Genomic DNA, 71,683 nt, shown 5'->3' with positions numbered 1-71,683 from the left:
AAAACGTCAACGCGACCTAAGTTTTGCTCAAAAGCCTCAGTTCTCCTTTTCATTATAGCCTTTATCTTTTATTTGATCTACTAATTTGTATTATATAAGCGAAAAGGGCAGTATGAAATATTCAGCAATCTTCTTTCAATTAATAACAATATGTAATTATTAAGGAACATATAAATATCTTTCGGTTAATGTCCGTGTAAGAGTGTTATCACCAGAATTTGACCGAGCCAGAGGTGGGCCGCGATCAAGATGGACTTGAAGAATATACATGTAAGGATTACGTGAATCGGCCTGTTATGCTGAGTTTGGGGCTAGTTTGCCTTTGTATCTGTAACATATTAGGATACGTGTCGGTTAGTTAGAATTTTACCCGTGCACGGTTAGGTGCACGTCTAAGTTAGAAAGTCCCCTGGACTATAAATATGTATCTAGGGTTTATGGAATAAACAACAACAAACGTTCAACCAATCAAATCAATCTCGGCGCATCGCCAACTCCTTCGTCTCGAGGGTTTCTACCGGTAAGCAACATGCTGCCTAGATCGCATCTTGCGATCTAGGCAGCACAAGCTCCACGTTGTTCATGCGTTGCTCATCTTTGAAGCCTTTTTGATGGCGAGCAACGTAGTTATCATAGATGTGTTAGGGTTAGCATAGTTCTTCGTGTAACATGCTATCGTAGTGCAACCCTTGCATGTCTAGCCGCCCTTACACCTATCTTAGGTGTAGGGGCGGCACCCCGCTTGATCATTATTTAGTAGATCCGATCCGTTACGGTTGCTCCTTGTTCATCAAGGATTAGTTTAATATCTGCAATAGTTAGGCCTTACAAAGGGCGGGAGGATCCAGCGGCACGTAGGGTGTCGTTTGCTAGTCCTAGACAGGATGTTCCGGGGATCAACCTCGTGTTGGTTTTTAGGCCTTGTCTAGGATGGAAACTACGATCACCGTGCGTGGCCGCGAGGCCCAATCCTGAGTAGGATGATCCGATTATGCGGTGAAAACCCTAAATCGTCGTAGATCTCATTAGCTTTATCTTGATCAAGCAGACCACCATATATTCGTGCACCCCGTACGAATCATGGGTGGATCGGCTCCTTGAGCCGATTCACGGGATAACCCGAGAGCCGATCGAGGCTCGTATTTAATGTTTACGTGTATGCCATGCAGAAACTAAGCGAGGCATCTCCATCACCTTCCTGGCCGTATAGGTCAAGTGGCACGCCCTTGCAATCGGCATCGGACGTGTGACCGAGAGGCTTTGCGGGCCGTCGCTCGGAGGGACCTCGGCCAGCCGCAGCCCTAGGTTGTTCCCGGCTCTACGGTGTTGCCCGTCGCTGCCCGCCGGTGGGTTTCGGACGTCAACACATTACGGCACGCCGGTGGGACAGACTTCTACATCAACCACCTCGCCATCTACATCCGAGATGGCGGACGGCACGCCTATCACATACGAGGATCCGACCGACGAACTCAAGAAGAAGTATGACGAGATCAAAGTCATCCTCGAAGCCGACCTCATCGGCTCTTTCCACGTAACCCGTTCACATGGCATCGTGGAAGGGGTTCTCGCCTAATGGTGCACTAGATGGGATAGACCTCTCTGCCCCGTCGGAAGAACGCACCGGGTCCCTGCGGCAGAGATCAACTACTTGGTGGCTCACTCGCTACACCGCCACTCGAGAACCTGGTCAACACGTTGGAGCGTGTCGCTCTTCGCGTGATCCAGGAGATCATGAGGCACCGCACTCGCCGTCGGGACCAGCTCTCGGGACGCATCAAGGAGAGTTGCCACTCCAGTCCCGTCCGCCGCCGCCATATGCGTTGGCGGCACCGAAATGCCGGCGTCACCGGCATTCGTCGTCTACAAGATCGGTGGTGACCCTAGTGACTACCGGTTCTTGCTGAGGCTCCTAAGGAGATCCCTCACGGGTACACGTGCACGTATGTGCCGTATTGTGGTAACCGGGCACTCACAAACCAGGCCACAACATCGGGGACTTCGGGAAAGCAGAGGGACGTCGGCGACAGTAGCTTGAGAAGCGAGACGTGGCTAACTAAGTACGCCACCCCGACGAACCTCCGAGCTCGGCTCTGCGGTTGGCTCGTAGCTGGAAAAGCAAACATGGCTGGCTAAGTACACCACCCCGGCGAATCTTCGTAGTTCAACTCCTGCGGCCCGACAATGGATCGGATCGAGTACCATCGAGAGATCGATTCGGCATGGTGCCGAAAAGGAGGGCAATCGGCTATTCCAAACCGTACCACGACGACTACGAGATGATCCCGTCACCTAAATATCGGCTCCCGATTTCTCCAAATTCGGTGGATCGGATGGGTCCAGCTCCATCGAGCACGTAGGCCGATATTTGGCACAGCTAGGACCGGCTTCGATGTCGGATCAACTACGCGTGAGGCTCTTCTCACAGATCCCTCACGGGATCGGCTTTCGGATGGTACACCTCGCTACCACCGGACTCCATCCGGACTTGGAAGCGATTGGAAGAGCAGTTCCATATGCGGTACCATTCGAGAGGCTTCCGAGTCTGGCATTGCCGATCTAGCACAATTACGTCGAGCGTGGAGAAACAAGGATGACGAGAATACATCCAGCGCTTCGGGAATCTTAGGAACCGATGTTATTCGGTTCGTATATGTAAAAGGAAGCAGTCGAGTTGGCAGTAGCGGGCCTTGTAACACCGCTCAAGGACATGGCCTCCCAAGCAGACTACCCCTCACTGGCGCACATGGTTCAGAAACTGTCGGCATATGAACAGCAACACCCGGACCTGTACCAGGATAAATTCAAACGTGTAGTGGTCCTGGTCGATGCAGAGGAAGACGGAGTTTCTACGGGAGGTCAAGAGGTAGCAGTGGCTGAATGGACTTGGGGAGGAACCCCCGTGTCCTGCAAATGGGTAAAGCCACCAGGCCCGCCCCGGGGGTTTGATTTTGACGTGACCAAAACTGAGCAAATCTTCGACCTCCTGCTCAAGGAGAAGCAGCTGACGATTCCTGAAGGTCTCAAATTCCCCACGGTGCAAGAGCTGAACGGAAAGCCATACTGCAAATGGCATAACTCGCCCTCCCATGCCACCAACGACTGCAGGGTATGGCGTCAGCACATCCAAGCGGCGATAGAAAAAGGGCGTCTGATTTTCAACCAGTACGCCATGAAGGTCGACACCCAGCCCTTCCCCGCCGTTAACATGGTAGAATGCACTTACCCTGAAGGTTGCCAGCCAGGATCCTCGTTTAGCATCAACATGGTAGGACCTGGGCACCACTGCAAAGATGGAGACGAGGGCACCGCTCTCGTAGCAAGGACACAGAGGAGGCCGCTCCACGCGATCGGCTCCATCATGATGGCAAGCGCTACGTCACAGAGGGAGAAGTGAAGAACATAAGATATCAGCGACCCCTCTCTGATCACCTCCTCAACAAGTATGTAAGTCAGTATGACCAACGCCGACGGTCCAGCTATGATGATGAAAGAGATCGTCTGGCTAGAGAAGCCAGAAGACATCGTCGGCATGATCGCGATGAGGAGGAGCACGAGCGTCGTGCCAAAGGAGAATCAAGGGAGCAAGATGACAATGACAGGCACTGGGACTGCCCCTTCTTCAGACACTGCTGGGATTCAGGAATGAGCCGATTGCCCACAATCGGCAATTGCCCAGAATGCAACCAGAAGAAGAAGGAGGCAGCCAACGTATCTGTGTTCAGGCGCTTAGGGCCTCTCCCACCACAAAGCAAACGCGCTGAGTCCCCTCGGTGGGCGGATCTCGAGGATTCAGAAGACGAGGGACAAGAAGAAGAAGAAAATAGGTACCACCGTCCAAGGTGGTGCCCTGATGGACTCAGCCGTTCCCAAAAGCGCAGGGTTCAGCGATTGCGCGGCCTGGAGGAAGCCGAAAGGTTATACTTGCATACGCTAAGGAAGGCACGACCTGATCTGGTTGTGAAGGTTCAGCGAACCCTGGATGAAGAGGGTCGTCCACGGAAAATGGAGTGGCGTCCCAAGCAAAGGAAAGCCGACGATGAAACATCGGCTGGTACAAACATGGTGCTCGTCCTTCCGACGGAGCTTAGTGCTCCACGATTCTACGACGCACTCAAGGTGGACGACAGCAGGCGCATCAAGTCAGAGGTTGGGCTGGTTTTATCCACTAGCCTGACCGAGTAGCAAGAACAAACCGATGAGCAAACGGGGCGAGGCTGATCCTTGTGATCGGCCCCCAAAAATTATGAAGGAGCATTACAGAACCTTCAGTCAGCGCTTCAATGGATATGGAGGCCGATTCCAGCAATCGGCCAAAATTATCTTCACCACATGTTATGCCTGTGTTCAGCATCGATCTACTGGGCAGCGGCCACGTCGGCAGATGAACGTCAGCACGAATCCTTGCGGAGCCGACGTGCAAGTGCAGTGCCCTGGCTAACCATAAAAGCCGATATCTGCAGTCACCTGGCAGATTCGGCTCGGGGGGCATATAGTCAGATGAACATGTGCAGTAAACATGTGTACAATGAAACATTAGGGGCCGATTAGAGAAAAATCGGCCAGTAAAAAAAGATTTTTTTTTTATATACAGCCGATGCAAGGGCATCGACTTAGAACTAAACAAAGCCGATGCGCAGCCATCGACTCTAGTGCAATTATACGAGGCTTTGGTGCATCTTCTCTGACATTCTCGCCTCGAGTAAGGCTCGGGGGGCAGCAGGCCTGGTGAATGCTCTGTTCATGAGCCGATTGGGGTACCATCGGCTGATCTTTCGTCGCAACCTTCTTCACAGATGATGAGTGTTAAAGAAGACCATTAGGTTTGGTTGGAAGAATTCAAAGGCTTCCCTGAAGATTCTACATTATCCACCAGATTTCAAGGTCATCAGTTGAAGAATGGAAGGGTGAATTTTTAAAGGACTGATGCATTGCTATCGGCTCATTACGCATTGGCAAAGGGGACAAATTGGCAAGGTCAGTAGAAGAGGAAATCGGCTAAATTAAGCTCGGAGGAAATCGGCAAAATCAAATTGGGAAAAGTTCTTCATTGATAGGCGAGATTTCTTACATAAAGAGCTGATTGCTCTCAAAGGGAAGTACTAGGGGATACATTGCCCCATCTCGCATCGGCCCTATACTAGAGGTCCTATCTACGGGCCGTCGCTGCCCTCGTCGTCGCCGTCGTCGCCGCCCGGCGCTGCTCCGGCGGGCTCGTCGTCGCTCCAATGGCCGCCGACCGGGCCCTCATTGTCCTCGTCCTCTTCGTCGGCGTCGTCGTCGTCGCCGTCGGCTCAGCTGAGGTTGCCCGGCCAGAGACAGAACCGCTTGGCCGGCGGCTCGTCGGAGGAGGTGTCGTCCTCCTCCTCCTCCTCTTCCTCCTCCTCCTCGGGGGAGGAGAAGTCACAGGAGAAGCGATCGTCGTCGCTCTCCTCCTCTGTCTCCCCGTCGACGAGGAAGCAGAGGTCGCTCTCCCCGTCGGTCAGGGACTGGTCGTCCTCCGACCAGATGGAGAAGTCATGGCTAGACTCCTCCCCGGCCTCGATGGCGCGGCGGGTGTTGGCTGCGTGGACCTCCGCCGGGTTCGGCTCCGGCGTCGGCTCGCGAGAGGAAGAGGACTGGGTGGAAAGATCCGATGAGACAGAGGAGGAAGAAGACATGGTGGCGCAGGAGGGCTTTTGGAGTGCTAATGCGAAGAAGATGCAGAAATAAACTGTGCGGAGCGGTTAAATAAAAGGGGATATAGTGGAAATTCAATGCCACGAAGCTTCCGAGGAAGTGGTGCCTAAAAGAAAAAAAACTGCCGAGGTCACGCGGAGAAGTTGAGAAGGCAAGGCATCATGATGACGGATCACGCAACGGTTCTGCCACGACATGACCCGACGAAGGAAAAGCGAGTGATTTTGGAATTACCAATTCCAAAACCAGGGGGCATGTGTTATCACCGAGAATTTGACCGAGCCGAGAGGTGGGCCGCGATCAAGATGGACTTGAAGAATATACATGTAAGGATTACGTGAATCGGCCTGTTATGCTGAGTTTGGGGCTAGTTTGCCTTTGTATCTGTAACATATTAGGATACGTGTCGGTTAGTTAGAATTTTACCCGTGCACGGTTAGGTGCACGTCTAAGTTAGAAAGTCCCCTGGACTATAAATATGTATCTAGGGTTTATGGAATAAACAACAACAAACGTTCAACCAATCAAATCAATCTCGGCGCATCGCCAACTCCTTCGTCTCGAGGGTTTCTACCGGTAAGCAACATGCTGCCTAGATCGCATCTTGCGATCTAGGCAGCACAAGCTCCACGTTGTTCATGCGTTGCTCGTACTGAAGCCTTTTTGATGGCGAGCAACGTAGTTATCATAGATGTGTTAGGGTTAGCATAGTTCTTCGTGTAACATGCTATCGTAGTGCAACCCTTGCATGTCTAGCCGCCCTTACACCTATCTTAGGTGTAGGGGCGGCACCCCGCTTGATCATTATTTAGTAGATCCGATCCGTTACGGTTGCTCCTTGTTCATCAAGGATTAGTTTAATATCTGCAATAGTTAGGCCTTACAAAGGGCGGGAGAATCCAGCGGCACGTAGGGTGTCGTTTGCTAGTCCTAGACAGGATGTTCCGGGGATCAACCTCGTGTTGGTTTGTAGGCCTTGTCTAGGATCGGCTTACGATCACCGTGCGTGGCCGCGAGGCCCAATCCTGAGTAGGATGATCCGATTATGCGGTGAAAACCCTAAATCGTCGTAGATCTCATTAACTTTATCTTGATCAAGCAGGACCACCATATATTCGTGCACCCCGTACGAATCATGGGTGGATCGGCTCCTTGAGCCGATTCACAGGATAACCTGAGAGCCGATCGAGGCTCGTATTTAATGTTTACGTGTATGCCATGCAGGAAACTAAGCGAGGCATCTCCATCACCTTCCTGGCCAGGTATAGGTCAGGTGGCACGCCCTTGCAATCAGCATCGGCCGTGTGACCAGAAGGCTTTGTGGGCCGTCGCTCGGAGGGACCTCGGCCAGCCGCAGCCCTAGGTTGTTCCCGGCTCTACGGTGTTGCCCGTCGCTGCCCGCCGGTGGGTTTCGGACGTCAACAAATAGGATTGTGTGTTTCGTACAAAATTTAGTGTGTGTACACAGACTTGCTACAGCTATTAGGAAAAGTAAATATTCCTCACAATCGGTGGCCGGCTGGTTAGAGCATCCCACTCGTCTCCCCGACGAGGCTCCCGAGCGACGTTTTTTCTATCCGGACGGCGAAATTCGGCCCAGTCGCGCTCCCGGTTACTCGTTTTCGTCCGGATTTGGCCCTTCATCCATCCGGCGAGCCCACGCCATCCCCGGTCTCCCGGGGATCTATCGGGGAGTCCGGACGAGTGAAAAGCGGGGAAGGGCCCGATCTGTCGGCGACTCGACACACGAACCCCCACCGCCACCTCGCTCAAAATCTCCCCCACCCCTCGTATCTCTCTCGCCGTCGGCACCACCCCGCCGGCTTGTTGCCCAGATTCCGCCGTCCCTCCTTCTCCACCTGCCTATATTCCGCTGTCTTTCGACGACGGCCTATCTGGCTGCTCCTCCGCCGGCCTGTTTTCCGACGACGGCCTACTCCTCGTCGTTCGCGGCTCGGGTTGCCTATGTGATCAATGGTCGGCACTACAACAAAGGATACTACCTTGCAGACGGTATCTATCCAAAGTGGGCAACATTTGTGAAGACTATCTCGAAACCTAGCACCCCCAAACTCTGCGAGTTTGTCAAGAAACAAGAAGCTTGCCGAAAAGACGTCGAGCGTGCATTTGGTGTCCTCCTGCAGAGATTTGCTGTCGTCCGGTTCCTCGATATGACTTGGTCCAAAGATCAGATGTGGGAGGTGATGAACTGTAGTGTGTGCTTACACAATATGATTATTGAAAATGAGCGAAAACATCCGGTTCATCTGGCTGAGCAAGAAGCACCATATGAGAGAGAGGGTCCTCTTGCACAGCCTAATCACCAGGTGCCGACATCATGGGCCGCCTTCATTGCTATGCGCAGGAGATTCGAGACTCTACAATGCATCAATAGCTGCAAGATGATGTGGTGGAGCACATATGGACGCTCCGAGGCAACACCAACGGCGACGCCAACTAGTCTGTCTTAATTTGTTTCAAAACTTGTGAAATTGTGTGCTTCATTTGTTTCAGCACTTGTTAAACATTGTACTGATTTTCGCCGAATTTATTTCAGCAATTTTCTGACTCTTATTCGCCGAACTTGTTAAATTTTATGTCGAATTTGTTTGAAATATGTCAAATGGTCGAGGTTGGGGGTTTCCTACCGAGGGGACGGCTGGAACTTCGGCGCTCCCCAGGCTAAATTTTCCTCCAATTCGGACGAAAATTTCGCCGGATTTGAACATGGGGAGCGCCAACGAGTGAAGATGCTCTTATGTGGATCTCTGGCAGTATGTGGATGTTGTATGCAAGTACCAGGCTCCCTGATGCATCGATGTTGCTGAAGACCCTGCTCCGTGTGTCACCGATGGTGCTAGAGGTCCTGAGCTAACGCGCACACGCCGTCTTTGAGCAGAAACGCACATGCGACCACCATGTAGTATGTAGATGAGGCTGAACTCCGTGGAGAATTCCAATCAAATACTCAGCGCCAGCAGGTACGGAACCCCGAACATGAAGAGCAAGAACAAAAACCCGTACACCGCGATGCAGTACGGAAACTTAATTTAGTGCAACATCCCATCAGCATATACAGAGTCTGCAAACGCGGATCATGTTAGAGAAACACCAAATTAATAGCAGAGCAACATGATTCACACAGATCGGTGTTTAAAGTGTAGCACCGCCACTGGGTATTCCTAACTGTAAGCAATAATAAAAAAACAAAAGTATATTTTACTAAAAAAACAAAAGTATATTAAATACCCATGCTAATTAGGGCAGCTTCCAGCAAGCAAAACAAAATGCTAGTAAAATAAACTCACTCAGTGTGGAAGTAATATTCGATGTGTTTCTACTTTTCTAAAAATCATGGCAGGTTGAATTGTACTGAAGGGAACCGCTATAAAATTTGCAAATGCCTCGAAACTACATCAGGCAAGCACACAAGTCATGGTTTCAGATTTACATATACGTACACAGCGCTACATACAAGCAGTTCAAAAACAAAAACAAAAAACGCGTTCTCCCCTGTTTTTCTCCTAGAAAACTGAATTCAATACAAACTTAGTTGATGCAACCTGGACTTTTCTTTGGACTGCAACTCGTAAACTTGATATACAATTCAGAAGGAACGGTTCTTCTCCATCTGCTTACTCTTCATGTAATGGCGCAAAATTAATTTGATAGTGAAGCCATATTATTAGATGGTATTCCGTACATCCATGTCTTGGCTGTAGCCGCTGCCACTGGCCCCGCTGCTCTCTTTACTTTTCGAGTGCGCTGCATCTGCGCTCTCTCTCTAACTCAGCTACGCATCTAAATCACCTACTTTTGCATCCCAATTCTGCCTGTAGCTCGTTAGCAACTTTGGCCGGAGTTGCACCGCCGTGTCCATGCTTGCCGTTGCCAAGTCCGGTGACCATTTGGTCACCCGTGCCGCTCATTCAGTTCACCACGGTGAGTTTTGTCGAACGCGCGTGATCGCCGAGTCGCGGGAGCCTTGTATCATTGACACCGTGATCAACTGCTCGCCGGCGTCAAGCCCCTGGTGAGAGAGTGACGTGTCCCCTGCCCTGTCTGCAACTTTGACCCATAGTTGACAGAATTCTGGGTCGTCCGGTTCGAGGTACGGGAGGATCGGAATCTCAGCGAACAGGGATCGATGAGGGGTATACATCTTTGGTACGGAATTTTGGGTCGGGGATCGCGATCCACTTTGTTCTGGATCAAAGTAGAGACGAATAAGCTGAGAATTGTATCCGTGTTGCTTAGGAAAGAAGAGACGAAGAGGCCTGGAATCAAGCCTATTAATTCGCCCAGATATAACGTCCTGGAATTACCTTTTTAAGTTTGTCTTTAAAAGCAATTTCCATACTTTAGGTTTTAATTTGGAAGGCAGCAACGAGCAAACGGGATCGTGATCCCGAGCTAAACCAGGTCGTTCCGCTCGACGTTCCCGATCCCGTTCCGGATCGATCGATCCTGGATCGTGGAACGCGGCACCGACCCCGAACCTGGCTACTATGCTTTGACCTAGTCACAGACAACCTGGCAGCTGACGTGTTCTTGATCCCACTGGTCAGTGACCACGACTAGGATCACTTGAGTAGAAAACGTTTCGTCCACAGTCAAATTTAATCTTTGACCTAGTCACAGACAACCTGGCAGCTGACGTATTCTTGACCCCACTGGTCCGTGACCACGACTAGGATCACTTGAGTAGAAAACGTTTCATCCACAGTCAAATTTAATCTTTGACCAATTTATTTATATTCTAGAAAATATCTGCAACTTTGTAAATACATAAAAAAATCATTTTAACTTAGAAAAATACAAATGAGATATCAAAAGGCTCATAAAATAATTTCTATCTATTAAAATAATATCAAGTATATATTTTAAATGAAAATTGAATTATTTAGATCATATTGTTTATGTCTTTTTCTTTATCCTAAATAGCAGGAAAAATCAATAATTAATTAAATTTCTAAATTAAATAAAAATAATTAAGAAAATAACTAAAACACTAAAAGTAATTTTATTGTATTATTAACATTAATATTATCATTGGTATTTAAAACCCTAAATAGCATTGACCTAATTATCATTTTCTTTAAATGATAAAGAGAAGGAAAATATTAAAAGTAAATATTATCTTGTCTTTAAGAGTTAATTAATTTCAACATTACTTAACAAATGATTTCTCCACAATGGTTGGACAAATAGAAAACCCTAATTCAATTATAAGTAAAACCCTAACCTTATCATTTTATCTGAAACCCTAAATTGCTTCCAACCCTAAAACCCTAGGAATTATAAAATGTGATCATGTTACTTCACTTTCACTCATAGGCTCATAATTAGAAAATAAGTACATGTTCATGTTCTCATATGATAATAGAAGCCTTATCACTAATAAGTTTCTATTTCATGTATTCATCCTAATAAAAACTAGATGATCAAATTGGACCAATTAAATGTAAACCCTATTTCATATTCTCAAAGTCATCATCCTTAACCATTCATGCTTAGTATCAAACCATTGTGATCCACCCTAATAGCAACCATGTCCAGTATTTTACATCACCTATCCATACCCAACTAAACCATATAAGTACTAGAGATTTATGAACCATCTTGTTTAGGCACCAGCTATTCCTTACTTAGTGAATCCAAAAGCAAACCCTAGAAACCATAAGCCTTAATTGAAATACTTCTTATTACTTAAGTAATATATATGTTCTTCAAAAGTTATTATTTTTAAGTAAATAAAAAGTAGTCATCAACCATGCCTAATAGGACCTATAGACAATAGCTATCTATGACTAGTAAGATATAACCAATCATGATAGCAACCAAGTATAATCAATTGCTTAATAGGCTCATGCTCAACTAAACCATGCAACCATTACATGATTCAGAACTCAATCTTATTTCTAAGATCCATCTAATACCCACTTAGGAAACTCAACTAGGAACCATCATAAACCTAGGAGCAAATGACTCTTATTGAAATTACTTATCATTCATTTAGAAACATGTTCTTCAAAAGTTATTCTTTTAAAAAATATAACAAGTAATCATTAACCATGTCCTATAGTTCTAAAACTAACAATTGTTCCTTACATGCTAAGAATATAACATCTACTACTATTCTTTGTGTGCCATCGTTACTATTATGATTATCATTATGTATTACACCACTTGTATATGATACCAAGTTAATCAAAACCCTAAGAAGAACCTTGCTTGTGAAACCACTCTAAAAGTACAACACACCCTAAAGGAAATCCTTACGACTCACTAAACCTAAATCATCGGGGTTAGGTTACGCTTAGAGCGATTGCATCTCATACTTATGCACTATCGCATATTGCCAATCCTTTAAACATTGTCCTTACCGGACGATGATGCTATTTCATAATTTGGAGTTATTCCATATCGAAGACCTTGCCAGCATAATCTTGCAGTCAAGAAAGGCAAGTTCATCGCTTGCTCATTGCACTTTGAGTATTTTTACCAAATTACTTGCAAAGTACTATACTTATCACTCCTGCATTAAAAGCAAAGTATTACTTTCACAATTATGAATATGACTATGTGGTGGGCAATGGAACCATGGTATGAGTTTGGTGGAGGTTCCATTGCATTGGGTTATTCATCTAGGACTTAACAACAAATATCGTTTAGTGATTCTTGCGCCGTAATACTCATGTTTACCATAAGATCTGGAGTAGGACGGAGTAGTCAGCTGTTCTTTCCCTCTCGCATATCAACGGTTACACCTGCCAGTGGGCTAGAAGACACTAGAAGGGATAGATCCCCTATTGCTCCTACGGTTTGGTGTATCTATGATGGATTGTAACGGGCTGGCTCGAGAACTAGATCAGAGGATCAGTTGGCAGCCAGTGGTTTACAAAAGGGTGGGTATGCGGGGTCGCGAGAAGGCCCAGTGATTGGCTATGACCTTACACCTGGCCTCACACCAAGGAAGTGTGGACGGGTTGCGCGCCCGGCTGGTAACAAGGATAAAATCTCTTATGGGTAAACTAACACACCTCTGCAGAGTGTATCAAATTGTGGCTTGTCACTCCCTGTTCCGGTTTGGAACTGCGAACGCCGCTGGAAAGGAACTCCATGAAGTTCTAGACACCCGGTGAAGGCTGACGAACATAGTTCTTCAGAATAAAAGCAACCTTTTGAAGAAATGTTTACAAAAACTTGCATTGCCTACGAATTTCTGGTCCATGGCTATAGCTGGTGAATTAAACGCCTCTTTCCTATAATGAACTTGTTGAGTACGCTCGTACTCATCCTTCTTTGAATCCCCTGCTTAGATCTGAAGGCATTAAAGGAAGATCTATGGTGCAACTCAAAGACTGTGGAGTCAAAAACTACTTCAAGAGACAGGATCGCCAGAGGAGTCAAACACCACATCAAGCATGGATAAACCCTAGATTAGAAGTAGAAGGGAACTAGCTCCCTAATCTTAGCTCCTAATTAGCTAGAGTTTAGTCATAGTTTCTATAACAGGTCTAGTACCCCGATAGGTAGAGCTAGTAATAAGTTTAGTCCACGAGTTGTTCTTCTGGAGTTTATTTGTAGTTTTATCTCATTGTAAGTAGGAGGTTGTGTTGATCTTATGTAAAGAGTCGGTGTTGTAATTATATAGACATGCTTTGGACCCGTATATGTTTCTTATGTACCACTCTAAGGGATGTAATACTAGTGAAACGGTGTTTTATTGGTGTTATATTAACGACTTGCATACTACACCATGCAGTGGTATGCTAGATCACCACAACGATAATGATGTGATGGTGAAGTGGAAAGCGGGATGGTCAATGTCAATGTCCGATGATAAAGATGTCTGGCCTTGTCTGACAGGTGGGCAGCCTTCGCCTTATCGGTGCCAGGCCTGGTGGTGTCCGCCTCGTCGGTGTCGAACTTGATGTCTTGCCTTCGCCTTGTCGGTGCCCGGCAAGAAATGGTTTACTTCATCGGAGAAAAGACATGTCGGCGGAGTGGCTTCGCCTCGTCGGTGCTAGGCCGATGTTGGGGAAGAGGGCTGATGTGGTGTCGAAGCAGACTTGAATGTCGCCGTGTGGCAGCATGGCCTGATGACAATGGTATATGAACTTGGCGATGTAGATCTTGTGATGTCGGAGGTGTGCATGGGTCCATGGAGGCTTGATATGTCGTGGTCGTGTGACTCGACTAGAGTAGCTGCTCGACGTAGAAGGATGGCAGCATGCCAATGTAGTTGGCGTCCTCGCCGCCTTGCTGGCGAGTCGATGAAGATGATCTTTGTGTCGATGCAGTTGGCGTCCATGTATGGGAGGGGTTGATGAAGGTGTGCCGACATGTCGATGTGGTCTCTAGCTGAAGCTCCTTTGAAGGCGATCGATGTGTGTGGATGTCGAGCCTGCAACGGGCACGACAGAGCTGACTCCTTGGCGTCCATGGCGAGGCGACCTCCGGACATTGGCGTGGCGACTTCCTCTTGTCATGTTCGCTATCCATTCGTACCTGATTCCAAAACATACATGCACGTAACAAAATAATGGTTAATTAGTTTAAACTTGATCGGTGTGATTAGAGGGCCATGGCGTGTATGCATTGGCTCCTTCTACACATGTGTGCGTGGGCATTTCTAGCCAAATTTGATGTGCCGATTCTCTTCATCTAGAACTTGGCGACGTGGATTTCCTGTCTGATGAGCATGGGCGTGCGGGTGTCGCTGCCCTTGGTGTCGAAGTCTTGGATAGGCATTGAGATAGCCTCGAGAAGGCATGGTCGCGGACTCGCGGGAAGGGCCAGTCCTTGATCCGAACCAGAGCCCTTTTCACGCGCGCCTGGGGGCAGCATGTACGCATGCATGCACGCACGAGGTTGTTGGTCTTTTAGATTGAAGCCATGTCGATCTGTTCAAAGCATCGTACATACAACTACAAGAAGAGTGCGGACGTCCATGCTTGACAAGTCGTGAGGGCTTCTGATCATCAGCGTTGTGGCCAACGGCATGGAGCAGATCGGCGGTGGCAGTTGAGAGGAGGTGAAACTTTCGTCGCGCGCAAACTAGGGGTTTCGTTCGGGTTGCGTTCGGTTCGCTCGTTCGACCCCTATAAATACAAGCCGAGTTGGGATTTCGGTCTCGATCCGAAAACTTTTTTGCGGTTTTGAATAGTATACAGTCGCTAATCTGCGCCGCTTTTTTAACCGACCCATAAACTAGCGGTTATTATTAAGTTTTAGGATGTTTACAGGCTCTGTTAGGCTCTGTTAGTACATCGATACCGCTAGATTCATACTATTTGAAAACGTTTTCTTAAAATGATTGAGATTTTGGGACTTCCAGAAAAATAGTATCTTACAAGGAAATTACAAGTTAAAGTTCAAAACTGAACAATGAAAATACAGTACAAGATAAATTTTGAGACCAAAGGGTCATAGCACCCTCACAGTTACTCTTTCTTTCGTGCCAGAGAAAAAAAAGACTAGATCTCCTCCAAAACAAAAGAGAAATATGCATTAAGGGGTTAGTTGGAAAGAAATTTCTTAAATCTCAGATCAGTTTTTAAATATGTGGGTCACCATCCAAACATTTTCATCACCAAGTCAAGCTGAATATTACACCAATATTTCAGTGAAGCTGCATGACAGTGGTCAAGAGTCAAGTCAAGACTAGCAACAATAAATTCGACACGTTAGTGAAGACTCGCGTCAACTGGCACCACAGCGTACCGTGTTGATCGATCAGCATTATGCTCACCTTAAATTCAGACATATTTCCAAGCTCTGAGTCGAAATTAAACAGCACACCCTGCAGCACTCTTAGTATCACTCCCCCTTCCATCAACGTACCAGTGCTCGAGCCGAGAAGGTTCACGATGGATATCCTCTTCTCTGCAATCGTAGGCGACCTCTTCGGCAGGTCCGCATCCTTCGTGATTAACAAATACTGCCAGCAGCAGCCTGACATCGGCATGATTCTCCAGAGGCTAGAGAGAGTTGTACTGAGAATCGACACCGTTGTCGAGGAGGCAGAGGGGCGGCACATCCCCAACCAGGGGATGCTCCGTCAGCTCAAGCTGCTGAAGCAAGGAATGTACAGAGGCCACTACATTCTTGATGCCTTGAGATTTCAAGCCATTGGCAAGGAGGGGGAGCACAAAGAGGGGGATGGGGGGAGCCGCTCATCTTCTGCACTGTCTAAATTCAGTCCAGCCAAACGGCTTCGTTTCTCTCGCAACGGCAGTGGTAGCTGCAACAGAGGAGCACAATTGTTTGGTACAAACAACAACATACAAGAAGAGCTACAACGGGTGGTTGACACCCTTGAAGACACAATGGCTGGTATGAAGGAATTTCATTTCTTCTTGAAGTTGTATCCTCGGGTAATGCGCCAACCTTACGGCGCATATTTGCTCTTGGACAATTGCATGTTTGGTCGCCAAACCGAACGGCAACGGATCCTGAATTTCTTGCTGTGTTCCGGTGCTGCTCCAGATTTGGCTGTACTTCCGATTGTTGGTCCAATACGAGTAGGAAAGAGGACTCTTGTTGAGTATGTGTGTAGGGAGGAGAGTGTGCGCACTCGCTTCTCGATGATCCTCTTCTTTCCAGAGGGCAGTCTCAAGGATGAAAGAGTTATCGACCTGAAAGGTAACAATATTGACGGTCTTGTCAAACATCACAATTGTGCTTCTCAAAACAGGTTGCTGATTATTGTCGATATAGCTGAGGGCATTAACGAGGAAACATGGAGAAGTCTGAAATCTTCCGCAGCCTGCATGACACCGTGTGGTGGGAGTAAAATTATAATCACCAGTCGATCAGATAGAATTGTGTGTCTGGGAACAACAGAAGCACTTCGATTGGACTATCTGCCTCAAGAAGCCTATTGGTATTTTTTCAAGTCGCTTGTATTTGGGAGCACAAATCCTGAAGAGGAGCCAAAACTGGTTACGATGGCCATGGAGATCGCTTTGGAACAGAAACAATGTTTCACAATTGCGCGTATCATTGCTGGGATACTGAGAGATAACTTCAATCCTCGATTTTGGCACACAGTTCTTGAATGTATGAGAGCATATAAACAGGCGCACTACCTAAATTCTGACAAGCATCCAAATCTTTGTTTGCGGGAAGATGAACCAGTGTATTATTGGCGATTGGGGAGGAGCAGTAACTTCTTGGTTTGCAATCATCGTCAGTTAGATTCCAGTGAGGATGTCCCTAAGATCAGTGTGCAAGACATCATCTTAGGATGTGGTGGTAAACTACCACATGGGAAATTTGAGGCTCTTGAATGGAGGTCCCGCATACCACCCTACAACAACTACACAATTAACTGTGAGGTGAAAGCACCAAAACCTATGGCGGATAGGAAGAAGCGTGTATCTCAGGATGAAGGCCGTTTTATTTGAGTAACACATTCTCTGTGAGTCTGCCACTAGCATCATGTATATGCTATGTATTGTCTTGAGAATTAGAAATTATTATTGCACAGTCTTAATTTAGGAACCTTGTGGCTCTTGCCAAGTTAGTTAACATATATGTCTGTTAATGTGAAGGCATGGTGGAGTACTATCCTAGTAGTATATAAGTTTCGCATGTCGAGTACACCGTGACTGTGTGTGTGTAAGTACTTTGAGAGTCAAGTCAATGTTTGAGTTACCTGTTAAATAAGAGTCGAAGAAAAAATCTGTAGAGGAGTCTGTATCCTGTTGATCTGGATACTATGGGTACCATATAAACCCAAGCCTTGTAATATATCTTGAATATGAAGAAAAAAGTAGATAAAATGCCCTAAACTGTTTGCGTTTCTCATGTTCATATATTTTGATATTGGGCAAAAGCCAACAAGTTTCAATCTTCTTGCACACATATTTTCTGACAAATTATTTTATTTCTGAAATTAAATATCAAGAAAGATAAGCTGGAACGGGAGCAGCAGGTCTAGCCCTGCTGCTGCCAAACTGATGCCATAGTTTAGGCTGAGTTTTTTTTTTCGAAAAGGGAAATACCCTAGCCTCTGCTGAGTTAGGGGATTCAAGATATTAAGATAGCTTTATGTAGCTTGAGCATTTGTTTTATTGGGCGTGAAGCAAAAATATGTAGCTCATCTTTGTGCTAAACAATCAAGTTTGGGTAGGAGTAGATGCACGTAGATCAATTATTATAACCCAGATTTTCTAGCAAATACTCTACGAAGCTGAGTGTTATACTGCTATTTAATCAATAAATCTCTCTGTTTTCGCAATAAACCACAAGATTAATCGCCCAATAAGCTCGGCTAGCTGCAATGTGTACGCTAGCTTATTTGCCAGCCCGTGCGATTCTATTTGCATCGATCTGCTCGCCCACACAGGACTGAGCAGTACTGCCGTGTAGCGGTGTTGGGCCCACCAACGGAGGCGCGGCGCGGCAGCCGTCGTAAAGGCAAGGACCTGACGCCGACGTGTCCACGTTCCCGGAGCGATGGTGGTGGCCTGCAGACTCGGCCCGGGGCCAGCCTCCTCCGCCGCGCACATGGATCAGGTGCCGTGCTATCCCGATCATCCGCTCGCCTGGGAAACGACGACACCTTCACGGCATCTCCAGCGCGATGCATTTTGACGTCCGAAATATCCGTTTGCATCGCGCGACGGACGCTCGATAGACTGTTTTTGTCCGCGAGTTCGTTTGCATCTAGGGGTGGCTCCAGCGAATCGACGCATTTCCGCGTTTGCATCAATTTACGAAGTTTCCAAACAACAAAATAAGAAAATCAACAAAGTCATAGTTATTACATTTAAATTTTTAAAAGTCGACATGAAAATAAGATAGTATTTCTCTAGGCATGATCTTCATGGCCAGCCAATATCCACTGATGCTCAATCAGATCCGTTTGCAGCTGTTTGGAGACGTTCTCGTCAGTGACTTCTACATTCCTATGTAGATAGTCCTGCCAAGATGAAGCTCCAGGAAATGGCGCAACCAGCTCACCTTGGAATTCCCAGTGGTTCTCATTGTGGCCATCAGGACGCTCGTTCTCAACGATCATGTTGTGCATGATCACGCAGCATGTCATTACCTCATGCATGGTCTTCAGGGACCATGTTCTTGCCGGGTGACGGGCAATTGCCCACCGAGTTTGGAGCACACCAAATCCGCGCTCCACATCTTTCCTACAAGCCTCTTGCATCTTGGCAAACCTCCTCGTCTTCTCGGAGTTTGGATTACGGACAATCTTCACCAATGTGGCCCAGTCAGGGTAGATGCCATCAGCAAGATAATATGGCTTGTCATATGCATTTCCATTGATCTCATAGCTCACCCGGGAGCTTTGCCTTGCATTAGCCGATTGAAAACCGGTGATCGGTGCAACACATTGATGTCATTGTTGGAGCCGGCCATGCCAAAGAATGAATGCCAAATCCATAAATTTTGAGATATGACAGCTTCAAGAATGACAGTTTTTCCCTCCTCATGCCCGCTGTACGCATCCTGCCATCCAAATGGACAGTTTTTCCACTGCCGGTGCATGCAATCTATGCTGCCAATCATTCCTGGGAAGCCTCTAGACTCGTTGATAGATAGGAGCCGCCTTGTTTCCTCAACAGTTGGCTCCCTACAGTAGTACTCTCAGAACACGGCAATCACCGCTCGGCAAAACATGTACATGGCCTCAAGACATGTGCTCTCACCCATTTGAAGATACTCATCGAATATATTCGCAACCATTCCATATGAGAGCATGCGAATAGCCGCGGTGCATTTTTGGTAGGAGGTGAAGCCTAACGCACCTGTTGCATCGGGCCTGCATTGAAACTAGGGGTCGTAGTTTCTGACGCCCCGTAGAATGACCAAGAACAGGTCCCTTGACATCTTGTATCGGCGCCGGGACAGTTTTTCCGGGAAGATCGGATTGGTGAGGTGGAAGTAGTCCTTGTGGAGGCGGGCCTGCCCTTCCACTCTGTTGCGCGGCAGGTTTTTGGAGCGCCCCTTCACAGAGTCCCGGTGCTGCGGCCCCGGGTTAGAGGTGAACTCGTGGATCATGGAGGCCGCAGCAGTTGCCAATGTTTGTGTCGACTGATCGGACTTCTCGTCGAAAGAGGAGTCGACGACCTCCGCGTGGAACTTGTCCAACATCTACCACATGTCCATCTGCGTGGGTACAAACTGCGGATCAATGGCCGCGCACAATAGCGCCGAAAACACGAGTAAGAAACCTATCGGCGCAATTGACCGAACAGGTCGTTGGCGGCGCGGAAGGGCGGCGCAACCGGGAGCGTTTCGCCCGAAAACAGCCGGCAGGTACGCGGCGGAGCCAAGCCCGAGTACGCTCCTGCTCTCCCGCTCGGCAAAAACGGAGCCGACGGCGACTACTGCGGCGCTGCGGCCGGACGGCGGCGGGTGGGGTTGGGGTGGTGGCGTCGCACTAGGACAGCAAAGAAAGGAAAAAAGAAGCAAATCGAAGCGGTCAATTTCGCTGTCCCTGGCATGCGGGACCGGGTAAGAAGTGGAGGACGCTCCGCACGACCGCCGAGCGTCCGCGGAGACGCAAACCTGGTGCCAGGTTTGCGTCTCCGCGGACGGCCCGGTCACTTTGCGTCGTCCCGCTGGAGCAGGCCCCAGACGCATTTCCAGTCACGACGGACGAAATGGTTGCTCAACATCTGTTTGCGTCGCGCCGCTAGAGATGCCCTCAGCTAAGGATGGCAATTTTACCCACGGGTACGGGTACCGTACCCGCATGGGCAGGGTATGAGTACATTTTTATGCCCATGGGTAGTACCCATACCCTATCCGTTAATTCGTGGGTAGGGCACGGGTATTGCTTTGTACCCGCGGGTACGCCCATACCCTGCCCATTTATTGTCAATATCTTAATTATGTTACACATTTACTTTTATTGACTTATGAGTTACTATATGAGGATGAGATTTTTATATGTTTTTAATTGTTATGTACTCAACTACATGTTATCGAGTTGAGACAATATATTTTTTAATCGAATTTATTATCGATAAATGTAAAATTGCGAGAAACTTATGTACAATTTAACCTACCCAGCGGGTACCCGCCGGGTATGGGTATAGGTAAAATTTTATACTCATAGGCACGGGTATGGGTAGAAGTTTGTACCCATCGACTATACGGATATGAGTATGGTATTGCTCTACCCTGCTCATACCCTGCCCATTGCCATCCTTACCCTCAGCGCAACAATGACTGTATCACTGTAATGCTCCTGGGCGAACGTACGTATACATGCGGATCCGCCAGCGCTGGCGCGAGCCAACCTCTTTCCTTGTGTCTGTGCACGGTGTACCCTACCATGTCAATGTTGACTGCTGAGGCGAAACCTGCAAAGGTACAACGGTCAGTCTCGTATCCCGGCGTCCCTGTGTATTGTATTTTTCTACTACTACTACTACTTCTTCTTCCATTCTCTCTTTTGCGCCTCGGCACATTGTGAAGTACTATAAAAATGCAATATGGGCAGATGAAATCCACTAGACTGGATTCATCGACGTACTATGATGTGATGGAGCTGCATTTCATTAATTAATCCCTTGGTCTGCTTTATGAGCCTTGCCTGGGAATCTGGATACACTCGTTTTTTTTTGCGAATCAGGATACACTAGATTAGTTAAGTGATTTTTGTGTGATTCCCTCCGACCATTTTTTTCTTTTCAAATGGGGGGCATAGTCCCTGATTCCCTCCGACCCACCTTAGGGCATGTGCAATGGAGGCAACTGTCCAACTAGGTTTGGATAAAACTTTTGACATATGCATGCCATGTTATGGTCTCATTAATATATCTTTCTCTCAAAAGCTGATTTGAAAAGCTGATTTGTTTTTTTTTTCTCCCTCACATTTTCACTCAGTTTTCACTTTATGACTGAAGAGGCTGCCTCCTGATGAAGAGGCTGCCTCCTCATCCAAACATACTTTGGACCACCCAAACCTAGCTAAAGGTGTGAGTCAGTACCTGTAGGGCAGTGCATTGGGCATGCCCTTAGGGCATGGCCAATGGTATGCCCCAACTTACTTCCCCAGCTATCCACCTAGGTTTGGATGCCACCGTGTAGGCTAAAATGTGGTTCGGGTGGAGAAGTAGCTGCCTGCAGAGGAGGCAGGATCCTCATGTAAAAGTAAGCAAAAAAGCATGTGAGAGAAGGAAAAAGCGGGAGTGGGATGAGAAAAGATGGAAGAAGAGTGGACTGATGTGGGGCACCATGTGTTGTATGCTCACATCATGAGGCTACTGATGCATTGGGTAGAGTTAAAACCGAGTGATAGCCTCATGGGCTTGTGCTGATGTGGTTGCGCTGGAGCGACAATTTGATGCTTCTTCCTTTATACATGTCCTTAGTTTCTCTTTGACCAGTGCTGCAAAGGCAGCTGCAGCCTTGCGTCACTCAATCCAGGGGCACATGCTCATTTCCTACTATTATCTCATTGTATGTTTGGAAACAGAAAATTGCAAAAGGCAGCAAAAACACCGCTATGGAAAAAAATAAAAATCACCACAATTTAGATTTTCGCAAAAAAAATGTTGATTCTGTAATTTCCGCAAAAGGAATTGATCACCCACTTTAGGTTGTTTGGTGGTGTTTCTGATCAGACGCTGTATGATATGGCACAACGTTCCTATTGTGGATGAATCACAACTTTTCTCTAGCATGCCACAAATGGGTTTTTTTTGTGTGGCTTAGGTCATAAATGACAGTATGTGGATGATTCAATTTATGTTTTTGACAACTGTTCTACTTAGGCTGGGTGCAACACAACACTTGACGGATTTTCTTGGTTGTGAGAGCGACCATAAGATACATGTTACTGGCTATATGGATGAAAATATCATATCCACGGCTTAATACAAACTGTCAGTGATACTTGATTAAAATGAGCAATGCCACAAAAAATTAGAAGACTATTTTCATATTTGTAGATCACACAAAAATGCTCAAGACATTGAGAGCTGATCTTATTGGTCTAACAAATTTGCCAAAATCAGGTGCATCGGGTGCTGCTGAAACTTCAGATTCAACTCCAACTTTTGGTGTTCAAGCTTCAGAGGAAGCTGCATCATCATTTCTTCAAGTTTCTGCAGATAATGGACAAGAGTTGGTGTCATAGACATATCATCGAGATAAGGAAAGCGACATCGATTTTAAATTTTATGGCAATGTTTTTTATGCAGAAGAAGGTGATGATGATCTTTTTCCTGACAATGTTGATACATATGTGAATGATCATAATGAGAAGGTAGTGATTGCTAAACTGGAAGATCACTTGATGCTAGAGACCTTAATTTGGGATAAGAAGAAAGAGTACAAGTTCAAGGCATTTAATCTAGAAATTGACATGGACACTCATGTATTAAAAAATGGGTTGATGTTTGCAAATATTGAGGAGGTTAGGGAAACATGAATGCATGCATACATCATCGGAGAAAGAGTGAAGACAAAGAAAATAAAGAATGATAGAACAAGACTACATGTTGTATGTGAAGAAGGCTTCCCCCGATGCTTAAAGCAGAAAATGGCATGAAAATGACTGGTGGCTTTGTAATCATAACTTACGAAGGTGAGCGCAAATGCGAGGCTGTCAAAGAGTTTATAAAATGAGAGCACTAACTTCTAGTTTTCTGCAAGAAGTTTATGTATGAATTCAGAGACACACAACACACTAACCTTTATCCTCTCTTTTTTCCATACCATTATTGGCCTTGTTGATCCATTTTTGACGCCCCTCTTGATTCAACACAATATGATGGAGGTAACCACCTCTTTCACCACCCTTGCAGGAACCATTGTGTTGAAGAACTCAACACTGCTTGCAAATTCCCCTACTTCTATTTCCTAGTACACTGCCTTTGTAGGATGCAATCTATGCATTCACTCTTCTTGGCATCTCTGACATATTAGGCATACATGCTCGACATGCCCATTGCCACGGTGGAGGATTTTGAGCAGGAAACGTCATGGCAGTGGTCCTAATGGTGCCTTCCCCAAGTTGTGTCAACCCAACCAAAGCTTGCTCCTCTCTAAAATCCATGTTCCTCTATTGTGCCCCCTTCTCCCTGTCACTCCTATGGTACACTAGGGTGGGTGCTTGGACTTCTGTTGTTGATATCGACTCGCTTCTTTGGACATGGTGGGACTCCATTGCTTGGCAACGGTGCGCGAGCGATGGCACTGTACTTATTTGTCGGAGGACATCAAGAAGACGATATGATGGCTAGGATCAATCATCATGCCGATTATCAAGTTGTCGGACGGTAGTTTCACTCTTTGCAAGATGCACGACTAAAACTTCACATCGTGGATACGTTGTAGGCTATAAAAGTGTGCAATCTCCGATCTGAAATGTAAGACTCGGTTTCAGAACAGAGATAATACCTCCCAAACTAAATAAAAATTGTCACTACTCTAGTGTTACTCATGCTGCTTTACTTTTCTCTTGATTTATATTCTAATTTATTGCTGCTTATGCTGCTTTTACTCCTGTACAAAGGTATGCTTGGGATCCGGTGACCGATCGCGTCCCGCGGATCGGTCGTCCAGTCTCGCTCCCACGTCGCTTAATGGGTCTGCTTTTTTCGGCCCAACAATTGTTTCGCTGCAAAACACATGGAGTGAGATGATGAATTATTTATTGTAAACAACCCGTAATTTTTGAAGGACTTGTTGTTAACAGTTGTTGTAAAGAGACAATATTTTTATTTTTTTGTTGATGCTAATAACAAAGTGATTTTTTATTTTGTTGTAACCATTTGTGACTTTGGATAAAATAGTAGGTGATTATTGTTGTAATTCAATTTGTAGCAAATTAAATATCTCTTGACCACTTTGCATCATTTTGCAAACATATTGATTTTTTATTGTAATCGTTTGTTACTTTTTGTAAAAAAAGTTGGTGACTTTTGTTGTAATTCAATATGTAACAAATTAATGTTTTCTTCTATTTTTTTGCAAACATATAAATTTTTGTTGTAATAGTCTCATGTTTTTTTGTTAATAATAATGGCTACTTTTGTTGTAAATTGATCTCCAACAAAACAATTTGTTGGTTTAACCACTTTTTATTGTGACATTACTTTTAAAAAATGTTGCGACTTTTTGTTGTAATAGTATATTTTTTTTGTACGCGGAGAGATGATTTTTGTTGTAATAATCTTCACATTAGGAGGTACTGCGGGTTGGTTTTCAGAAAAAGAAGGGTGGCAAATGTAAAACTGCATTTAAACTATAATCTGAGAAATATAGTACTGCGGGTTGATTCTCCAGAAACCGGGGGCTATAATGTAAACTTCCTAATGCGACTGATTCTGCCAGTCGGATCGCCATCGAACGGCGCAGAGGACGATCTATTTTTGGCCCTATATTCACCGCCCGACGGCGTAGCGTTCACCAAAGGTAAAAGAAAAAGAAAAGGGAAAAAGGCGTGCGGTGTTTGGGCAGTTTGAAGAGGACAACGCGGCCACGGGACCCATCCAGGGGGTTTTTGGCAGTTCAAACCCCTTCCGCTACTTTCACTCCGCTCCTAGCCTGGCCTTCACGCTGCCTGACCCACCAGCGCCGCGCATCGGTCACGAACCCGGAGAGGACCACGGGGGACCGCTAGCCATTACTCCGCCGCCGCCCGCGCCACTGCCCCACGCGTTCCCTGCGCTACACGTACCCATCCCACGCCCACACAAGAAGTTAAACCCCACTGCCACCACGGGCCCCACCCTCATTCCCTTCCCTCGGCTCTACGCGTTGAGCTGTGTGCGCGTTTATAGCTCAGCTCTGTCCTGTCCTCTGTCCTCTGCACCGTTCTCCGCACTCCACTCCCCTCCTCTGCAACCAGCGCCCGCCGAGATCTCGCCATTGCGCCGGAGATGCGATGATCCGAGCCGCGCTACTCCTGCTCGCCCTCCTCTCCGCCGCCGCCGGTGCCGGCGGCGCCGCGGCGCTGGACTTCTCCGGCGACGGCGGGGGCGAGGAAGCGGCCCGGACGGCGGCGGTGGAGCTGGATCCATCCTGGCACTTCCCGAGCCGCAACATCCGGGACGCCTACATCGCGCTGCAGACCTGGAAGCGCTACGCCATCTTCTCCGACCCGCACGACCTCACCGCCGACTGGGCGGGCCCGGCGGTCTGCAACTACACGGGCGTCTACTGCGCGCCGCTCCCCACCTCCCCGGCGGTCCTCGCCGTCGCCGGCCTCGACCTCAACCACGGCGACATCGCGGGGTACCTGCCGCCCGAGCTCGGCCTGCTCGCCGACCTCGCGCTGCTCCACCTCAACTCCAACCGCCTCTGCGGCGTGCTCCCGCGCGCGCTGCGCCGCCTCCGCCTCCTCCACGAGCTCGACCTCAGCAACAACCGCCTCGTCGGCAAGTTCCCCGACGTCGTCCTCGACCTCCCCTCCCTCCGCTTCCTCGACCTCCGCTTCAACGAGTTCGAGGGCGCCGTGCCGCCGGCCCTCTTCGACCGCCCGCTCGACGCCATCTTCCTCAACCACAACCGCTTCCGCTTCCGGATCCCCGACAACGTCGGCAACTCGCCCGCCTCCGCGCTCGTCCTCGCGCACAACGACTTCGCCGGATGCCTCCCAGCCAGCGTCGCCAACATGTCTGCCACCCTCAACGAGCTCCTCCTCATCAATACCGGGCTCAGCTCCTGCCTCCCGCCCGAGATCGGGCGTCTGCGGGAGCTCACCGTGCTTGATGTCAGCTTTAACCGGATCGCTGGCCCGCTGCCGCGGGAGGTGGCCGGGCTCAGGAAGCTGGAGCAGCTCGACGTCGCGCACAACCTGCTCTCCGGCCCCATCCCGCAGGCCGTGTGCGCCCTGCCGCGCCTCAAGAACTTCACATTCGCCTACAACTTCTTCACCGCCGAGCCGCCCGCCTGCGCGCGCGTCGTGCCACGGGACAGCGACCGGGACAACTGTCTGCCCAACCGCCCTGCCCAGCGGGCACCGCAGCAGTGCGCCGCCTTCTTCGCCCGCCCGCCTGCCAACTGTGCGGCGTTCCAGTGCAAGCCGTTCGTCCCGGCCTCGCCGCCACCGCCATCCCCGCCCCCGCCTTCTCCACCGCCGCCATCGCCTCCTCCACCCTCACCGTCCCCACCGCCACCTTCTCCACCACCACCATCACCACCCCCGCCCTCACCACCCCCGCATTCACCACCGCCGCCAAAGCCAGTCCACCATCCACCGCCACCGCCAAAGCCAGTCCACCACCCGCCGCCGCCCCCTCCTGCCCCGCATCCGCATCCGTCATGCCCACCCCCGCCACCCTGTGCCTGTCCACCACCACCACCCTATTACCCCGGCCCACTGCCACCAGTCTCACATGCTTCATATGGATCACCACCACCGCCACCCTATAATCCCGACCCATGGCCACCAGTTACCTGGGCAGAATATGGATCACCGCCACCGCCTCTACGGCAGTGATGGATTCATTCTTTCAGGAGAACATCTCTGAAGGAATACATGGTTTTGCTCTCGCGGCGATGGATACCAAGTTCAGCAACCAATTTACGTGGTCATTGTCATGCTTAGCTGCTAGTGTTCTTGATTGATGGCTACCGAGTCGCAAGGTGCGCAAAACTTTTCTCCACTATGATTTATCGGTGTCGCCTCTGCGCCTGGAGACAGTTTCTGTTGTGGTGTTGAAAGGGATTGGAGTTTGAAGATTGGGCTACAGATTGATGGCCGATTGGGTTGTGAATAATAAGAGTTTGAGAGGGACAGGAGAGGATTTGGGAGTGGATTTGTAGGTGCAGAGCAGGGATACATGTGAGATGTATAGAGAAGAAGCATAAGTTCAGTTCAGTTTAGTTAAATTCAGTCAGGCATAAGTTAAGTTTAGAACAAGAAACATCCGAGTGTCATTTCTTCGTTCTGTATCCCAGTTACTTCTGGTTACTCAATTCTTATATTATTTAGTCAGCATTTTTTGAACTTCTTATTCAGTTTACATATTAGCATCTGATGACCCCTTTATTTCCTGTTCCTCGTTGCTGTGTTGTGATGCGCCTTGTTGCTTGTGATTCATTGCCAATGTTGCACTTCGCACTTTGACAGTGGGAAGATCGGAGACGACATATTATGCTTCTTGCTTATGGTGTCTTTGAATAATTAGGGAAAATACCTGTTTGGCTTCTGAAACCTGAATGGCTTCTCATAGTTATAGGCCTTTTGGTTTGATAGCAACTTCCTGCCTAGTTTAGCCGACTCTGATAGGCATTGAGAGGATTCAGGCTATGTTATTACAACTTAATTCCAAGAATCATATTGTAGAATTAGTCTTAAATCAATGGTCTGCGCATAAGTTTAGAACAAGAAAAATCTGGGTGTCATTTCCTACTTTTGTATCCCAGTTACTTCTGGTTATTCAATTCTTATAGTATTATTTATTCAACAATTTTTTATTTTCTCATTTTTCTATATATTAGCATATGCTGGGGTCGTAATCCACTTACTTTGACCATCTGTCCCCTTCATTTCCTGTTCCGGCTTGTTGTGTTATGATGCGTTTTTTTTTGCTTTCGGTTCATTTCATGTTGCACTTTATCATAGTAGCAAGATCAGAAACATAAACTAGTTTTTTCTTATCATGTCTTCAAATAATTAGGGAAAAGACCTGTTTGGTTTTTGAAACCTGAATGGATTCTCATAGTCATTGGCCTTTGGTTTGATAGCAACTTCCTGCCTAGTTTAGCTGTCTGTCTATGATAGGCATTGAGAGGATTCAGGCAACTTATTTCCAAGAATCACTAGTCTAAAATCAATGTGCCGCGCCCTGTCCAGAAGTCCTTCAGTTCTTGGATGTCCTAAGTTCATAACTTGAGCGAGCTTCATTTGAGTTCCATTTCAGTTGTCCTACAGTAGCAGAATGGTGAAACTGGATATTTGCACAAAAGCTTTGGAAGCACATTCACAAAAGAATCTACCAAAGCCACAAAAGTATGCGAGGTCGGTGCACCTGTCCTCAGGTTAGCCTGTGTCTTTTGCCCTGATAAGCCATGGTCGAGGTGCCACCGTGCCAGTGAGATCTTCTTGGCTGCGCTGCCATGTGCTTGCTTGCTTCTGAAGAATCCTGCCAGGATAATATTTTCCTTCCCAAGAAACATCTCTGATCCTGAAGAATTCTTCCAGAAGCAACAACGTTCCGCGGCGATTTCTTTAACCCTGACTTCTGCAGCAGCTGATATCCTGATTGTTTACTGCAAAAACTTTGATCAAGTCTTCCTGTTAAGTTCTTTATTAGTAGATTCCTTGATTGGTAGGTTGGAATATCTGCCTGTTTCAGAAGGAGCAGAGGTGGACAGCCTGAGATTCCAATCCAAATAATCTACTGTTTTCACCATCGTTCGCTTACTTTTTATGGCCAAAAGCTTGTGAGCGTGACCGGTAATTTACTCCGTATTAAATTTATCTTTGAAACTCATGCTTGTGCCACCACACTACACACGCTGGTCGGTCGGTCAGGTCAGCCTTTGGTTCTTTTGAGAGGAAAAAAAGAAGAAGGTGATCATAATCTGATCCTGCTCCCTTTGCGTCCGAGACGACCGTTACGCACCTTTTGCCGGTTTTGATCGGGGCCGCTCTTCTGATCACATCAGTGTAGGTATCTCTAACGGCCGACGCATTTCGGACCCAAATTATCAGTGCACGTCCGTTTACGTCGGTCCACGGACGCCGTACGAGTCAGGATGACCGTTTGCGTTGGGGGTATTCCAGCGGTCCAGACGCATTTTTTAGCATAAACACTGTTAAGGTTGTTAATGACTGTCCCGTCGAGGCCTGCCGGCAGCGATTACCGGTTCCCGCGCGTGCCAATAGAATGGCGTGTTTCGCCGGCGTTTTGCGCGCGGGAAATGCCTTGCGCACAAACGCCGTTTCCCCCCTCGCATTGGCTATATATGGTGGACACTAGCGGGGGTAACGGGCACAGCTCAACCTAAACCCTAGCATCCATCCATGGCCGAGCACAACCTTAGCTGGGATCAAATTGTTCAGATGTGCCGCCAATTTCACCTGGAGGAGGAGCAGCTAGCCGCCGAAGAAGCTGGACCGGGAGGCGGTGGAGGCGGAGGTTGCGGAGGCAGCAGGGCGCGCGCTAGAGCGTCAACGGCTGTTGGCGGGCAGGGCGGAAATCGTCGACGCCAGGGCGAAACTCCAGGCCAAGCTCGTCGAGGCCAGGGCGGAGCTCGCGGAGGCGCAAGCAGAGATGGCGGCGGCTCCTCCGTTGCCGGCGGCCCCACCCATGGACACCGTCATCCACAACATCGCCGCCGACGACGAGGACGTACGCAGCCACTTCGAGTGCGCCGACGAACAGACCGCTCTGCTCGCACTACTAGGAAAACGCTTATTGCCGGCGCACCAAATTTGCTTACTACAGGCGCACCAGCGCCCGCCGGTGGGAACGGGCCGGTGATAACGAGGTACTGCCGGCGCACCAGCTAGTTCACCGGCGGTAAGACGAGTTATCCCCGGCGCACCTGCCTAGTGCGCCGGTAGTAAGTTATCCATGAAACCAAAAAAAAGCCGATCTAGATCTAGATCTAGCTCGGGTTCGTTTTGCGTGTTAATGTGGGCCACCTTGCTGTCGTCATTGCCGCACCGGTGTAGGAGTAGGAGGATGAGGATGAGAGGAGGAGGAGGAGGAGGAGTAGGCCGGAGTTGAGGTGGAGGTGGAGGAGGAGTAGGCCGAAGGTGCACGTGGAGGAGGAGAAGTTGGCCAAAGGTGAAGGTTGAGGAGGAGGAGTTGGCTGGAGGTGGAGGAGGAGGAGCTCACGCCAGAGGAGGAGGAGGCCCGAGGTGGAGGAGGGATGTCACCGGAGGAGAAGGAGGAGGAGGAGTATTGCAAGGAGAAGAGCAGGAGGGAAAGAGAAGAAGGGGGAGAAGTGAGGAAGGAGAAGAGGGAGGAGGGCCGGCCTGACTATATAGTCTGGGTTACCACCGGCGCACCAAGTAGGGTGATGCGCCGAGGGTAATTTTTTTCTTTTTTTCACCCACATCTTAAATCTCAAAAAAGTCCTGGTTCTGTTTTCCAAATGACGAATCCATTTTTCTCCAAACGGGCGTTGAATTCGAATAGGAAATTTCGCGTAGATCGATTTTGATATAAAAAAGTTTTTCATCATCGGAGGTCGTACGCAACTAGAAAACCCGTTTTACCGAAAGATGACGCCATTTTGCATAATATATCGAAATTCATTTTTTCAAATTTTGATGAAAGCTAGATTACATAATACATGGGCAGTTCAAAAGATTTTATTTTTTGAATTTCACCACCATAGAGGTGCGCCGGGGGTAAGGTGCCCAGATATTTTGCTTCCGGCCAGACCTCTTCGAATTTTATTCGCGGTGCACTAATTTTTTTTCTGCGCCGGCAGTATATGTTCTTCGCCGGCGCGGCCTAATTTGGCTCGCCGGCGGTATTTGCCACCAGCGCGCGTCAATGATGGTGCGCCAGCACTATTCCGTGCAGCTATAGCCCTTTTCCTAGTAGTGTCGCGTCGTTCGAGATCCTACCTAGGGACACCCAGCGCCGTCAGGCTTCGGCAGTGGAGAAGGAAGATCACAACTATGCGATCGACATGGCTCAAGCATACATGTGCTCCGACCTGGATTCGGTTGCGCGGAGGGGACCAGATCCCGCGCGGGTCGAGCAGGAGAACCGGGAGGTGGCGGAGGAGGCGGCGGACGGGCGGTCGAGGCGGCGGAGGTGACGGCGAAGAGAGTCTGCTAGGACTCCTCTCTGGCTAAGGCCCTCGAATGTTGCAGGAGACGGGACGAGATGTCCAATAGCTAGCCTGCGCGGCGCAAGGAGTGCGTCAAGCGCTCGCGCTTCAACGATGGTGTCGGCTCCTCCGGCGGCGAGTAGTAGGCTGCACGACTGCGAGTAACCCCGGCCGTGGTATTTCTGTAAAGATAGTCCTTTTGGTCAACCAAATTTTCTTACCCTACTCATTGCGTAGCGAATCCAAATGCAACCAACACGATCACTTTGCGCAACTGCGCAGCGTTTGCGAAGATGCAAACATGCCACGTATTTGAGTCGTGTTTCCATCGCTGCGGACGGCAGCGACCGTTTGCGTGGCTCCATTCCCTTACCGTTTGGGAATGGGAGGATATTTCCCTCTAACGAAGCCTTGGGGAGAAGAATTTGTCATGTTTGGTTTCCTGGACTCTTTTCACCTTATGTTCAGCTATTAAAGCACCCTCCGGCCTGGCTAAGAGGAACGCCTGAAATCTGCAGTTCTCATGCAGCCTGGCTCGTTTGAGGGGAAAATCGTAGCACTGCGTGCAACGGTTGTGGAGTAGCGCGGGATACGCCCATTTACTCTCCTACACGTTGTCAGGCTCTCACGTCTTATCTACTGACTCTCTGCCTCCATGCTTGCGTCGTCCCCTCCGCTGCACCTAGTGAATATTTCTCCCGGCAAGTCGCACAGAGCGACGGGTCGATTCGTGAGTTCGGAGCCGGCAGGCTCCGTGACTTGGCGGCGGCGATTGACCTAGCCGTGGTGTAGGTGTTAAATCGGACGATCCCTTTCCCATCCAGGCCTATGGCGAGCACGAGGGCGGCCGTGGCGGCCAGAGCGGTCAAGGGGATTCAATCGGCGGGGCTCCCGCAGGGTACCTTTGTCCCCATGCGAGTACGCGTCGAGCAGAGCGGCGGCCATGCGGGCAACCGGCTGTACCTGGGAGGTGCTGGTCCTGCTAGGTTTCGCGCCTTTGCCATGGTGCACTCTACCTCGAGCGGGGCCCCGCCTGCTCATCCAGCAGCCACAAGAGCGGCAAGGATGCATCCTCAGATAGTGCCACTCTCCGTGCGTCCAATGGTGAGTTCGAATCCCCCCTTTTCGAATTGGGTTAGGCTTTTTAAGATCCGACCATGTTTGGTTAACTTCATGTTTTCATAGTAGTAATTCAAGTGCCATTAGGAGTAGGCGTCGTCGTATGTGATGTATCCATGAAAACACCGTGGTGACCACGCCATGTCGTAAGAAGGGTGCCTACTACACCCTGCATTGTTGGATAACTAGGTGTCACAGAGGGTTTATTCAGTTTTGTCAGGTTTAGGGCATGCAGGAGTTTTAGTGGTCTGCTGTCCACGTTTTGTTTTTGTGTTTTCCTAGCATAGATATAGGATCGCTGTGGACCAAGCTCCAAATCGTGGGATGGCACGATTTAGTAGGGAGAGTGGCGATGACCACGGCACCCCACGTTGTAATCTCTTTCGCATAAAAGGAAAGAAGAAACAGAAAAGCAGCAGTTGGAACGCTGCACAAAAACCTCTCTCTCTCTATCCTGTCGATCCAGATTTCGATCTAGCAGGGCCACAATTGGTATCAGAGCTTGATGTCGAAGACACCGTCGGAGAAGGAGAAGCTCAGGGCCACAAGTGCCATTAGGAGTAGGCGTCGTCGTATGTGATGTAGGTACCCATGGCAACACGGTGGTGACCGCGCCATGTCGTAAGAAGGTTGCCTACTACACCCTGCATCACATGCGGGTGTTAGTACGGGACCAAGAGCAGCTTACACTACCACGTCATCTCAAAAGATGGGCCACACGCTTGTCGCTGATCCAGGACAACGACATCACCAAGATTTTTTCGCATCTAGTTAGAGTTTTCAGAAATCATCAATCAAGATGTCCTCCGTAGCTCGGGGGAGTTCTACATCAGCTATCAGCCGTTTAACAGTGATATAGCAATGCTACAAATGCCGGGTGATGACTACCGCTCGGGGGAGTTCTACATCAGCTATCAGCCGTTTAACATCTCGAGTATTTTTGTTTGCTTGTGATGCAATTAAAGCTTGTCTTTGGAGTGTATGCACACATTCACCGCTAAAAACCTTGTTAACTTTGACTTATGTTTTACTAGTTCTGAATGCTGACACGGTTGTGAAGACAACATTCAAGTTCTTGATATGAAGCAGGAAGAAGACGGCGGCGGAGCGGGGGTGGAGCTCCTATATGTGGTCGAGGCGGTTGTTGCAGCCATGGCGTGCGCGAGGCACGGAGCTTTGCAACGGCCGGAGCTGATCTGGATCTGGACCGCGAGCAGGGATTGTGCTGGATCGCGCCCCGCCTGACTGGATCGCGAGTAGGAATCATGATCACTCCGACGGCCAGCACAACGGTACCGGACTGCGGGGGAGTGGCGGTTGGGGGGTTGGGGGGGGCGGGGGAGACAGAGTCGGAGACAAGAAGATTTGAGTTTGAATTTCAAACTGCGGGTCTAATTTGAAAGGTTTTCAATGTGTCAAAGTAGTTTTTTCAAAAACTCATTTCTATTGTGGCCGCATCACTTAATTCCGTAATTCCGGACGTGTGCATTCATCTATAATCTTTGTTCTAATTTTTTTTACCTACTTCTGATTTTTTAGAGTTGATATTTACTCTGCTTTTTTCAACAAAAAAGCCGGTTATCTGTCAAAATTATGAATTGATAACAGTTTCTATTTATCTGATAATCGCTCTCCTGGGAAAGACGGTTTGCGGATTGGGCAGCAGCGGAATACCCTTCCCCCACGACAACCAAATGGCAACTCCCATTTTACCCTGCGGGACGGGGATCCCGTGTGCACACTAAAATTCCCTCTGGGGGAATTGTGCCCTGGTTTTTCATTCCCTGATTACCAAGCAAGCCCTAAAGATGCAAAGAACTAGCATCAAATGACATGTGAACTAGCATGAACTAACTTAATTACTGTCACTTATTACGGTCAACTTTATTTTATCAACTTCTTTTTTCAGAGCAAAGTCCATAGTTAAGTCGATTGCTACAACTCTATGGGGCATGGTTGCTGCAAGTGAGTGAGTGCAGCTCTATCGGACATGATTGCTAGATACGGTGTAGCTGAAAGTATTAGTATTTGGAAGACAGTGTACGTGTACCGGTAATGTGAGACTATGTTATTCTGCCCATGTAAATGTACTGTTTTTGCCTCATGTAACATGGAATTATATCTAAGCTGATGTATATTCACGTGTTGTACAGAAAATATTTTGAAATATGTATATGCATTAATGTATAATCTCATACAACTGTGATTCCTCACTTTCACATCCAAATAACATTTGGCATTCCATTTGGGCGTGTTGCTTTGGCTCATATGAGCATATGCTTCCTTTATTTTGAAATGTATCTTAGACACATTTTAAAATGAAAAAAAATTAAAATAAAAAATCAATTTGTCGTGTAGAATGTGTAAAAAAGACAAAATTTGGTGCTAAAAATAAGGTTTTTCACAAGATAAGTTTTCTCTTTTTTACCTAGACCACAAAAAATATCAGGTTTTCGTGAAACTTGATGAACGCACATACATTGTGGAGAAGTACATGTAGAAATTTTTATCAATTTTTTTAACACTTCGAAATATGTTTGTTTAGCAGAGGGAGCATATGGCACCTAGGAGCCGAATTGAATTTTCGCAATCTACATCAATATCAAGTTTGGGTTTCAAATATCTAAACATCGAAACAAAAAATATTGGCATTTGATCTCAATATCAATATCCTGGGTATTGGACGTTCAACCCAATACAATACGAAGCCTCCCAATAGCCTTATGGCTCGAGCCTGTGTGGGTCGCGAGGGAAAAGAGATGCCTTCCTGATGTTGTCGAGGCCACAGAATAGCATCACTACTCTCTCCAACCCGGCACCAAAACCTCCATGCGGAGGTGCACCATATCTGCAATCGAGTACCAAGGGGAAGAACAAAAATATGTGTTAGCATTCCAATGGACGGTTGCAACACAAGTTAAATTCTGCAACATCCGAAGATTGCTGTCACTTTGATGGGTGCAGAACAGACCTGAATGAGTCTATGTATGATTTAATAGTGCTTAGATCAATTCCACACTCCTTTGCACGTTTTCTCAGAAGGTCAGGCGTATGAATTCGTTGTCCTCCAGAAATAATTTCCTCGCCTGAAAAAATTAGTTCGATATCAGACTTACAACGCACAATCAGTTTTTGTAATATGGATGGATATACAAGACAGCTTAATATGCAAGACCCCAAAAGAATATGCATCTTAAGGTCTTCATTCCTATAGGTATGAGTGATATTTTGTTCAGTACACCAGCATGTCTTTTCTGTACTGAACTAATGATGGGCATAGGAAACAAGCCACACAACCAAGAGTCTACGACGATACTAGCCACCGGTGTATGTCCTAAAATACAATCTGGTCAGGATGCAGTGTACACTCTAACTTGTGTTACACTAGCTTGCACACAATAAAACATCATTCCTACAGCTCCAAACCTCTAACTACAAGTGCCAAGAAGAATACCTGTCTTGCTCACCAACGCTGTATGATGTACAGTGATAAAATATTCAACAGCATAGTTACAGTAATCAATGTATTCAGATAGTTCTGCCACATGTATGAATGATATTCCCTCCATTTACCAAATATGGCTTCCAACCTTGGCTCCAAAGTGCGTCTGATTCTAGTATTTTAAATCAACTTGTACACCGTTTTATTTTTAAAATATGCTTTCTCATTTGCTTTCTAATGTCATTTATGCAATGTACTGTAGTGGACTTCAGTTGAAACTGTCATCTTAGCAGGAAGAAATGACCTAATGAATGTGGGTAATATGGTGTTTTGTACATGTGTCTTGGATGTTGTGAAAAGTCCCAGAATGCAACCTTTAAGACCCAGTTGAAAAATGATGCTGCAAGAAACTGAACGGTGCAAAACAAGGAAACTTAACTTAGAACTTAGTAAAAATCTACTTCATTTAATGCTGACATTTCATAAATTTAACATGCTCACATGATTTAATTTTACTAAAAAAGAGAGGTGGTCCTCTGAAAAAAAGGGGTGGTAGTAACGTCTGAAGCAATGGTATCTAATATTTTAAAGAAAAGTGGTACCCTTTCAATGCATGTTTTCATCGGAGTGGACTAGGCTGGAGACCAAGAAAACAGTAGCACTGATTAGGTAGAGAAATACACTTTATAGGGAACATATAAAAATAATGAAACATCTACATAGTTCATTTTTTTGCAATTTTGCTCCAACCAAAAGTCAAAGAGAAATAGATCTTCAAATGTATAAAAATAACACAAAAAAGTTGTGCCATGCAACTAGTATCACAAGCCAATAAACTTTTTTTTGCAGTGTTTAATATGACTGAATAACTTAACACCCACCTCGAATGAAGACATCGAACGAGTTGCTGTAAGCAGGGTCATCATAACAAGGCATGGTGTAGAAAGGGCGTACGGCCAAAGGATACCGATGTAGAATGAAAAATTCTGTGCCATACCTATAAATAATAGAAAAAATGTCTTACTGAAACTTGAAAGGGATATAGTTATACAAGTGAAGTAGACTCCCACATACTTCTCCTTAACAAGCCGACCAAGTTGTTTCTCAGCTTCTGTGTTGAGGTCACCCATAGGCTCGATTTCAATTCCAGCTTCCTGGCAAATAAACAAGTCGTACATGTTCAACTTTTACCACTGAAACTAATAACATAGTTTTTCAGATAACTTATTTTTTCATACTATTTTTATCCTAATATAACAAAGAAACCAAGCAAGGTTTTAGGTAGCTACACACCAAAACTAATTAAACAGAAACTGAGTTTCTTGAAGCCAATATCCAAAAACCATAATTTGATATTACGTAATCATGATCTTGTGTAACATACTTGTTAAAATAATCATCAACTGAGTTCACTTCTCCCACTTCTGAAGTGTCAAGAATAAATTTGGATCTTGAATTTTACAAAAAAAAAAAACTCTCATAGTATCAAATCATATCCGAAACACCAGACAGATCTTGTTTCATTGCTAAACAATAAAAACTAGTAATGACATTTGTTTTTCTTTCAAATAGTTATTAGTTCAGCACCCAAACAGGTCACGCTATTTAAATGAAGTGCCAAAAATTCACTGTCCACACAATGGATTGATTCCAGAGAGTTTGGGTTCTGAACTAAACAATAACTGTCCAGTGACCACCAGAATTCACTGAGCCTGATTTCTGGAGAAAGTTTATCGATTGTCTCAAAAAAATATGCACCTACGATGTAATATTTTTCGCTAACTAATAAACCAACCACGTTGGCGATGCTATAATAGGCTGCCAGTTTCTACCAGACCATGATTATATTTTTTAACAAAACAATTCAGTGGGTACAAAATCCAACCACAGAACACTATAATAATAGTCAATGTTTAATTAACAGTTGCCGGATAAAAAAATACCCAAGAATTTGTTGATGAACACCTTAAATTGTAAAAAAAATGCAGAACGTCCAAATAGAAATTCTTTTTTTATAAAGGGCATTTTATTATTTAAGAGTTTAAGCATTACACCCGGCCTCTACATAGCTAAGATGCACACAGCCGCAAATATAAATTCTTAGGAGTACAGTTGTGGTCTCACAGGATTTTCAACTTCAGTCAATAAACAAAGCAAACATATAATGGAGCTATTGAAGTTCTAACATCATTCATAAAATACTGAGAATAATACCAAAAAAATGTATAAGAGCAAGGAATGACTACGATGATGAAATAGCGACAAGAGTACATACCTTCAACATTTCAATTCCCTCCGCATATGTTAGCCTCAAGGTTTTCTCTAGGTACTGTATAAATTAGCAGAAATTGGAACAGTTGCTTGGGAAAAAGCATACAGAATATAACATAATACAATATACAGAATATAACATAATACAAATGGAATAAGGTTTTTTTTTTTACCTTCAGAGGCTCGAATGGACACTGCTTATTTATGATCTCCAGTTCCAGTCGGCAATTTTCATTGAGGTAGTTGAACATTGATACGAATAATCCGTCTATAATATCACAAACCTGTGCACAAAAATAAGTCCTTGGTCACCATAACCTCAATAAATTAATGAACTACAGATGATTTTTCTCCAAAATCTTCCTCACCTCAAAGTAGTGCTCCTTTATCTCCATCTCTGCATCCAGGCCAGTAAACTCGCACAAATGCCTGTGTGTGTTTGAGTTTTCGGCTCTAAATATAGAACTAACCTCAAACACACGGCCTAAGCCAGCACAAATACTCATCTGCTTGTGTAATTGAGGAGATTGTGCTAAGCAAACAGGCTCGCCATTAACGTACAGTAGCTTGAATACAGCTGCACCGCCTTCACTTGATCCAGAAATAATCTTGGGGCTGTGGACCACTTTAAATTTCTTTGAGCGCAAATAGTCCCTGAATTTCTGCAACGGTATATATCCAACAATGGTTATATACATGGACCAGAAGAAGAAAACTAACATTACATGCTACAGAAATACATATTCCGTCTGTCCCTATTATTAAGGCACCCTCATTTTTCATGATGAAAACTAACTTTGACCTTTAGTTTGACCAATAACAACGAGCCACCTGTCATGGAAATTACAGCATTGAAAACTTCTATCGAATTTGGATTCAGTTGTGGTGGCACATAAGCCAACGTTTTATTGGTTAAATGGATGGTCAAAGTTGAACCTTGAAATGTGTATGTATGTGTACCACATTACCTGGGACAGAAGGGGAGTAATAAAATCTAGCTGCATAAGACCGACCAACATGAGCATAGTTTTGATAAAGCAACACTACGCGCTGCATTGTCAAATCCAAGGTGCAATAAGATAAAAAATTGGAGCTCAATGTTGGTTGAGGGTTCCATTTACATGCTGCTAGACTACTAGCCAACACGCTATGCTACCTTGTTGCTTAATAAAAACAGGTATTGGATGCTAGCCATAACAATTACTAAGCTCAAGCAGAATGCCCTATGACATGAATGATAACGTTGATTACCAACAAACAAGGACAAATACTCACGTGCTCAACATGGTCTAGGATACCACCGAAGATTGCTTGATTCATGGGTGTCCTCAGATCGACAACTCGATGGTTCAATCGTGTGTCCTGGAGAACACGTGCCAGTTTCTGTCCACTCTGTAATCATGGCACGACAGGATCATAAGAATCGTAGGCAGGAAGTATGAAGTGCTGGGGAAACAGAGTCAGCGACGAAAGGGAAGCAGAGGAAAAGGATATACCTGCTCAGCCTTCTCAAATTCTGCTTCACTACGGGCTGCATCCTCAAGGTTGAATGGAAGTGTGGGGATGGCCGGGCTGATGCAATGGACCTTCGTAACCTGAATCTCCACCTGCCAGTTAGAAGAGACAATTCGTTAGCCCAGACACAAGCCAAAGATGTAACGCAACACGATTAGGCGACGACAGTTGAAATTAACTGCAGCGGCGAAGGCTGCTGCTGATGACAAAAGAAACGAACACTTGGCGGCTTGGCGCAGACCTTCTGTGTTGTGGCCTCGATGGGCTTCTCCGGGAGGGAGACGACGCCCTCGATGTCAACGACGCTCTCCTTGCTGATGGAGGCGGCAAACTTGATCATCTGCGTGCTGACGCCCGTGTCATCGCTGGCGCTGAGCACGCACTGCACGGTGCTGATGCGGTCGCGCAGCACGACGAACGCCCTCTTCTTGCCGACCTGGCGGATCGCCTGCGCAAACCCGCGGATCAGCACGGAGCGGCCCGTCGCGGCCTCATCGAGGTCGCTGATGTCTGTCCAGGACCGGCCGGAGATGGCCTTGGACTGGAGCTCCTCCAAGGGAACGTCACCATAGTTTTCCGACGACATTGCGGGAGTGTTGACGAGGGGAAAGCAAGAACAACAATAAGTAGGAGTAGGTTAAATTTGGGGTGTAAATATAGATCGAGAGAAAAGAGGTGTCTTGGCTCCTACGTAAGCGTAACAAATACAGAGAGAAGGGTAGCTTGGCTCCAACGAAATAGACCGAGCCAGGAAGGTGGCGATCGCTCGGGGGATAGGGTTCGGGCAGGTTAGGTGGGCCTGGCCGGCACAAGGGGCTTCTCCCTTTTTTGTGTTTATTATATTATCTACATCTACACTGGAGTACTAAATAATCTACACTATCTATCTACACTACTAATAATCTACATCTATCTACATCTATCTACATCTATCTACATCTACACTACTAATAAAAGGGCAAACTTGAATTTCCCTAAAGCCACACCATCAGGTGTACAAACTCAATCTAACAGCCATTATTAATTTGGTGTGCACTTGGCATTTTACATTGACTGACCATACTCCACCTCCACCTCCACCCGCACACAAAAATAAGAAATCACTGTCCCGCTCCCTCACCCTCTACAATCACGCATAAAATATCCGGAAAAGAAGGAAACTCAACACAATCGGGATCCCAGACGCTCCTAGCCATCAGCCATGAGGACGATCTGCCTTGCATGGCAACCCCACCAAACGCCACCCAGCAGCAGTGTCGCTGCCCTTCATGGCAACCTCGCCTCCCTGCACCGCACCGTCGCCTCCTTGCACGGGACCTCGCCGCCCTGCACCGCACCATCAGTGGGTCGACGCTCCTGCTTCACCCCTCAGTGCCGATAAACCGTCACATCACTGCAACTCCTTCGCCATCCTGTAAAAACGCACATAAACTGGATTACGTAAATTAAGATTTCCCTGGCTGAATTTTGAAGTAACAGGTAGCCCCATCAGATCGGCCAGGTATGAAACGACCTTAACCATAATATCAGTAGCAACCAATCATACACGGTAGTCATACTGTGCAGGATTTCTAATGTAACATCAGTGTTATAGTTCACCATACAGAACAAGGCATAAAACAATTTACTCTCCATGGATGAAAATAATCTGTGTTATGGACGTCTGAACTGGAGTCATGTGTCATATTAAATTTCTCATAGTTTATTTCCTAGATGGTGCACTACAGAAAACATAGGACAACAAAAATAGAAGGTAACGCTTGCACATAAGTAGGACTACTTTGGTTTTTGGTGAGCTCTCCCTTCAATATATGAATGTAGTAAAACTGTATAAATATTTTCACATAATTATATTTGATGCAAGTCATGTATATTTGTCTCAGAAAGTATTCCAGATTGAAAAATCATACAAATAAGAGGTTTATGTACATGAACTTGAATACATGTTTGCCACTACTATGATCTACCAAGAACAGGGGAGTAAAACTTCATTCCCCATAAAAAAAACAAGGTTATGATCCGTACGAGATGCTGGTCTAATTAGTAATCGCATCTGTCTGTGTGATTTAGTGTATTGCACAAAAGGACCAGGATAGATTCTATGAAGACAAATATGTAGATGCCGAGCCGACACAGATGCTATATTCATATATTCAGTTCACCCTTTCTTCCAGGACATAAACTCTGAGTTTTGGTTGCCGGCTACAGAGTATTATCAGCCACTGAACTTTGAAGTATCAGGCAGCCCCAATCGTGCAGGGGCGCGCACCCCATTTCAGGATTTAAGCAACACAAACACCTTGGGTAAGTATCAGCAACCTAATTTTTATTTTCAGACATGAACGCTGTGTTGTAGATGTGCTAACTTGTGGTATGTAACTTGAGATATACTTTGCAAAGATGCTGAAGAGCTGAAGAGATGTAAAAGCAAACATACCTTGGAAATGAAAGACGACAAGTAGACAAAGCGAATAGGAATTCAGAGTTCTGTTTTGGGATCATTGATGTCCTAGGACTTTGCCCATTCCTTGACCTGTAAAGAAAGTAAAAAACATAATGAGGCTTAGGCTCTGCCTATCAAAAAAACTGTGGAAACAAAAAACTCTCTTTGTTATTTGGAAGGCAAACGTTCCAAACAAAGTAAAAAAATTTGGGTGGAGAGTTGCCTGCGATAACCTAGCCACTAAGAAGAACAAGATGAGAAGAACTCTTGAAACGGATAGTATTTGTAATATCTGCGGGAGAGAAGAGGAAGACAGCTTCCATGGTATTGTCATGTGCACTAAATCCAGAGCACTGAGAACCAGATGAGGAATTACTGGCAGCTCCCACCAGAACGAGCGTTCAGACTCACTGGATCTGAATTGTTCCAAAACCTGCTTATCAATTCTACCAAATCCCAAAGATGCCAAATCCTGATGCTGCTTTGGAGATCTTGGCACTTGAGATGCGACTAGCAAAAGTGCCCGTGCGTTGCATCGGGATAAAGTAAAACTCAATCGCTCTAGCCAATTCTTCTCCTCTTTGCCACCATGTACGAAGGTGCTCTTTTTTTCTATTTGAGACAAGTATTTTTAATCATAAGAAGATGAGCTCGCGAGGTCCTCGCATCACCCACTGGTGACACCACACACTTTTAGTGAATTTGAAATTTGGAGTTTGGAAGCCACCTCTGTGTAACTTAAATTTGTTTTTTTTTTCTTAAAGTCGATTGACCCTTCTAACGCTAGTCTTATTCTGAATATTTATTATTTAATGTTTTTTGAATCAACTATTTCCAAAAGATATTTTAAATTTTCTATTTCTTTTTTGGTGAGTACATAATGGATGTATTCTCGTTTCTCTATTTCAATGCCCAGAAGACTATGTCAGACACTTGGACGGCCATGGGGGACGGGGGCACGCCGGACCTCGCCGGCACCGATCTCATGGGTTACCCCTCTCCTCATCCTCTCTTTTCAATTACACCTAGCTCACAGCACCTACATCCGTCAATTAGGCAACCCACCAGCATATATAATTTAGGGAGTCTTGGTTCTCTCTCATTGGCCCATGCAGAGTCCATCCACCATATGCAATGCTTCCTGATCATCAGATCTTCTCTAGCTTGCTGATAATCCAATCTGTTTGCGAGTATATAAAGCGGTCAAAGTCTCTATAGGAGAGCAAGGTGGGACTATTCCAAGAAAAATAGCAGTGCACCATCTCGATTTTATTGTGTTGTTAAATAAGGTGACCAACATGACCAATTTGATTTCCCAGAGTCGCAGCTTTTGCATCTTTTTACCCTATAAGAGGTCCAAGCAGCGCAACGATTTGATTTGATACAGAGCAGGCCCAACGGTGCAGCTAGGCGTAATCTTACAAAGGCACTTTTCGAGCAGCGACACCTCTAGTATCTATGTCCTGTCCAGGTAGGTGAACATAAGTTCACTGCAACAAAGCAAAATTGATTCGAATATCAGGAGAGGTCTAGGCAGGGCAGCAGCCTCGTGCGTCCTCATGCTAGCTCCCGTGCTCCAGCAGCTACAGGCTATCATTCGTCTCGCTCGCCGATGGAGGCGCAGGAGCAAGGCCCTCTGGGAGATACGAAGTGGTTCAGAAAATCGTGGACGCGCACCGATGCAACGTTGACATGGCAGGACTGGTAATATTTTCTGCCTGATCCTAACGATTCAGGGGCGCGGGCAGCCACCATTCTTCCTCGCTACCACAGCGTTGCCTGGGTTTTCGCGGGGAGCCGCCCGAGGCCGACGACCCCGGCGGGCCGAAAGCCACGCTGCGCGCCAGGCGCATTCTCCGGCCGCTCCGCACGCCGCTTCTGCGCGGGGAGCGGTGGCATTTGGACTGGGATCGGGTCGTAGCACTTCTAGCAGAGCAGAGCACGCATCGTGCCGTCGGCCAAGCCCCCGCTATTGGCTAGGCTCTCGCCGACGGCCAGGACCCCTCCAGCCAGGTAGCCGCCACCAGCACCCCTCCTGCGCGCCTCCGTTCTTTCCTCTCCCCTGTCACTACTGCACCTGTCGATGATCAAGGCTAATCGAAGGTTTAGTGTGGCAAATGTGTAGCTAAAGCTGTAAGGCCAGTGGGCCGTGGTGCGTGTGGCTCGGCCCAAGTGTGGGGTGCGATAGTTGGGTTAAATACCCGGAACCTGTACGTTTGGAAGGTATCGATGAAATAGAATCTGAAATCAAAACTCATCCCCTGTGCTTCTGCTCTCTCATCCCGTGCTTCAGTTTCTCATCCCAATTCACTTGTATCCCCCATCTGTGCGATTTAGATCTCTCAGCTTGATCGGGTCGTCACAAATTGGTATCCAGAGCCAGTAATCCTACGGATTTTTTTTTTCTTCCGGCTCGTGGCGCTCGTATTCTCTCGGCGTTGATCTGTAAATCCGGGCGAAAGGTGGGAATCACTTCGGTGGATCCCGCAAAATCCTTAGTTCGGTCGATCCGCTTGGAGTGAGACGCGATGGCGCCGGCAAAGGTCAACGCGGCGCAGGCGCAGCAGGTCCTCATGGCCCTAGAGACAAGCGGCGCGGAGATGAAGGTGATGTTGGAGCAGATCATGAGGCGCTTGGACGATGGCGTGGAGGTCAGCAACAAACGCCACGACGAGCAAATCGCGTTCAACGCGCAGGTGGCTCGGGATCTTCAGGCCTGCCGCAAGCAGATCGATCTCACCCAGGCCGACGTGGACGAGGTGCGTCAAGGCGCGGCCACCATGACCTCGCAAACGGCGGCGCGTTCGCAGTTGGGGGACCAGCGTGCTGCAGCAGCGGCGTTTGTGGCTTCGGGGATGGGCGTCCCTGGGTACCCACGTCTCGCCAACGACGGAGCGCCGCTCATCCCCAACGCGCCCGAACTGCAGCGACCACACCCACCACCTGTTCGACCAAATCACCAAACGAACCACCATGACGACAGGGAGCAGTTCGTCAAGCCTCCGAAACATGATTTCCCCCGTTTTGATGGTGAGCTTCCGAACTTGTGGCTCGATCGCTGTTCCTCCTATTTCGAACTCTACAGGACACCCGTGCAAAATTGGGTGACCACGGCATCCTTGTACTTGGATGGCCGTGCAGCGTTGTGGTGGCGAGCGGTTAAATCGGTTACCTGAGCCCAACACTTGGGATGCGTTTGGTAAAGCATTGCAGGAAGAATTTGGCCCAGATGAGTTTGAAGTCCAGATGCATCAGCTATTACAGTTACGTCAATTGGGCACAGTGGTAGAGTACCGATTGCAGTTTGAGAAGCTAATGTACCATTTGCTTGCACTAGATCCTTCTCTGAGCACAAATTTTTTTGTCACCCAATTTCTTCTGGGACTGAAGCCGGAGCTCCGTGCCTTTGTTCGAGCTCAGTCTCCGACCAGCATCACTCGCGCCACGGTTTTGGCACGCATACAGGAGGAGGAGTTAGAAGCGGTGCGTCCTCGACATCGTCCTGTACCAGCAGGGAGACCACCACCGGCACCCGTGCTTCCACGTGCGCCAAATGTTCCTCGTGCTTCAGATGATTTTGCCAGAGAGGGACAACTGCGGGAATATCGCCGTGCAAATAATCTCTGTTTCAAGTGTGGTGACAAGTATTCCAGAGAACACCAGTGCAAACCAGTGGCCCAGTTGTTGACAATACAGTTAGGCGATTATGGCGAGATACTGTCAGATGATGCAGTTAGAGCACTGGAGTTACTTGATGAACCAGTTGCTCAAGCAGATTGCTATATGATATCAGCACATGCCTTGACAGGAACTGAAGCTCCTGCGGCTCTTCGGTTGCCGGTTACTGTTGGTAATCAAGTGATGATCTTATTAGTAGACTCGGGCAGCTCTCATAGTTTCATTAACAACAATTTTGTGGACAACATTGGTCTTCAACAAGTCTCTATTCCTGCCGTTCCGGTGAAACTTGCTAATGGTCACTTAATCCAGTGTGATCACATGGTTCAACAACTGGAATGGAAGTGTCAGGGCAACACCTTCCAGACTGACCTCAGAGTGCTTGACTTGGGAGCTTATGATGGTGTGTTAGGCAAGGACTGGCTTGACTCTTTTAGTCCGATGACATGTGATTGGAAAGGGAATGAAATTGCGTTTGACTACAATGGCCAGAGGATTTCCTTGCAGGGTATTTTACCTGACAGTGTACCACCAATTGAGCGGTTGACAGAGGGCGAGTTACTGCAGTTGCAAGCGACAAATGCCATTTGGGCTATGGCAGTGATCACGGCGGATCCAAATTTAGGCACATCTGTAGCAATACCTACTTCTATTTCTACTGTCATTTCAACATTCAGTGATGTGTTCAAGGAACCTCACAGCCTTCCACCTCATCGGTCATATGATCATGTGATTGCTTTGGAAGAGGGTGTGCTTCCACCAAACAGTAAACCATATCGATATTCTCCTCTACAAAAGGATGAAATCGAACGGCAAGTTAAGGAGATGTTGAAAGATGGAACAATTGTGCACAGCATGAGCCCATTTGCTGCCCCGGTTCTTTTGGTTAAAAAGAAGGATGGCACATGGCGTTTCTGTATCGATTATCGACGTCTCAACCTTGCAACCATTAAAAATAAATTTCCATTGCCTATTGTGGATGAGTTATTGGATGAGTTGGCTGGTGCTGCAGTGTTTTCCAAGCTGGATCTGCGAGCTGGTTACCATCAGATAAGGATGAGGGAACAGGATGAAGCTAAAACAGCTTTTAAAACACATCACGGCCACTTTCAGTTCAGGGTGATGCCTTTCGGACTGACGAATGCTCCGGCAACCTTTCAATGCTTGATGAATGATATTTTTGCACAATACACTCGAAAGTTTGTGATTGTCTTTTTGGATGACATCCTGGTTTACAGTAAGGATCTGCAAGAACATGCAACACATCTGGAGATAGTTTTACAGTTGCTTCGTAAACACCAGCTGTATGCAAAAGCATCCAAGTGTTCATTTGCTCAAGACAAGATTGAGTATCTGGGACATGTGATATCCAAAGATGGGGTAGCAACAGACAAGGAGAAAACACAAGCAATGAAAGACTGGCCGAAACCCTTGTCAGCAACGGAATTAAGAGGGTTCTTGGGACTCACTGGATACTATAGGAAATTTGTTCCTCGCTATGGCATTATTGCCAAGCCATTAACACAGCTTCTGACCAAGAAGGGGTTTCAATGGAATGATCAAGCACAAGCAGCCTTTGAGCAGTTGAAGTTAGCCATGGTCAACACGCCGGTTCTGGCACTTCCAAATTTTGATCGTCCATTTTATATTGAGACAGACGCCTGTGCCACGGGGGTTGGTGCTGTTCTGGGTCAAGATGCACATCCCATTGCTTATTTCAGCAAAGCTTTGGGCATCAAAAATCAGCAATTATCGACATATGAAAAGGAATTCTTAGCGGTGATGATGGCAGTTGATAAATGGCGCGCTTATCTGCAGAGGGGTCCTTTTATTATCTATACTGATCACAAGAGCTTATGCAACCTTGGGGATCAGCAGCTAGATACTGATTTACAGCGCAAAGCCATGGCTAAACTAGTGGGGATTCTGATTTCGATTTCAGTACAAAAAGGGCACAGATAATAATGCTGCAGATGCCTTGTCCTGTGTGGGTCATCTGCTCCTTGCTAATGCCTGTCGGTATGCCAACCAAGCTGGGTACAGGATGTGATAAACTCTTATACCACTGATTCGGAAGCACAATCTTTGCTTGCCAAGCTCGCCATTTATAGTCCCAATGAGGAAGGGTTCTCCCTGCATCAGGGTGTTATTCGTTTCAAGAACAGAATGTGGATTGGAAATAATGCGGCCCTGCGTACTAAACTGATTAGTGCTCTACATCAGAGTGCTATTGGAGGTCATTCAGGAGCCACTGCTACTTACCAGCGACTAAAGAAATCTTTTGCCTGGACTGGGATGAAGACGGCCGTCACAGACTTTGTTCAACAGTGTTCTGTGTGTCAGCATGCTAAGCACGAGCACAGTAAGCCAGCGGGTAAGCTCCAACCTCTCCCTGTTCCCGAGGAACCTTGGCAAGACATTACTATGGATTTTATTGAGGGCTTGCCCAAATCGGAGGGATGTGAAGTGATAATGGTCGTGGTTGACAGATTAACAAAGTTTGCCCACTTTGTTCCCTTGAAACACCCATTTACAGCAGCACAAGTGGCAAAGGCTTTATGGGACAATGTCATTAAGTTACATGGAATTCCGTTGACGATTGTTTCCGATAGGGATAAAAAATTTACAAGCCATGTGTGGAGGGACATTCTGTCTACTGCTGGAACTAGACTGTTGTATTCTACAGCATATCACCCCCAAACAGACGGTCAAACCGAGAGGGTTAACCAATGTTTGGAGATGTATTTGAGAACTGCGGTACATGAGAATCCAACACATTGGCGTCGTTGGCTACCGGCTGCTGAGTTCTGGTATAATTCTACATTTCACTCTTCACTAAACTGCAGTCCTTTCAAGGCTCTCTATGGGCGTGAACCGAATTTGGGTACTATGTTACATGATACTGGTGACCAAGCGACTTGTGATGGAATGGATTGGATGGAACACACTCAACGTCTACGTGCTCAGTTGTTGCAAGCACAGACTAGAATCAAGCGCAAAGCTGACCGTCATCGAACTGACAGGGAATTTGCAGAGGGTGAAGAGGTGTTGCTGAAACTTCAACCTTATGCACAGTCTACGGTGGCCAACCGTCCTTGTCAGAAGTTGGCATACAAATTCTTTGGTCCTTTTTCGGTCATGCAGCGAATTGGGAAGGCAGCATATAAACTGAAGTTGCCAGCTGATGCTCGAATCCATCCGGTGTTCCATGTTTCCCAGTTGAAGCACTTCACTCCAGACCACACGCCGGTGTTCCAGGACCTACCAAAACCTCCAGATTTGTCAGCTGTTGATTCTTCGCCAATCGAGATTGTCGATCGTCGTCTGAAGAAACAAGGTACTCATGCTGTCATTCAACTACAGGTCAAGTGGGCTAATTCATCGCCAGAAGCTGTAACCTGGGAGGACTATGAGGTGCTCAAGCAAAGGTATCCTGAAGCTCAAATCTGGGAAGGAGTTTCGTCTCAAGGAGGGGAAAATGTCACTACTGCACCTGTCGATGATCAAGGCTAATCGAAGGTTTAGTGTGACAAATGTGTAGCTAAAGCTGTAAGGCCAGTGGGCCGTGGTGCGTGTGGCTCGGCCCAAGTGTGGGGTGCGATAGTTGGGTTAAATACCCGGAACCTGTACGTTTGGAAGGTATCGATGAAATAGAATCTGAAATCAAAACTCATCCCCTGTGCTTCTGCTCTCTCATCCCGTGCTTCAGTTTCTCATCCCAATTCACTTGTATCCCCCATCTGTGCGATTTAGATCTCTCAGCTTGATCGGGCATCGTGCCGTCGGCCAAGCCCCCGCTATTGGCTAGGCTCTCGCCGACGGCCAGGGCCCCTCCAGCCAGGTAGCCGCCGCCAGCACCCCTCCTGCGCGCCTCCGTTCTTTCCTCGCCCCACACCACGACGCCGGTCCGGAAAAAACCCAATCGACTTAGCTTGGGAGAAATTCCTCTCCCCGACCTTCGCGTCCTGTTGTCCTGCATCTCGTATCCCGCTCATGCTTTTCTCGAACGGCTGTGGCGCGCGGGGATCTGGCCAAAGCTCGCGGCGAGTGCCCGGGAAACATTATAAACTGAACCGGTAACCGGTACCATGGTGGCAAGAGCAGTATTATGCGTTTTGGTGGAAGGGCAAAACCGTCCAAAAAAATGTTGGACGAAAATTTTGGCAGAAACCTTAGCTCCTTTATTATTAGGTATAGACTAGCAGAATTGCCCGTGCGTTGCATCGGGGTGAACAAATACTCTAACGCTCCATCAAACCATCCGTACGTGTTGATATTTCTTCTTTGTCTCCGTGTGAGTGTTGTCGGTGCCGTCGTCGCCAGCGAAAGGTGCGTTTCAGGCTATATGGGGGTTGGGCTGGCTATGCCACCATGGGGTAGCATTGGCCAACATTTGTTCATGCCAGCGGCCGCCACGTCGCAATTGCGATTCCTGGCTCTATAGCGCGCTCTTCTGTGAAGCTCCTTGCCCGTCCTTTCGTCATCAGATTCGTGTTTAGTTAGCTCACTCTTTGCCCATCCTTCCGCCGTTAGACTCATGTTTATGACCGAGGCTGCTTTCAACAATGCTACTTGTTATCCCGACACTGCTTGCTGATTCCAGGAGCCTTCCAAACGTATATGAACTGGTGCGATTTACTCTAAAGAAGCGATGTGGGACTTTATGCAGTTTATGAGATAATGTCCGATTCCCAACAGGCCAATAGCAGCACTGCGTTTCTAGCTAGCACGTAAAACCCAATCGTGCGGCCCAGCGGCCCACTCGATTTTGTCCCACATCGCGAGCGTGAACGTGTGAATCTGTAGCTTAATCAACTGGCCCCATTTACCTAATCTTTTACCACCTGAAGGCATAGTTGCAGTCTAAGTAGAAACATAATGCTTTGTACGACACAAAGCTTGTTAAGTCAAATGTAGGATATGGTGCATATCCATCAAAAGATTACCTGCTATAGTCTACTGCTAAACAAAAATTGTGTCAACCATGGGCCATCGCTCGATGCATCAATGGGACTACAGAAGACTTGTTCCCAAGCTGGTCTCATGGTTGGCACAATGATATCAAGTCGGTGCAGCTTCAAAAACAATAGCACAGGCATTTCAGCTGTGATCGTTGGCCAATTACAATTCTTTCAGAATGGCTTCAGCTTCAAAAGCGCTACTGTCGTACTGAATTACACTACGATTGCAGTATTACAACATTAACCATTTTGCAATCACAGAGCAGAGAGCACTACTACCTCCTTTTCAAGAACACGATAAAAACAGATCAAATTGAAGGTGCTTAATGCTCTGTCAGTAGAGAATCCCCAAGGTAGGCAAGCATTTGCAGCCGAAGGAGCAAAAGACTCCCCATTGCAAGCCAGACGTAGCAGTTTTCTTAGAGCCATTTCATCAAACACTTGACACGTATAAGTTAATGGAGTTAATCCCCTTCCTCCCAAATCCCAACAAAATTCAGCGAGGCCTCAGATCTCCTAGAAAGCAAAATTAGTTGAACACACCGACAATCGCTTGTTGGAAATTGGGAAGTACACAGGAATCATATTAACATGACGCTGTTGATGAGAACTCAGTGGCCTGGCCGCTCCAAAGCTTCCTGTGCATCGAAAGAGGATTCGAGGAGGCGCTTCCAGACCCGTACGTCTCCTCTCCTTCACCGACGAGGGTGGCCCGAAATACTCCCCATTAACACCGACGATGCGTAGCACCATCCTCAATGCACCGGCGGCTCTGCTCCTCTCTATCTCATCTACTCGGCTTGCTCGCGGACGTTGCCGCTCACATTTTTCCGCCTTGCCTGTAACCTCCGCGATGTGGCGACGAGGGCAGCGTTTCGGTGGTAGAGTGCAGGAGGAAGGTGGGCGACACGGTGGAGGAGGCGGGCTAGCGGCTGTGCGGGCCGCGGCGGAGAGCTTGGGGCGTGTGGGCAGACGGCGGCGTCCAAGGAAGCGACAGCAGGACCAAGACCATCCCCAATCAAATTACCTCGGGAGAAATCCCCGCCGGAGAAAGCCGCCGCTCGGCTCTACCTCGCCGCCACCGAAGGCCGCTATCCCATCACCCCTGCTCTACTGGAACATCTACGCACGGGGGAGGCCGCGGCCCCTTGCAGACCGTCGATTCTCGACGACGACCCTGCAGATGACGACCCTGCACATGCTCGACGACGTCGCCCGCGCCGGGATTTGGCCGCCGCGCCCCTGCAGATGTTCTGGCGCCGGGACGCCGGGATGTGGCCGCGGCCGCCCGCCGCCGCGCCCCCTGCAGACGCTCGACGACGTCGCCCCCTGCAGAAGCTCGACGACGTCGCCCGCGCCGGGATTTGGCCGCGCCGGGATTTGGTCGCGCGACGGGATGTGGCCGCGGCGCCCGCTCTCGGCGAGTTCCGTGCACGCGGCGCCCGCCCTCGGCGAGTTCCGTGCACCCTTCGCCTTCCGCGCCCCCTGCAGACGCTCAGACGCACGCTCAGACGCTCGGCGACGTCCGCACGCGGCGACGGACGCGTCGAGATGAAACGGACGCGGTGGAGTGGTCGTGGAGAACGATGGAGGTGGAGAAGAAAAGAAGCAAACGAAACGGTACCACGGTGGCAATCTGCAGTATTATGCGGTTTGGTGGGAGGGTAAAACGGTCCAAAAAAAGCGTTGACGAAATTTTTGGCAGAAACCTTAGCTCCTTTATTATTAGGTATAGATATAGATATTGTCCACGGTAAAGGGAACAAGACCATTGCCAGATCCACTGCTTTCCTCGTGAATTATAGCAATTTTCTCCAGGATCCGAGCCATGAGGAAACCTCTGGTTTTGGTTCGTCTACTGTTGACCCTGTGCAGGTTATTGAAGACAGCTGACCGTGCCGCCAAACCCAGCAAGTAAACAACCTGGTCGCGACCGTGTGAAGCGAAAACAAAGATGAACGTGGACGCGGCCTTCTGCCCGGCCTCTGGAGATTCGGCGGCTGGGGTAGTTATCCGTGATCACCAGGGTGCCATCATCCTTGCAGCAAGTATGGTTGGAACAAAGTGTAGGGACGCCCAAGAAGCAGAAGCTACTCCAATCTACGAAGGCTTGAAGATTGCTGTGGAGTACAACCTGACACCCTCATCCTTGGAGTCTGATTGTGCTACTACGGTTGCAGCTGTCAACAATCAGTCTTCTATTTCTTCTGTGAACTGGCATATTTACAACAACATAAAGTTGTACACCAACGTGCTGCCTAACTGCATCTTTTCTAAAGTTGGTACAAATTGTAATGAAGCTGCCCATAGGCTGGCACATCTTGCTACTTCCTCTGGGTCTAGTAATATTTGGCTTTCCCCTGTTCCGGAAGCTGTTAGGGAATTCTGTAATCAAGACTCTGTAAACTACCTTGTGAGCTGATTAATAGTTTTTCCCCCTAAATAAAAACTCTCTTTGTTACAGGTACCAATAAGACCATCTATCACCAAAGCGCATATCTAAAGAATTGATACAGTAGAACACTATGGATTAAATTAGACCAGGGTAGTTATCAACAATATATCGCATGAAACGCCAACTTTCTTGCTTTACATACTGAAGAATCGGAACATGTAGAAGCGGAATGAACTCCACATCTCTAGGAATACCTAAATAAAGGTAGCGCTTATGGCAATGTAAATTCTGGATACACAATCACAATCAGGGTAGCGCTTAGGTAAATGTAAATTCTAGACAGAACAATGGATAACAAGAAAGGACCAGGGTCTCTTGACTCTTGGAACAATGACCTTGATGTATCTTGGTAAATAAAATTTCACATCATTTTCTAGAACTTGAGGCCTAAAATTCCATAGACTTTGGCATGTCCTAGGATTGAATGGACATGTTCAAGTCTATTATTGGTCTTGACTCTGATGTGCAAAGACCGTCACCCCATAAATCCGAAGCAGCTCTAGCTGACTTTTTCAAGGCTTAAACGACATCCAATTTAAACTACATTATACTGTATACGCTATGAACTAGATAAACTGACTCATAAGATAAGCCCAGCTAGGCTACGAAGGACCTAATATTTTAGCTATTTTTGACATATCCTACATTCTTCAAATCTAAACTGAATCAGAAGTCACAGATCATGACTAATGGGTGCCACTTTCCTGAGACAGAATTATTTCAGGAATGGATCTTTCATTCTGGTAAAAGCTATTGAATGGATCTAAATAATTTACCTTCTGTTTCTAAGGATCTCAACACATTTTTCAAGGTATCGTGCTTCTGCATCTTGGTTCTTTGGCACTCTTGGTAAGTCCTAGTCGTGTCGCAGCTCAAGTGAAATATCCAAATCACCTGATATAGCAGTATAATTTTTTTCAAGTAACTATCATATGTAGGATTTCAGCATTCTTCATCAGCTGTCTGCGCAATCCATCTTCCATACCTAACCGCACACCATATGCAATTTTGTACCCATGCATTATTTCATCAGGTGATGACACTTACCAATTGCAAATCAAAATAAGAGCCATTATTTCATCTACATGGTTTGTCCTAAGAATCGAGATACCTGTCTAATTCTCTCACGCAAACTTAGTAGATCGTCCTGCTCACCAGAGAGGCGTTCGTTGCAAGATTGTCAGCGTCCAGGAGATTCCCTCGGCAGGGCCGTATCTGAGAATTCAGAGGCCTGTGCGAAATTTAACAATGGCCCTGCTAAAGTGCAACCTAAAATGCGACCGTAGAAAAAACATGTCATAGACCATTGTACATCTTCAGGTACACACTCCGAATGGTATAAAACTGGTCAAGAAATATAATTTAATATGCCGAATGGTATACTAATTTATATTAGTTGACAAAATTTATACTTAATTTTTTTTACCCTCATAAACCAATATAGAGTGAGTACTAATCTCCAATATACTATATCTTAAAAATGCAGATATGTTGATTAGAACAGACCCCATTTTTATTAGCGTAAGAGATGATTTCTAGATATAAGACGATTTTGTCTTCTCTCCTCATTATTTCATTATGCACCACATAGGAAAAATAGTATGATATTTGTAATGTGGAATAACTATCAATAACAATGTGGAGCATTTGTAAAGACCTTAAAAGGCAATTGATATTTGTATCTCTGTCATATATAGTCAATCAAACATGCTCAGGAGTAAGTATCAATATGTTTTATTAGAAATACTTTTTCTTGCCTGTGTAACTGTGACTTACTGGAACACTTAGCACATAAATTATTCCATACAAAAGTACTATACTTTCTCTGGTTTAAAATAATTGTGAAAAAATAGATGTATCTAGGGCAGAAGTACATCCATTTTTAAACAATTACTGTATTTTGAACCGGAAAAAATATCTTTTTACAAACAACAGAAGTACTACACTATTATCTAGTTGTTCTTGAATTCTAAAAATATCGATGAGTCTATATACGCTTCCTGTGGAACTGTGCCTAGACGACTAGAATTCCAAGTTTCCAACCAGTGAACATACTGCCAAAAGTTGCTATGCCTGTGTACCCATGTCCCGAGGGGAGTAAATATTACAGTACTTTTATTTCCTAATGATTGATTATGCGATGGTCATACATCCACTAAAACTAAAACTAGTACTACTACTAATCAGAAATTTTGAGGCCTCAGTTTTTTGGAGGCCCTGTGCGAGTGCACAGGCTGCACACGCTCCGGATACGGGCCTCTCCCTCGGACACCCTGGGCTTCTCGGCGCGGCGGTGGCAGAAGCACAACACGAGGACGGCGAAGCAGGTCTCGGGGTCACCGCCCGCGGTGAGCAGCGGCAAGGCAGGGGAGGTGCCGGTCCTTGCGTCAGTGGCCGTGAGCGTCGGCGATGCAGAGGAAGGCGCGATCTTCGGGCCAACGGACCCCGGGGAACTGTCACAACTGGTACCTTTTGAGATGTGGGCTTGGACATCATGGGACATGGGCCTGGTATTCATGGGCTGGCAGTACATGTGGAAGCCAATAAAAGAAGGAGACGCACCTGGAGAAGGACATCGAAGAATAGAACTGAAGCTGGGTTGCTCCTGTTCTTCTCTCTCCCTCCGGTGGCCGCTCTCCACAAGAGGTACTATTCTCCGGTGGCCACTCTCCACAAATGGCATTATCCTCCTCCTCACGCTCCAGTGACCTCCAGCAGCAACGGGCATTACACTTGGTATCGGAGCTAGTTCATTCTCCACAAAATAATCCCAAAGAAAGCCCCCCAATTTTTTTTGATTCGATTTGGTGGTGCTGAGGTGATGGGGGTGGCGGAAATCACGACGGAGGTGAGATTAGCGGCAATCATGGCGAGCCTCCACGAGACCAACGGCTTGCTTCTGGCTTTTCGCCCCCTTCTCTGTACTCTATGCTCTAGGGCGAGAATGTATTCAGTGAACCAGCCAAAGCAGTGCACCGGCTGCACCAATCTCCGATTGGTTGTCCCGATGGAGAAAGGATGGCAAAGATATGATGTGTGATGTCATATGTATAAGAAGGACCTCGCTATCCATTTGATTCAACCCGCACTTCAGCTTATATCACTACTAGAAAAAAGCTAATTAGTGGTGCACCACTTTTAGCTATCAGTGGCGCATCGGGGTGCGCCACTGTATCACGCCACTTCTAACTGTTAGGAGTGGCGCACCATGTAGTGCACCACTACTAGCTCCATGGTGCGCCACCGCTAAAAGTGAGAGGTGCGCCACTAGACAAAAGTAGGTGCGCCACTACTCAATTTTGAAATCTAGATCCAGATATGGATCTGGCACATTTTTTCGAATTTTTTTGCTTGTTATTTTTCTCGATTTTATTGTTTGAATTACTTGTCCTGTTCATGTTCATGCTCATAGACTAGCCGTCGGTGAGGATCTGGCCGTCAGTGAGCATGGAGGTTGAGGTTGAGGAGGAGGAGGAGGAGGAGAAGGAGGTGAGGAGGAGGAGTGGAGGAGGAGGAAGAGGAGGAGGTGGCCGGAGTTGGAGAAGGTGGAGGAGGAGGAGGAGAAGTGGACAAGAAGAAGGAGGTGAGGAGGAGTGGAAGAGGAGGTGGCCGGAGTTGGAGAAGGTGGAGGAGGGAGGAATGGAAAAGAAGGATGTGGAGGAGTTGGCCGGAGTAGAGGAGGATGTGGAGGAGGAGGCCAGATTGGAGGAGGAGGAGGAAGAAGTTGTTGTAGGAGTAGAGGAAGAGGAAATGGAGGAGGAGGAAGAAGTTGGAGTAGGAGTAGAGGAAGAGGAAATGGAGGAGGAGGCCGAAGTGGAGGAGGAGGAGGGTGGGGATAAAGGTAAAGTGTAGTTGTCCATTTAAAATTTTGGAGGCGGGAACTTACCAGTGGCGCACCAATGCATGGGTGCGCCACTGCTATTTTTTTTTCAAATTTGTGCCTGGAATCTGAAACCCGAAAAAAGTTATGTTTCTGTTTCGAATTTGTTGAATCCAATTTTTTTCTAAACAACTGTGTGTGTTGAATTCGGATAGGAAATTCCGCGTAGATACATTTTCATATAAAAAAGATTTTCATCGGAGGTCGTATGCAACCAGAAATCTCGTTTTACCGAAATATGACGCCATTTTGCATTATATATCGAAACATGCTTAGGTCAGAGGAACCTATGAAAGATGGTTGGTGTTGCCGTCGCGGGCTGTGTGGCAATGATGACAATCGTGAGTGGATCAGAGTCGCGGCATCTCCTTCATCATCCCTGCCGGGATGGTGAAGTCAGAGTTGCGAGGCGAGTTGTGGCAACGATGCCACTTGATTGGTGCATGGCATGCAACTTTCACCTACAAAGTCCACGGTTGAAGTTGGAGCTGCCTCCTCCTCGACGTGCTTGGGGGTCGACTATTTTGCATAGGCTCACATGGGCTCCGATGTCGTTTGTGGCGAGGGTCTCGGTGGCAGCCTTCCTAGCATCGAACTTCGAACTAACGATCAAGTTTAATGTTCAAAGGACGCAGAAAAGAGCTCATTAATCATGACAATCTAGCCTAGGCGCCGGCCAAGGTTTGGATTTTGGTTTGCAAACTTTATTTGAGAGAAATTTGGTTTTCGGATTTTTCCTTGAAAATTCTATGATGACAATCACAAACCAAAATTTGATATCTGGGACGAAATATGACCGGAATTGGACTTTTTTTTTGAAATAAACCAAGTAAAAATGAATAGCAAAATCCTTGACAAAATAAATGAGTCATGGAGATGATCAAATCGATAACACGCTACTCTAGGAAACCGCCGCGCTGCCATAGACCGGACGGCCGTGGCCTCGTGCGAAGAAAAAGATAGACGAGAAAATGGGGTTGAGAACTCACTGGAAACGGTCGAATCGGCACTTCCTCCCGGTGACAAGGTATTAACTTGTCAATGTCTACGGATTGTAGACTAGGGTTTAGTTGGATGTAGAGGGCAAGTAGATCTCGAAGGTTTCAGCCGAAAAGTACTCGACGAATATAAAACTAAGGTTGTGTTGACAGTAAATTCGATGATTTCTGTGTCCCTCGACTCCCCCTTATATAGGAGGCAGAGCCGAGGGATTCGTATTGTACAAGTTACAGAGTCCGGGAAGGTTTCTAACTCCTCCCGCAAGATTACAAATAATGCTTCCTATTACAACTCTAGCTTTCCTTAACAATATCTTGGGCTTCCGAGTCTTCTTATTCTTCGGGTAGTGGGCCTTCAGTAAACCCCGGGTACTATCATCGGCAGGCCCATTGGGGATGCCTATGTCAGTAGCCCCCGAGATTTTGCTTGAATCGTAGAGTGATACGTCCAATTTGCATCACTATTTTATATCATAATTTGCTGTTATTCATTGATATATTTCATATTTGGAGATGATACTTATGTTATTTCATCTATTTTGCATGTTTCATGATTATTTGGGGATCGCACACCGGAGCCAGGATTCTGCTGGAAAAAGCACCGTCAGAATGCAATATTTCGGAAGATCAACAGTTGAAGGAAATTATACGAAAATTCCTATTTTTCCAGATGACAAAGGGAGCCAGAAGGGGGAGAAGAGGGGACCCGAGGTGGGCCCACCCCATAGGCCGGCGCGGCCCAAGGCCTGGCCGCGCCGCCATGTGAGGAGGGGGGCCCACAGCCCCTCTCGCCTCCTTTTCTTCGCGTATGCCTTCGTCCCGAAAACCTAAGCCAGAGGGGTACGTCGAACAGAGCCACAGCCGCCTCTGCGGGGCGGAGAACACCAGAGAGAAAAGAGCTCTCCGGCGGGCAGGAATCCGCCGGGGAAATTCCCTCCCGGAGGGGGAAATCGACGCCATCGTCACCGTCATCGAGCTGGACATCATCTCCATGACCATCACCATCATCTTCATCATCATCACCGCCGTCTCCACCGCTGCACCTCGTCACCGCTGTAGCAATTTGGGTTTGATCTTGATTGTTTGATAGGGGAAACTCTCCCGGTGTTGATTTCTACTTGTTATTGATGCTATTGAGTGAAACTGTTGAACCAAGGTTTATGTTCAGATTGTTATTCATTATCATATCACCTCTGATCATGTTCCATATGATGTCTCGTGAGTAGTTCGTTTAGTTCTTGAGGACATGGGTGAAGTCTAAATGTTAGTAGTGAAGTATGGTTGAGTAATATTCAATGTTATGATATTTAAGTTGTGGTGTTATTCTTCTAGTGGTGTCGTGTGAACGTCGACTACACGACACTTCACCTTTATGGGCCTAGGGGAATGCATCTTGTACTCGTTTGCCAATTGCGGGGTTGCCGGAGTGACAGAAACCTGAGCCCCCGTTGGTATATCGATGCAGGAGGGATCGCAGGATCTCAGAGTTTAAGGCTGTGGTTAGATTTATCTTAATTACTTTCTTGTAGTTGCGGATGCTTGCAAGGGGTATAATCACAAGTATGTATTAGTCCTAGGAAGGGCGGTACATTAGCATAGGTTCACCCACACAACACTTATCAAAACAATGAAGATTAATTAGCCGTATGTAGCGAAAGCACTAGACTAAAATCCCGTGTGTCCTCAAGAACGTTTGGTCATTATAAGTAAACAAACCGGCTTGTCCTTTGTGCTAAAAGGGATTGGGCCACTCGCTGCAATTATTACTCTCGCACTTTACTTACTCATACTTTATTCATCTGTTACATCAAAACCCCCTGAATACTTGTCTGTGAGCATTTACAGTGAATCCTTCATCGAAACTGCTTGTCAACACCTTCTGCTCCTCGTTGGGATCGACATTCTTACTTATCGAAGATACTGCGATACACCCCCTATACTTGTGGGTCATCAAGACTATTTTCTGGCGCCGTTGCCGGGGAGTGAAGCGCTATTGGTAAGTGGAATTGGTAAGGGAGATTTCTACTGTTTGTGCTGATTTTATTTCTGCCTGCTGCTATAATTCATTATGGAGAGATCTTCTCTTGAGTGTTTATTTGGGAAATCTACTACTACTGCAAAGGTAGTGGATGAGGCGCCAGGTAAGGAAGAAATACCATACAAAATACCTATGAAAATTATTGAACGTGTAGTGGGTAACCGTTATACAGGGGATGGAACTGTCCACCCTGGAGATCATTTACTGTTCTTACATGAATTATGCGGTCTATTCAAGTGTGCAGGTATTGCTATGGATGAAGTGAGGAAGAAACTATTCTCTGTATCGCTGTCTGGTAAAGCGGCGCATTGGTATAAATTATTGGATAATGGGGATTCTCTTGAATGGAATGATATTGTGCCCCGGTTTTATTCTAAGTTCTATCCTCCAAGTGAGATTCACAAAGATCGGAATCGTATATATAATTTTTGGCCTCATGAAGGAGAGAGTATTGCCCAAGCTTGGGGGAGATTGAAGTCTTTAATGCTCAAATGCCCCATTCATGAGCTTCCTGGTAATATTATTATTGATAATTTCTATGCAAGACTTTCTTTTCAAGACAAGACCTTGCTGGACACTTCTTGTTCTGGATCATTTACACGCAACAAGGAAGAGTTTAAAAGGGACCTTCTTAATCGGATCCAAGAAAATACTGAAGGATGGGAGAACGACAAGGATAGAGAATCAGGTATAAATTATGATTATAAATGCATTGAAGCTTTTATGGATACTGATAAATTTCGTAATATGAGTGCTACTTATGGTCTTGATTCTCAAGTTGCTGCAAATCTTTATAAGGCTTTTGCTTCTCATTATGAATTGCCTAAGAGGAACTTTGATAAGTATCATGAACCGTATAAAGATAAAATTGATTCATCTATAAATAAATGTGTTGTAGTTGAAACTGTTGATCATGTTATTCCTGAAGCTTATATTGAAAAAACTCCTTTCCCTGCTAAAATGAAGGAGTACTTTCTGTTATAAATAGTGCGATTCATAAAAGTGAAAAAGAAACCTATAGAACCTGAAGAACAAATAAAAGTTGAACCTCTTTGTTGCAATTGTTAAAGATCTTGTGACTGAAAATGTGGAAGATGGTCATATTATTTTCTGTGAAGATGCTTCTAATATTGTTTCGCATCCTAATAAGTCTGGAAAAGCTAGTGTTTCTATGCTATCTGTTAGAATTGGTGATCATTGTTATTATGGTTTATGTGATATTGGTGCAAGTATTAGTGCTATTCCTTATGAGCTTTACACGGAGATTATGCACGAAATTGGTTCTTGTGAACTTGAAGATATTGATGTGGTTATTCGGCTGGCTAATAGAGAAACTATCTCTCCAATTGGTATTATTCGAGATGTGGAAGTTTTATGTGGTAAGATTAAATATCCTGCTGACTTTTTGGTACTTGGTTCTGCTGCTAGTAAATATTGTCCTATTATTTTTGGTAGACCTTTTCTAAATACTTGTGGAGCTATTATAGATTGCAAGAAAGAGAAAATTTTGACTAAATTTGCTGGAGAATCTTATGAGTTTAATTTCTCTAAATTTACCAAAACTCCTTATAAAATTGATTCGCCTAATAGTGATTTTAAAGTTGAACAGTGTGCATCTATTGCTCTTGCTCCTAGTAATCCTTTGCAGCAACATTTGGAGAATAGTGAGAGTGAAGTTTTCAGGGAAGAAAGAGATGAACTTGATGAAATTTTCCTTCGTCAACCTATTCTTAAGCATGATTTACCGGTGGAAGATTTGGGTACAACACCACCACCAAAGGAAGATCCTGTCTTTGATTTAAAACCATTGCCTGATAATCTTAAATATGCTCATATTGATGATAAGAAAATATATCCTGTTATTATTAGTTCTAAGCTTTCAGAGTTTGAAGAAGAAAGGTTATTGGAAATATTGAAGAAACACCGAGGTGCTATTGGCTACACTCTTGATGATTTGAAGGGGATTTCTCCCTCTATTTGCCAACACGCCATTAATATGGAAGATGATGCGAAGCCTGTTGTTGAACCTCATCGTCGTCTAATTCCTAAGATGAAGGATGTGGTAAGAAATGAGGTATTAAGACTCCTTGAAGCTGGTATTATATATCCTATTGCGGATAGTAGATGGGTTTGTCCTGTGCATTGTGTTCCTAAGAAAGGAGGAATGACTGTTGTGCCTAATGATAATGATGAGCTCATCCCTCAAAGAGTAGTTGTAGGTTATAGAATGTGCATTGATTATCAGAAAGTTAATAAGGTTACTAAGAAAGATCATTACCCTTTACCATTTATTGATCAAATGTTAGAAAGGTTATCTAAAAATACTCATTTTTGCTTTCTTGATGGTTATTCTGGATTTTCACAAATTGCTGTTAAAACTAAAGATCAAGAGAAAACCACTTTCACTTGTCCCTATGGAACTTATGCTTATAGGCGTATGCCTTTTGGTTTATGTAATGCTCCTGCTACTTTTCAAAGATGCATGTCTGCTATTTTTCATGGCTTTTGTGAGAGTATTGTAGAGGTATTCATGGACGATTTTTCCGTCTATGGAAATACTTTTGATAATTGCTTGCGGAATCTTGATAAAGTTTTGCAGAGATGTGAAGAAACTAACCTTGTTCTTAATTGGGAGAAATGCCACTTTATGGTTAATGAAGGAATTGTATTGGGACATAAAATTTTCGAGAGAGGTATTGAAGTTGATAGAGCTAAAGTTGAAGCAATTGAGAAGATGCCCTATCCTAGGGATGTTAAAGGTATTCGTAGTGTTCTTGGTCATGCTGGGTTTTATAGGAGGTTTATTAAAGATTTTTCTAAGATTTCAAAGCCTCTTACTAATCTTCTTCAAAAAGATGCACCTTTTGTTTTTGATGATGATTGTAAGGAAGCTTTTGAAACTCTAAAGAAAGCCTTAACAACTGCCCCTATAGTTGAACCCCCTGATTGGAACTTACCATTTGAAATTATGCGTGATGCTAGTGATTTTGCTGTAGGCGTTGTTCTTGGACATCGAGTAGATAAAAAACTGAATGTTATTCATTATGCTAGCAAAACTCTTGATGCTGCTCAAGGAAATTATGCTACAACTGAAAAAGAACTGTTAGCTGTAGTCTTTGCTTGTGATAAGTTTAGATCTTATATTGTTGATTCAAAAGTTACAATTCATACTGATCATGCTGCAATTAGATATCTTATGACAAAGAAAGATGCTAAGCCAAGGCTTATTAGATGGGTACTTCTTTTGCAAGAATTTGATTTACATATTGTAGATAGGAAAGGTGATGATAATCCTGTTGCTGATAATTTGTCTAGATTGGAAAATATTGCTTATGATCCTGTTCCTGTTAATGATAGTTTTCCAAATGAACAATTGGCTGTAATAAAGGTGAGCTCGCGAGACAACCCTTGGTATGCTGATTATGCTAACTTTATTGTTTCCAAGTACTTGCCTCCAACCTTTTCAGCTCAGCAAAGGAGGAAATTCTTTTATGACTTGAGGCATTATTTTTGGGATGACCCACACTTATATAAAGAAGGAGTGGATGGTATTCTGCGAAGGTGTGTTCCCGAATATGAACAACAAGAGATATTGAGTAAATGTCATGGTAGTGCTTATGGAGGACATCACGCCGGAGATAGAACCGCACAAAAGGTTCTGCAATCAGGTTTTTATTGGCCAACTCTCTTCAAAGATGCAAGGAGGTTTATTTTATCTTGTGATGAATGTCAAAGGGTTGGTAATATCTCCAGACGCAATGAAATGCCTATGAATTATACTCTCGTTATTGAACCGTTTGATTGTTGGGGATTTGACTTCATGGGACCTTTTCCCTCTTCAGAAGGTAACACTCATATACTTGTTGCTGTTGATTATGTTACTAAATGGGTGGAAGCCATACCTACAAAAAGTGCTGATGGTGAGACCTCTTTAAAAATGCTTTTAGATATTATTTTTCCTAGATTTGGAGTTCCTAGATATATTATGACAGATGGAGGTTCTCATTTTATTCACGGTGGTTTTAGAAAGACTCTTGCTAAATATGGTATTAATCATAGAGTTGCTTCCGCTTATCATCCTCAAACTAGTGGGCAAGTAGAACTATCAAATAGAGAAATTAAATCTATCTTGCAAAAGACTGTTAATAAAACTAGAAAGAATTGGGCTAGTAAATTGAAGGAAGCACTATGGGCTTATAGGACTGCTTATAAAAATCCCATGGGAATGTCACCTTATAAAATGGTTTATGGAAAAGCTTGTCATTTACCTTTAGAACTAGAGCATAAAGCTTATTGGGCTGTTAGAGAACTAAATAAAGATCCTAAACTAGCCGGTAATAAGAGGTTGCTGCAATTAAGTTCTCTAGATGAATGGAGAAGTGAAGCTTATGAAAATGCTAAACTCTTTAAAGAGAAAGTTAAGAAATGGCATGATAGAAGGATTATCAAAAGAGAATTTAATATTGGGGATAAAGTCCTATTGTATCGGTCTCGTCTCAGATTCTTTGCAGGGAAATTACTCTCGAAATGGGAAGGACCATATGTTGTTGAGGAGGTGTATCGTTCAGGAGCAATTAAAATTAGCTCTCTCCAAGGCAATGCCACGCAAGTGGTGAATGGACAAAGACTCAAGCACTATATCTCAGGTGATTCTTATAATGTAGATGTTGATGTTATTCGAGTGGAAACACCGGAGGCTTTCATCAAAGGTCAAATTGACAGTCCGCCAGAACCCGACTTTGAATAGGTAACAGTACTGGTAATAAAAAGTTCGCGATTTACTTTCCGAACAATGTTTTTGCTGTTTTTGGAAAATATGAAAAATTACGAGATCGAAACGGAGTGGAGGAGACGCACGAGGGCGTGCCCCCATAGGCCGGCGCGGGCCCCAGCCTGGCCGCGCCGCTCTATGAGGACACTGCCTCGTCGCCCCTCTCCGACTCTGGTTCGACCTGGTACTTTCCATTTATTGTGAAATTTTTTACTATATAATCCCCCGGACCCCTGGAGGTCCGTATATCATTTTCTCGACGTGTTTTGTTTTGAGCTGTTTCTGCCAGGATTTGCTTTGGATCTAGAGGTGTCATGTCTTCATCAGAAACTCCGAAGGACAGCTCCTGCAAGGACTTTGACAACTTGTACATGGACGAGCTAAGGATGCATCCCAAGGAGTTGCTGCTCGTTGATGGGGAGCTGCAGATCAAAGATGTCCAGGGTCCTAAAGGAGAAGGAAGCTTGGAAGACAGGATGGAGAAGCTGGAGCAAGAGGTCTTCAACTACAAGAAGATGGCTGAGCGTGAAGTGGATATCTTCCACAAGATTGTGTCTGAACTCATTGCTGAACACGAGAAGGAAACTGCAAAGCTATGGGGCGACATCCTCTCACTTCACGACACCACCAACAAACTCCAAGCTCAACTCTATGACGTTCAGAATCAGAATTGTGAGTATGAAAACAAGTTTAAACACATAAGCCATGCTGCTAGTTTCAGGATTCCCGAGACCAAGATGTCGTTTGTTGATGGAGAGCCCCTTCCTTGGAAGTCTGAAGACGGGAGTTCATCACCACCACCGCCAAAGGATTAATTCATCATCGGTATTGGCATCCCCTTGGTTTGTTTCAAGCTTGGGGGAGTGCCGCGGTATCACATCATCACCACCTTTTACTTTTTACTATCAAGTAGTGTCATATCATGAGTAGGGAAGTTATCATATAAGATGGGTTGCAGTGTGGAAGTATCTCTCCTTTAGTTGGTTGTCTATGTATCCCTTGGTGTGAGTTATCGTTATGAAATATTAATGAGAAGTCTTATCATTTACATATTGCACATCTTATTTTAGTTTGCAATTTCTAGTATATGATTGATCTTGATTTTAGTATTGGTACCACTTTGGGAGCATTGAGTAAATCTATTTGGTTTTGGCAAACTTAGCATTGGTCAATAGCAACAACACCTTGAGGTTTAAGTAGAAAAGAGAAAAATACATATAGTTGTTTCATTGTCTTCCTTTCTTGTTAGCTCATAGCTTATTATTCTGAAGTTAAAATTGTTTGTGCTTGCAAGAAAGATGCATGATTATGTCTATCACATGTATATTTGTTTGTTTCCCTCAACTCTTATGCTTGCTAATTAGCCTTGCTAGCCAAAGACCTGTACTGAGAGGGAATGCTTCTCGTACATCCAAACCTGAACCCAAACCTATGCCATTTGTGTCCACCATATCTACCTACTGCATGGTATTTTCTGCCATTCCAAGTAAATACTTCATGTGCTACCTTTAAACAATTCAAAATTTATTACTTCTTATGTGTGTCAATGTTTTATAGCTCATGAGGAAGTATGTGGTGTTTTATCTTTCAGTCTTATTAGGCAGCTTCCACTAATGGACTAGTGGCTTCATCCACTTATCCTATAATTTTGCGAAAAGAGCTGGCAACGGGGTTCCCAGCCCCAATTAATCAACTCTCATTAATAATTCTCTTCACATGTTTTGCCCTGATTCATCAGTAAGCAACTTAATTTTGCAATAGACACTCCTCCATGGTATGAGATTGTTGGAAGGCACCCGAGGATTCGGTTAGCCATGGCTTGTGTAAGCAAAGGTTGGGGGGAGTGTCATCCTTAAATAAACTAAAGTACATGTGTAAACAAAAGAGAAGAGGGATGATCTACCTTGCTGGTAGAGATGACGTCCTTCATGGGAGCCGCTCTTTGGAGGTCTGTTTGGCAAGGGGGTTAGAGTACCCGCTACCAGTCGTTGACAACAACAAACACCTCTCAAAACTTTACTTTTATTATCTTTATATGATTTCAAAACTGAAAAAGCTCTAGCACATGATTGAATCCCTGCTTCCCTCTGCGAAGGGCCTGTCTTTTACTTTATGTTGAGTCAGTAAACCTATTTCCATCCATCTCAAGCAAGCATTTGAGCTGTTGTGATCAAACCATTATATTGTGATTTGCTTCATCATGTCTTTACTCTTCCTTGTTTAGTACAAGTTTTATCTGAATGAATATAGCTTTGCAAGTTATCAAAGATCATTATGATTGAGTATGCAAGTTTACCATAAGCTTTAACATAAGAGCGCTGCTCAATAGATGAGTATAATCTGTTAACTGTTCTCTGACCAAGAACGAAGTTTGCCATCACCAACTATGATTTCTTATGCACTTTTATTTGTGATTACCTTATACTTGTTTCAAGTTGAATTATATGAGGAAGTTGTTTACTAGAATGTCTTGTGTGAATGAATATGATGCTTCTTGTCCGTATTTTATTTATCGACTCTTCACTCCATAAACATGTGGTCCTGTTTACCAAGTTCAGTTTCGCTTGGGGACAAGCGAAGTCTAAGCTTGGGGGGAGTTGATACGTCCAATTTGTATCACTATTTTATATCATAATTTGCTATTATTCATTGATATATTTCATATTTGGAGATGATACTTATGTTATTTCATCTATTTTGCATGTTTCATGATTATTTGGGGATCGCACACCGGAGCCAGGATTCTGCTGGAAAAAGCACCGTCAGAATGCAATATTTTGGAAGATCAACAGTTGAAGGAAATTATACAAAAATTTCTATTTTTCCAAATGACGAAGGGAGCCAGAAGGGGGAGAAGAGGGGACCCGAGGTGGGCCCACCCCATAGGCCGGCGCGGCCCAAGGCCTGGCCGCGCCGCCCTGTGAGGAGGGGGGCCCACAGCCCCTCTCACCTCCTTTTCTTCGCGTATGCCTTCGTCCCGAAAACCTAAGCCAGAGGGGTACGTCGAACAGAGCCACAGCCACCTCTGCGGGGCGGAGAACACCAGAGAGAAAAGAGCTCTCCGGCGGGCAGGAATCCGCCGGGGAAATTCCCTCCCGGAGGGGGAAATCGACGCCATCGTCACCGTCATCGAGCTGGACATCATCTCCATCACCATCACCATCATCTTCATCATCATCACCACCGTCTCCACCGCTGCACCTCGTCACCGCTGTAGCAATTTGGGTTTGATCTTGATTGTTTGATAGGGGAAACTCTCCCGGTGTTGATTTCTACTTGTGATGCTATTGAGTGAAACCGTTGAACCAAGGTTTATGTTCAGATTGTTATTCATTATCATATCACCTCTGATCATGTTCCATATGATGTCTCGTGAGTAGTTCGTTTAGTTCTTGAGGACATGGGTGAAGTCTAAATGTTAGTAGTGAAGTATGGTTGAGTAATATTCAATGTTATGATATTTAAGTTGTGGTGTTATTCTTCTAGTGGTGTCGTGTGAACGTCGACTACACGACACTTCACCTTTATGGGCCTAGGGAAATGCATCTTGTACTCGTTTGCCAATTGCGGGGTTGCCGGAGTGACAGAAACCTGAGCCCCTGTTGGTATATCGATGCAGGAGGGATCGCAGGATCTCAGAGTTTAAGGCTGTGGTTAGATTTATCTTAATTACTTTCTTGTAGTTGCGGATGCTTGCAAGGGGTATAATCACAAGTATGTATTAGTCCTAGGCGGTACATTAGCATAGGTTCACCCACACAACACTTATCAAAACAATGAAGATTAATTAGCCGTATGTAGCGAAAGCACTAGACTAAAATCCCGTGTGTCCTCGAGAACGTTTGGTCATTATAAGTAAACAAACCGGCTTGTCCTTTGTGCTAAAAGGGATTGGGCCACTCGCTGCAATTATTACTCTCGCACTTTACTTACTCGTACTTTATTCATCTGTTACATCAAAACCCCCTGAATACTTGTCTGTGAGCATTTACAGTGAATCCTTCATCGAAACTGCTTGTCAACACCTTCTGCTCCTCGTTGGGATCGACATTCTTACTTATCGAAGATACTGCGATACACCCCCTATACTTGTGGGTCATCATAGAGTCAGGGAAAATCTCCACTGTTTATCATTACTCGACAATTTAAAACTTTTCTATATTTCTTCACATAAATTTCTATATCGTGTAGGGATAATATGGTAGTTGGGGCTAGTTCATCTGACGGATCAGGTACTAGTTAACTGCTCTAGTGGCAATCCGCAAAAACCTACTTCAAAATCACGTCCCTGGACATGATCTCGGGATACTGGTGTAAACTTCGACAAGTGCCGCATAAGGTCTTACCATTCTGTCGAGTCCCAGTTATATTTATCGGGTACCTAACGCGTCCGTTAGGATTTTTCTTCGTATCTGTTGATACGGATAAAAATAGCAAACCGATGTCAGAGACGGCGCCACGCCTCACAGAACGGATCTGGGGTCTTACCTTCGCAAAGTTTTGCGGCATTCAGAAATTGACCGCAACTTTGGCGTTCTGAGAATATATTGTCGAGTGCTTATTCGGCTGTTGGAATGGCACATTTCATTGAGTCAAAGATGACTTATATTGCCTTCCCGATGGGAGTATATGCAGAGTTATTTATAACTCGAAATATATTCTTTTGTTCTTCTATCTTTCTTTTTTATAATTTCATCGGGCACGCGAACAGCGTTCCCGATGGGAGTAGCCCCCGAGGCTACAGCCAAGGACTTGTGCTTGGTTGTAGGCTCCACGCCTTATGCCGCTATATTTTTTCTCTCCCGAAGTTTTATAATTTCTCGGGTGCGCGAACAGCGCTCCCGATGGGAGTAGTCCTCGAGGCTATGAACAAATATTTGTTTTTGATCATAGGCTCATGCCATTTCTATTTTGTCTTTCTTGATCTTTTCATTTTTTCAGAGTAGCCCCCGAGCATTTGATCAAAAACTTGTATTTGATCAAAGGCTCTTCAATATTTTTGCATGTCGCCTTTTTATGCCGCTATTGAGTCGAATTTTTCTCTCTGACAAGGTGACGTTATGGCTGACGATAGCCACGATTGCGAATCCGAAAATTGCGAGAAGTTTCCTCCCGCTGCCTTGCGGGCCCAAATTATCCATTATCTTGACACGTCGTGTAAGTGGGGGACACACGTCCTCCGCTTTTCCTGGCGCACGTACCGTAACTTCTCCAGTATTAAAATACTTTTTTACCCTTGTTTCTACGTGGTTATCATCTGCCGCACCCCTTTTCCATCCAACGGTCCGCCGCTTCACCGCACCTCTATATAAGATCTCCTTCTTCTTCCTCGAGCACTTCCGCTCGCGCCGTTCTCCTACTCTCCTCTGCAAAACCTCCTCCTGCGCCCCACAATTCCCTAAGCTCATCTTCTCCAAGCTGAATTCCTACGCCATTGTTGATGCCACCGCGTCGGTTGATCAAGCGCAGCACGCCTGAATCGTCAATGGCTGCCGTAGATCTGGGAAGCGCGGAGTGGGAAAGGTCCAAAATTTCCACCCAGGACATCAATCTCTTGAAGAAACTGGGGATTAACAAGAAGCCTAAGGCGTTGTGCTTCCCTAGTGAAGAAAGCTACCCAACCCCTCCAATGGGGTATCGGGTAAGTTTCGTCGACCATCTCATCCGCGGTCTTTCCGCCCCCATTCATCCTTTCCTCCGTGGATTGCTTTTTGTGTATGGTCTTCAACTTCACCACCTCACGCCCAACTCTATCCTCCATATCTCCATTTTCATCACCCTCTGTGAGGCCTTCCTTGGCGTCCAGCCTAACTGGGCGTTATGGAAGCGCATTTTCTTTTGTCGCCGCAATGGCTCTCCCAATGTCGCCTATAATATAGGCAGCGTTGTTATTTATGTTCGCCCCACAGTCGATTACTTCGGCGTCAAACTTCCTAACTCAGTTCAAGGGTGGCGCAAGAAGTGGTTGTACATTCAGGAGGAGAACCATGGATGTGCTGAAGACAACATCCCTCCTTTCGATGGTGCCGAGAAAATCCTTCGCCGCCGCTCTTGGGATGCAGAGGCTACCGAAGAAGAAAAAACTTCGACAGAGGCCTTGATGACTCGCATCCATGAATTGCAAAATACTCGCAGCAAAGAGTTATCAGGTATCCAAATTACAGCGTATTTTCTTAGAACTAGAGTGCAGCCTCTTCAGGCTCGCAAATACCCTCTCTGGAAGTATGCTGGCGACGAGGACGTAGATCGGTTGTCAGCGGATTTGGAGGTCAAGGACTTAGAAAAGCTTGTCCGAAAAATCTCCTCTCTCAGCAAAAAAGATTCTGTTCCTTCTTCTTGTCGTGTAAAACCGTACAGCGCCACCAATGCGCTTCCCAATGTAAACTTTGTCGATTGACTTGTTATTGCCTTGCTATCTTTTTGTAACTCGTTTTTTGACATCTTCCCCTGTTTTTATATAGAACCATCCAAATCTTGTCTCTCTTCCTCCCCTTCCTGAAGGTGGAGAAGTCGAGGAAAGGGCCATTGTCACCGACGACAACCAGGATGCCCCCTCTTTTGTGAATGAACCCGCAGATTCTCGAAAATCTGCGGGATCTTATGAAAAGGAGGCTGCCTCTGAAGGCACTGCATCAGCACAATCTCCTCCTCCTGCTGTTTCTCCAAAGAACAAAAGGAAAAGGAATGATGTCGAAGATTCCG

The 71,683-nt window shown here is 46.0% G+C and overlaps 4 protein-coding genes across 4 annotated transcripts; 3 read left to right on the top strand and 1 right to left on the bottom strand.

Moving 5' to 3' along the window:
• The first annotated feature begins 15,464 nt into the window (after positions 1–15,464).
• On the top strand, positions 15,465–17,480 carry LOC127341663 (disease resistance protein RGA2). Its single transcript, XM_051367538.1, has one exon. It carries the CDS (start codon positions 15,555–15,557, stop codon positions 17,091–17,093), a length of 1,539 nt encoding a protein of 512 aa, XP_051223498.1. The 5' UTR covers positions 15,465–15,554; the 3' UTR covers positions 17,094–17,480.
• Positions 17,481–25,413: 7,933 nt separating this feature from the next.
• Positions 25,414–27,619, top strand: LOC127341664 (leucine-rich repeat extensin-like protein 3). Its single transcript, XM_051367539.2, has one exon. The coding sequence runs from the start codon at positions 25,553–25,555 to the stop codon at positions 27,107–27,109; it is 1,557 nt and encodes a 518-aa protein (XP_051223499.1). The 5' UTR covers positions 25,414–25,552; the 3' UTR covers positions 27,110–27,619.
• A 7,466-nt stretch (positions 27,620–35,085) lies between these two features.
• On the bottom strand, positions 35,086–40,397 carry LOC127341665 (aspartate--tRNA ligase 2, cytoplasmic). Its single transcript, XM_051367541.2, has 10 exons — positions 39,999–40,397; positions 39,739–39,849; positions 39,518–39,634; positions 38,611–38,904; positions 38,416–38,526; positions 38,247–38,300; positions 37,046–37,125; positions 36,853–36,968; positions 35,501–35,615; positions 35,086–35,377 (listed from the first exon to the last, which is right to left on the bottom strand). The coding sequence occupies exons 1-10, from the start codon at positions 40,341–40,343 to the stop codon at positions 35,251–35,253; spliced, it is 1,470 nt and encodes a 489-aa protein (XP_051223501.1). The 5' UTR covers positions 40,344–40,397; the 3' UTR covers positions 35,086–35,250.
• A 4,331-nt stretch (positions 40,398–44,728) lies between these two features.
• Positions 44,729–49,391, top strand: LOC127339394 (uncharacterized). The gene is made up of 5 exons (XM_071827214.1): positions 44,729–45,230; positions 45,484–47,819; positions 47,922–48,252; positions 48,725–48,915; positions 49,023–49,391. The coding sequence occupies exons 1-5, from the start codon at positions 44,729–44,731 to the stop codon at positions 49,389–49,391; spliced, it is 3,729 nt and encodes a 1,242-aa protein (XP_071683315.1).
• The last annotated feature ends 22,292 nt before the right edge of the window (positions 49,392–71,683 follow it).

This window comes from Lolium perenne, chromosome 3 (genome assembly GCF_019359855.2).
Source record: "Lolium perenne isolate Kyuss_39 chromosome 3, Kyuss_2.0, whole genome shotgun sequence".
NCBI classification, from domain to species: domain Eukaryota; kingdom Viridiplantae; phylum Streptophyta; class Magnoliopsida; order Poales; family Poaceae; genus Lolium; species Lolium perenne.
Note: the sequence above shows the minus strand (reverse complement) of the source record. Positions and strands in the feature narration are given on the sequence as shown.

Coding starts and splice junctions, on each gene's coding strand:
- LOC127341664 (XM_051367539.2), top strand. CDS start 25,553: ATGATCCGAGCCGCGCTACTCCTGCTCGCCCTCCTCTCCGCCGCCGCC.
- LOC127341663 (XM_051367538.1), top strand. CDS start 15,555: ATGGATATCCTCTTCTCTGCAATCGTAGGCGACCTCTTCGGCAGGTCC.
- LOC127339394 (XM_071827214.1), top strand. CDS start 44,729: ATGGCGCCGGCAAAGGTCAACGCGGCGCAGGCGCAGCAGGTCCTCATG. Junction 45,231..45,483: donor TGATTTCCCCCGTTTTGATG/GTGAGCTTCCGA, acceptor AATTGGGCACAG/TGGTAGAGTACCGATTGCAG. Junction 48,916..49,022: donor TGACAGGGAATTTGCAGAGG/GTGAAGAGGTGT, acceptor TCGGTCATGCAG/CGAATTGGGAAGGCAGCATA.
- LOC127341665 (XM_051367541.2), bottom strand. CDS start 40,343: ATGTCGTCGGAAAACTATGGTGACGTTCCCTTGGAGGAGCTCCAGTCC. Junction 39,635..39,738: donor AATTTGAGAAGGCTGAGCAG/GTATATCCTTTT, acceptor CCATGATTACAG/AGTGGACAGAAACTGGCACG. Junction 38,527..38,610: donor TAAAGGAGCACTACTTTGAG/GTGAGGAAGATT, acceptor TTTTGTGCACAG/GTTTGTGATATTATAGACGG.